Source organism: Brassica napus, chromosome A9 (genome assembly GCF_020379485.1).
Source record: "Brassica napus cultivar Da-Ae chromosome A9, Da-Ae, whole genome shotgun sequence".
NCBI lineage: Eukaryota > Viridiplantae > Streptophyta > Magnoliopsida > Brassicales > Brassicaceae > Brassica > Brassica napus.
Genome location: NC_063442.1, coordinates 11,639,191 through 11,695,777, shown reverse-complemented (window position 1 = coordinate 11,695,777; position 56,587 = coordinate 11,639,191). Strand labels below are relative to the sequence as shown.

At 33.1% G+C, this 56,587-nt stretch overlaps 4 protein-coding genes across 6 annotated transcripts; 1 reads left to right on the top strand and 3 right to left on the bottom strand.

Annotated features, from left to right (window-relative positions):
• Positions 1–14,302: 14,302 nt before the first annotated feature.
• LOC106378954 (probable serine/threonine-protein kinase At1g09600) lies at positions 14,303–18,895 on the bottom strand. 3 transcript variants are annotated; one of them, XM_048739916.1, is made up of 10 exons: positions 18,498–18,895; positions 17,990–18,398; positions 17,640–17,924; positions 17,245–17,556; positions 16,938–17,168; positions 16,754–16,857; positions 16,576–16,681; positions 16,124–16,492; positions 15,840–16,030; positions 14,303–14,650 (listed from the first exon to the last, which is right to left on the bottom strand). In XM_048739916.1, exons 2-10 carry the CDS (start codon positions 18,377–18,379, stop codon positions 14,500–14,502), a joined length of 2,139 nt encoding a protein of 712 aa, XP_048595873.1. In that variant the 5' UTR covers positions 18,380–18,398; positions 18,498–18,895; the 3' UTR covers positions 14,303–14,499. The 3 variants fall into 3 exon arrangements, with proteins under 3 accessions (XP_048595873.1, XP_048595874.1, XP_048595872.1); XM_048739917.1 differs by having other exon boundaries at positions 15,850–16,030; positions 17,990–18,893; XM_048739915.1 differs by having other exon boundaries at positions 17,990–18,892.
• A 9,836-nt stretch (positions 18,896–28,731) lies between these two features.
• Positions 28,732–30,777, top strand: LOC106366603. The gene is made up of 2 exons (XM_013875095.3): positions 28,732–28,937; positions 29,311–30,777. The coding sequence occupies exon 2, from the start codon at positions 29,488–29,490 to the stop codon at positions 30,571–30,573; it is 1,086 nt and encodes a 361-aa protein (XP_013730549.2). The 5' UTR covers positions 28,732–28,937; positions 29,311–29,487; the 3' UTR covers positions 30,574–30,777.
• Positions 30,778–33,668: 2,891 nt separating this feature from the next.
• LOC106434255 (probable pectinesterase 29) lies at positions 33,669–34,521 on the bottom strand. The gene is made up of 3 exons (XM_013875090.3): positions 34,375–34,521; positions 33,968–34,233; positions 33,669–33,867 (listed from the first exon to the last, which is right to left on the bottom strand). The coding sequence occupies exons 1-3, from the start codon at positions 34,519–34,521 to the stop codon at positions 33,669–33,671; spliced, it is 612 nt and encodes a 203-aa protein (XP_013730544.2).
• Positions 34,522–37,538: 3,017 nt separating this feature from the next.
• LOC106366604 (4-substituted benzoates-glutamate ligase GH3.12) lies at positions 37,539–40,869 on the bottom strand. Its single transcript, XM_022691727.2, is given in 5 exon segments — positions 37,539–38,437; positions 38,439–38,971; positions 39,050–39,822; positions 40,200–40,301; positions 40,432–40,869. Coding segments are annotated over 5 exon segments (1,686 nt in total). The 5' UTR covers positions 40,680–40,869; the 3' UTR covers positions 37,539–38,407.
• Positions 40,870–56,587: the final 15,718 nt, after the last annotated feature.

The window sequence follows — 56,587 nt, the reverse complement described above, 5'->3', positions numbered from 1 at the left end:
GCCAAGCTTTTTCGTAAGGAAGAATCTATTTCGAAAAGTACTCTTCGGAGAAACTCTTATTTTCTTCTTCGGACGTTTTGAATGTTAAATTTGTCGTAACCGTTTTTGACCCCAACAGTTAGCCCCCCAGCCCGTTAGAGTTGTGACTCTAGCGGGCGGATAGATGACTTTGACAAGGTTAAGTGTATTGGACGAAATTTACAGTTAAAACTCCGCGGAAAAAAGTTGTCGAGGCGACATTCCGAACCCATACTTCTATAAGTAGTGAGCTCTTGTCATTCATTTTCTTCACACCTTTCCTCCTTCATTTTCTTCAAAAACCTCTCTAGTTTCATAACTTTCCTTTCAACATGTCTTCCTCCCAAGGTGATAAGAAGGATTCCGACGTCGAGATGGGTGAGGCCACTTCTCCGGCTCCGGTTCCAACTTCTCCGGCGGAAGTGCCGGCTTGTGTTGCCGGTCATCTTTCTTTCCGAGAGAAACTAGTTCGTCGCCAAGCCGAGAAAGAATTGGCTCAGACTGGCTCCGAGTTTCCGTCTTCCTCCGCGCAGGTCGTTGCCCCGTGTCATGGGACCGGCGTCGCGGCTCCTCCCCCGCAAGTCCTACCTGCGGGATCTTCCACGACTCCGATCCTCGTCGAGGACAAAGAGAAGGCCGCTGACTCTATGCCTCCGCCTCCAGCCAGAAAAGAAATCGTTCTGGCATTGCGTGCTCCTAGCGCTGTCCAGGCTACTCAGCCTAAGAGTCGGAAGAGGAAACTGGCCAAGAGCGGTGACGGGGAGACTTCGCAGCGAGGTGGGTCGAGCCTAGCATCGGGACTTCGCGGAAAGGTTTGTTTCTTGTTTGAATTCTCGATCGTCTTTCGTGCATTCTTTTCATGGACTTAGTCTTAAGAATTTTTACCGTTCGCAGTTCATATCGTTGATCGATGGGATGATCAGCGAATGTGGTTCTGAGACCAGTCGTCTTTCCGGGGAGTTGGTGGAGCTTCAGGGCAGATGGTCCGAAACCGAGGCTATGTTGACGGCTGTCGAGGACTCTCACTCTGCGAAAGTGTCGAAGCTCGAGGTTGCGATAGGAGAGCTTGAGAGGGACCTCGGGAAGACGGCGAGTTCCTTGCTTAAGGAAAAGAAAACCAGGAAGGCCAAATCCTCGGAGGTGCGTCGACTCCAGCGTCAGATCGAGAGTGACGCTGGACTAGCGCGCCGCGGGATCCAAGAGGCTACGGATGCCCTTCGTGCGGAGTTTCAGGCTCGCTTGGCGAAGATTTCTGCTTCCCTGGGTTCCCTCGAGTGTATCCGGAGCAGGGATTTCGCTTTGGCGACGATTGAGGGCGGGATGGCCGTGGTTCGGTCGTTCCAAAGTGAGACTCCCCCGACCTTGGAGGCCGAAGAGGCCCGACTGTCCGGCTGCAAGGGAGATATGGCGGCCGAGGATGGCGATTTCGGTCTCATCCTGGCCGACCTAAAATCCGCTTGCTTCCTTCCGACGTGTCCAGAAGACCCAGAGGGGAAAGATCCGATGGTCGGAGAGAACGGAAGCGACGCGGCTCCAGGCTCGGACGAGGCGGCGGGTGAAGAGGGAGCGTAAGTTCTGAGGGTGACTTGGGTTAGATCTCTTGCGAGAGATTTGTTTTTTTTTTTTATGTCTTTATGCTTCGGCCTTGAACGGCCTTGTTTGTATTTCGGGACTGGCCGTGTGTGGCTTTGAATCCCTGCCGCTCCGCGGCTTTATGGTATGATAATCGGATAACGTTTTTTATGAATTTGTGAATAGTGGGGAGGAAGGTGATGAGTTGTCGTCTCATATCCTTCTTCGATTGTGAAATGTTTTATTCGAGACCTGTTTCGAGAGTTCTTCCGCGAGATGTGAACTCTGCGGGGGCGCTGAAGGTATCGAACGTAAACATAGAGGCGTGGTTTAAGAATCTCTTATCTTTCGATATCATGCCTTTGAGATGTTAGAGACCAGTGCGCTGGGTTTAGGGCAAGACCTAGGTTTACTTTCGGTTTAAGGATTGTGCGGTGACTAACCGGCTATCGTTTTTCCTGTCGCGATTTCTTCCTGATTCGTATCGATGTAAAGTCCGCGAAAAGTTCTCGGCTTATACGACTTGTTTGATACGAATCGAGCATCTCTCCGGAGACCGGAAGTGCTAGACCAAAATTTCGGATTTCTTTTATAGCGCTATTATCCTTGTGTCGGATGTAAGAGAGTCATCTCCATGAGATGGCTATGTCTGTTTAGGACGTTTGTGAGTTCGATGTGATCAGCATCGGACTTGGTGGCGTGTGCCGTTGTTTTGATTAATTTGCGCAAAATAAATGTTAATGTGTGCATATATGTGTCTTTTTGCGGAGATTTCGTTTGCTCGGAAGAAACCAATTTTGAGGCATCTTTTGCGACGTCTCGCGATGCTAAAGGTTCGATTCTCCCAAGCGGCCGACCAATTTCCGAAGACCTCGTTGCGATTTCGCGGGTGAGGATGTTTTGATAAGTCGAAAACACCAAAAGTGCGGTAAGAAGTTTTTCGATTTTTTGGGAGTATACGAGTATACGTACCCACTCCCCCCCTTTTTAATAAGGGAGGACAGCTGAATTTGCCTTTCGGCAAACTGCCTACGTACTCCTTGCGGAGATCAAGCCGTCTCGTAGTTCAGTGATTGCGAGTTGGTTCGTTTAGTGATAGTATTTTTTGAGATGCATCGCATTCCAGGTTCTAGGGATTTTTATGCCCTGCATGTTGGCTATTTCGTAAGAACCTGGTCGGACGACTTTTTCGATTTTATAGGGACCTTCCCAGTTTGCTCCGAGTTTTCCCGCGTTTCGTTCAGCGGTGTTTTGGAAGACTTTGCGAAGGACCAGATCTCCCTGATTGAACCTTCGGTTCCGTACGTTGGAGTTATAGTATCTCGCAGCGGCGTGCTGGTAGTTTTGAATTCGGATGAGCGCTCGATCCCGGCGTTCGTTAATGAGGTCGAGATCGTCCAAGAGCATAGCATTGTTGAGTTCCTCTCGTTCGGGTAAGAACCTTCTTCGAACACCGGGAAATTCTACTTCCGCGGGAATCATGCACTCCGCGCCGTATACCAAGGCGAAGGGAGTTTCTCCCGTTGCTCGCCTTGGGGTGGTACGGTGAGACCAGAGGACTCCCTCGAGTTCGTCGGCCCATCTACCTTTTTTGGCCTCCAAGCGTTTCTTCAGTCCGTCGAGAATGGTCTTGTTGATTGTTTCAGCCTGTCCGTTGCACTGCGGATATCTGGGAGTTGACTTGTTGAGTCGTATCTTCCACTTTTCGCAGAATGCCTCGAATCGGGTGGAAATAAATTGAGACCCGTTATCGGTTACGATTTCGTAAGGAACTCCATGCCTACAGATGATGTTTTTCCATACGAAATTCTCGACTTGGACGTCTTTTATACTCGCGTACGAGTCCGCCTCTACCCATTTTGAGAAGAAATCGGTAAGGACTAGAAGGAAACGCTTTTGCTTTGAATTATGCAGAGGTCCGACAATATCCATGGCCCAGCGCATAAAGGGATAAGGCGACGTGATGGAGGAAAGAACTTCGGCGGGTTGTCGGATAGTTGGCGCATGCCTTTGGCATTTTTCGCATTTTCGTGCGAATTTTTCGCAATCTCCGATCATTGTTGGCCAATAGTACCCGTGGCGTTTGATTTTCACGGCTAGTGATCTTCCGCCGGAATGGTTGCCGCATGAGCCGGAATGTATTTCCTCCATTACTTTCCTCGCCTTTTCTCCTTCCAGGCACGTCAGGAGCGGTCCGGAGAATCTCCACTTGTAGATTTCGCCGTCCACTGTTACGTAGCGTGCGGCCTGTGTTCGGATCTTGCGAGCTGACCATTTTTCGGCGGGCAGTTGCCCGTCGATAATGTAGTCTCGAATCGTCTGAAGCCATGGGGTATCACAACCGTAATCGGATTGCTCCGATGGTGGTGGTATCGTAATCTCTTCTTCCTCGTCGTCTTGACCCTCTATGAGATTGACAACGACTGGGGGTCCGATACTCGGATGTTCGATGAACTCGACCGGAATTACCCTTTTGAGTCCTGGATCGGAACTTGATGCTAAGGCCGCGAGGGCGTCCGCCTGGACATTCTCGGAACGGGGGATCCGGGTAAGGGCGAAACAGTCGAAGTCTTGAGCTAGACCTTGGACCAGTTTGAGGTACGCGTCCATCCGTTCGTCTCTGGCTTCATATTCTCCGCTGAATTGACTGGCCACTAACTGGGAGTCGCAGTAAGCGTGGAGATTGCGTATTTTTAAGCCGTGAGCCAAACGTAGACCTGCGATCAATGCTTCGTATTCGGCCTCGTTGTTTGAGGCATGGAATTCCAGTCTGAACGATTGTTCCAGGATCTCGCTTGTTGGAGATGTGAGACGGATCCCGATACCCGATCCTTGCTTGGATGAAGATCCGTCGACGTGGAGGAGCCAGGTGGAATTTGGTTCCTCGTTGGTTATTGCTCCCGTTGGAAGTTCGACCAAAAAGTCCGCGAGCACCTGTGATTTTGCGCTCGTCCTTGGTCGGTATTCGATGTCATACTCGCTCAACTCGACCGCCCACTTCGCCAATCGGCCTGATTGACTTGGGCTATGCAAAATTGTCCGTAAGGGAAAAGTCGTGAGGATAACAATCGTGTGGGATTGGAAATATGGTCGTAGTTTTCGGGCCGATGTTACGACCGCGCATGCCAATTTTTCCATCAACGGATACCTAGATTCGGCATCCAGCAAGGTTTTGCTTATGTAAAAAATAGGTTTCTGCTCCCCGCGTTCTTCCCTGATCAGGACTCCGCTTACGGCTGTTGCCGATACCGCGATGTACAAGAACAAAGGCTCTCCTTCCACGGGTTTTGCGAGGACTGGAGGAGTAGCTAAATAACGCTTCAGCTGTTGGAAGGCGTTTTCGCACTCTTCCGTCCATTCGAATTTTTTATTTCCTCGCAGGACGTCGTAGAAGGGCAGGCACTTATCTGTTGATCGTGAGATAAATCGGTTAAGTGCTGCGATTCTGCCGGTCAGTCTTTGGACTTCCCGTTTATTCTTCGGCGAAGCCATCTCGATTAGAGCGTTGATCTGTTTTGGATTTGCTTCGATACCGCGGTTGGTGACCAAGTAGCCGAGGAATTCTCCTGATGCCACGGCGAATCTGCATTTCGTCGGGTTGAGCTTCATGTTATGGGAGTTTAGTTGTGCGAAGCATTCTTCGAGATGTGACACGTGATCCCTTGCTTTGAGGGATTTGACAAGCATGTCGTCGATATAAACTTCCATCGTTTTTCCGAGTTGTTTGGAGAACATTCGGTTCACGAGTCGTTGGTAAGTTGCTCCAGCGTTTTTGAGGCCGAAGGGCATTACCTCATAGCAATAGGTTCCGCGATCGGTAATGAACGCAGTCTTCTCACGATCGTCGGGATTCATCCTAATTTGATTATAGCCTGAGAAAGCGTCCATGAAGGATAGGAGTTCGTTGCCCGCCGTTGCTTCTACCAATCGATCGATATGTGGTAGAGGGAAGCTATCCTTTGGACATGCCTTGTTTAGGTCGGTAAAATCTACGCAAACTCGCCACTTCCCGTTTTTCTTTTTGACTACTACGGGGTTGGCGAGCCAGTCGGGGTATCTTACTTCCGTTATCGACCCAACTTTAAGCAGTTTTTCGACCTCATCGTTTACTGCGGTAGCACGTTCGGGTCCCAGCTTCCGTCTTTTCTGTTTGACGGGTTTGAATGTTGGGTCGATGTTCAGCTCGTGACATGTTATGTTAATGTCGATTCCTGGCATATCTTCCGCAGCCCACGCGAAAGTATTAAGGTTCTTTTTAGACAGGTTATGAGTTCTGTCTTTAAAGGCTCGTGGAGATTGGCTCCGATCTCGACGCAGCGTTCTGGGAAGGCTTCGTCGAGACAGATCGTTACCACGGGTTCACAAGTTGGCTCGCGTTTTTCATCTAGAGCTGCGAAGATACGAGATTGCCAGAAGAATTCCGCTGAATCCTGACTTCGCGTATCTTTGCTGGAGGTCTCTTTCTCCGCTTTCTTAGGAGTAATTTCGAGGATCGGTCTCTTTCGTTTTAGTTCCGCGGCGAAACAAACCTGAGAAACTCTTGGATTTCCCCAGATTACCTCGACTCCGTTAGGGGTCGGGAACTTGAGGCAAAGATGGTAGGTTGATGGGATTGCGCGCATGGTGTTCAGCCATGGCGTCCCCATGATAACGTTGTAAGATGCGGGGCGGTCGACGACTAGAAACTCTGTGATGTTTGTCACGGTTCCGGCTTTGACAGCGAGTCTAATCGATCCGTAGGCCATGGTCGTTTCCCCCGAAAGCCCTAGCAGTGGGCTTGGGCATTTTGCGATCTCGGATTGACTGATCCCCATCTTTTCAAGAGTGTCTTTGAAGATGATATCGGCCGAGCTTCCGGTATCGATTAGTACTCTAGCGACGTCGATATCTCGAATTGTCAACTCGATAACAAGGAGATCGTTCCGAGGTTTGGCTCGATCGACCGTTTCTCCCCCCCTGAATGAGATGACATTCGCGCACGTCGAACCTCGCATGTCTTTCCTGATCGTTGAGTGGTTTTTGCGGGTTAGATTGATCCGTAAGTCCCCCTCCTTCTAGCGCCAAACTGTGGGAACCGAAATTCGCACTGTCGATTTCCGTTTAAATAAGGAAACTAAGAAAACCCTAGTTTCCCAGAGGACCCGGATATCTGTTAATTACCACACGTCAAGCAATCAGAACACGAGAATAACAACGATAAAAATAAGAAATCGAAAAGAGAGCAAAGTAGATCTTATTCCGAATCTGCGTATGAGCGTTACAACAAGGTATAAGCCTGGGCTCGAGAGCTGTCGGCGAGATTCCTAGTTCTAGCAACCCTAAGACGGCTAAACCTAATTGAGTCGCAGCTCGAAATAACAAAAACGGAAAGTTGCCTAAATCGCTCTAAGTGCTAAGTTTGCTCTGAAAAAGTTCTTTTTCTGCTCCTCGCCTAGGACTCCTTATATACTAGCTCCAAGGTCGGTTTACGCTTTTACTCTTCTGCCCTTAAGCCGTCATAGCATAAAAATGGAGATATTCCATTTTTCCCGATCTTCACAATTATCTTCAAAACTTCCGTATTTATCCGCGGAAACTTGACATTTATCCTTCCTCGTGGGCCAAGCGCGAACCATGCTGTGGTTCACGGGCTTTTGGTTAGGAAAAATCGTAGGATGGGCCTCGAGTCGTGTTTTAGGTCCCTTTGGGCCGTCTTCCGACTCGACACGTTTACTACGAGTTTTCCGCGGTTTCTAATCCGCGAAGTTTGATCGATGAATTAGAATAGCGGGAAACATAGACTGAGCTTGCTACGGTCTTCGGGAGATAGCATTCGAAGGTTTGACGAGAATGCAAGGACTGGTGTCGTATCGATGTTCGGAAAGGTTCAATCGCTACACAGCGACCGAACTTTGGCTCGAGCCCGGTCGCTATGTAGCGACCGAGCGAAACGAGTGCTCGGTCGCTACGTAGCGACCGAGCTTCGGCTTGAGCTCGGTCGCTACGTAGCGACCGAGCGGGACGATCGCTCGGTCGCTACGTAGCGACCGAGCTTGGCTGAGCTCGGTCGCTACGTAGCGACCGAGCTTTGGCTCGAGCTCGGTCGCTACGTAGCGACCGAGCGGGACGATCGCTCGGTCGCTACGTAGCGACCGAGCTTGGCTGAGCTCGGTCGCTACGTAGCGACCGAGCGGGACGATCGCTCGGTCGCTACGTAGCGACCGAGCTTTGGCTCGAGCTCGGTCGCTACGTAGCGACCGAGCTTGGCTGAGCTCGGTCGCTACGTAGCGACCGAGCGGGACGATCGCTCGGTCGCTACGTAGCGACCGAGCTTTGGCTCGACCTCGGTCGCTACGTAGCGATCGAGCTTCGGCTCGAGCTCGGTCGCTACGTAGCGACCGAGCGGGACGATCGCTCGGTCGCTACGTAGCGACCGAGTTTTGGCTGAGCTCGGTCGCTACGTAGCGACCGAGCGGGACGATCGCTCGGTCGCTACGTAGCGACCGAGCTTCGGCCCGAGCTCGGTCGCTACGTAGCGACCGAGCGGGACAAGCGCTCGGTCGCTACGTAGCGACCGAGCTTTGGTTCGAGCTCGGTCGCTACGTAGCGACCGAGCGGAACGATCGCTCGGTCGCTACGTAGCGACCGAGCTTGTCCGAGCTCGGTCGCTACGTAGCGACCGAGCGGGACGATCGTTCGGTCGCTACGTAGCGACCGAGCCTTGGCTTGAGTTCGGTCGCTACGTAGCGACCGAGCGGGACGATCGCTCGGTCGCTACGTAGCGACCGAGCGGGACGGACGTTCAGTCGCTGCGTAACGACCTGTTTCGAGCTTTCGTCGGACGTCTCGATTCTTTCTTCCGCCAAGCTTTTTCGTAAGGAAGAATCTATTTCGAAAAGTACTCTTCGGAGAAACTCTTATTTTCTTCTTCGGACGTTTTGAATGTTAAATTTGTCGTAACCGTTTTTGACCCCAACAACTAGTATAAAAAGAGACCTTCAGCTCTCATTTCTAGACACAACCAAGAAAAACATATTTAGAGAGAAGTCAGAGCAAGAACGAGTTGGTAGAGAGAGAAGTTTGAGAAGAGGGATCAAACGAGGAGAAGTTAAAGAGTTCTTCGTCAAAAACGCTAGGAAGTTCAGAGTCTTCGAATCCTATAGATTCAGCTAAGTTGAGGATGTGATTCGTGGTAACTTAGTAATTTGTATTTTGGTCATAGTTGGTTTGTTAGGATGAAGACTATGTGTTAAGGGAATTATTTATGGAAAGTTCGTTCTTCTTTCTTCGATATGGTTCTCAAGGATCGAAGAGCGTTCTTGTGTTCCTAGGATAATCGCATGTTAGATTTTGTGTGATGATGATATGTTTAAATTGATATGTTTATGTGAACGAACGTAGATTTGATCTTGAATAGGATTGATATGTTAAGTGGGAAACATTATAGAAATGGGATAAGGATGAATTAATTAAGGAAAGAACATGAATAGAGGAATGAACCTAACTAAGGAAAGTATGTTTTGGCTTTAGGTCGTAAAGATGTTATGATCATGTTTTGGCTTCGGCCCTGTATGCTGGCTTCGGCCGTTATAGGCTTTCGGGTCGCAGGTTGGCTACAGGCTGTTATGGACCTTCAGGTCGCAGGTTGGCTATGGGCCGTTATAGACCTTTGGGTCGCAGTTTTGGCTACAGGCCGTAATGGACCGACGAGTCGCAGGTTTGGCAACGGCCACAGGTTTGGCTACGGCCGCAGGTTGATAGACCTTCGGGTTGGAATGTTAGGAAATGGTAAAGTATAGAAATGATAGAACCAAATGTTAGGTTGTTTCCACATGCATGAAAATGGATAAGTAATATGAAAAATGGCTAAGTAAGAAATGATTGAAATAGATTGTTAGGTTGATTGAAATGGATTGCCAGGTTGATAGAATGAAATGTGGAATTTGATTGCTTGATTATTGAGTTGCATGTGGGCAGTTTTGAATGTCCTCACTTAGAAATTTTGTATACTCATGCCTTCTTTGCGATGCAGGTTAGGTTGATTCTGTGGACCAGAGCGCGAAGCTATAAAGACCATCGGGAAGGGGTGTTTTGAACTTGGGTAATGTTGAAAAGTTTTGTAAAAGATATTTTTATTGTAAACTACATGATTTTAAATACTTAGTCTCGTGTTTCATTTGTAAAGTTGCATTATTTCTCATGTTCATCCGATAAAATTTGACTTGATATTTTACTTAAAAAGTTTCACGGTGATTTCAAAGATTTCTGGGTTGGATGTTTCAACATGTCCATAAGGTTATAAACCATCGCCAGAAAACATGTGCATTCAGGCTATCCTATCGTTCAGACCATGCACCTGATAAGCTATAAAAGCATGGTCCTTCTTAAGTCCATGCACCATTACACTAGAGCACCTCCTCCACTGAGAATGTTAAATGGCCCAGACCATGACATCTCAAACGACCAGCGAGACAACATCATGCTCTCTTAAACTACAAGGCAACTGCGATTCTTCGTGAGAGCAAAATGGTTAATACAACCTGCAAAATAAAAATGTAAAGTAGGTGTTGGGGATGGATTTACATCCTCCTCAAGGTCCATTAGACATTGAACTAGACCCATATTGCTAGGAAGTCCTAGGCTTCATCTTTCTATAAATTATGAGAAAGGATCTTCTCTTTTTCTTAGACTTTAAGAACATATTTTGTAATCATCTTGGTGATGAACCTTTACTCAATGAAATCTCTTTTATATTCTTTTTTCCTTTTGATTTCATCTAAAGATTTTTCCTAAGCCTGAAGAATCTAATTCTTATTTTTAACATCATCATAGCCTGACAAACACACAAGCCAACAACTTGCTCGGCACACACGATCTCAACACGAGACTTCGGATCGGCAATAGTTCGGTAAACGTGTATTTTAGGCACAAGTTTAAATTGAACTTGCTTTTTATTAGGCACGAGTTTGCGGTCGACTCGCTTATTGTTAGACACGAGTTTACAAAAACTCATCTTTGGCTAGGCATGAGTTTACAGGAGCTCTCCTTCCACTAGGCACAAGTTCTCAGTAAACTCGCCTCTGTCTTAGCATGAGTCAAGTAAACTCGTGTTTCGCTAAGCACGAGTTTAAAGCAAACTCGCTTTTTACTAGGCACAAATTCGAAATAAACTTGTCTAAACCATCATAGGCATGAGTGTGTCTAGTTAATTGTCTAATAAATCCTATTCGTAAACTAACGAACTTGGGGGGACTTACTGTTGAAGATGTATTTACATCCTCCTCAAGATCCATTAGACATTGAACTAGGCCCATATTGCCGGAAAGCCCTAGGCTTCATCTTTCTATAGATAAGGAGCTACCTCCTTCTGAGAAAGGATCTTCTCCTCTTCTTAGACTTTAAGAACATATTTTCATAGAGATTTTGTATTCTAAGGTTCACTTTACTTTGTAATCATCTTGGTGATGAGCCTTTAATCAATGAAATCTCTTTTATATTTTTTTTCCCTTTTGATTTCATCTAAAGATTTCTCCTAAGCCTCAATAATCTAATTCTTATTTTTAGATTCTTTTATTGTATTGATTCAACAAAAATCACCAGCATAAACACCATTTTTGGATCAAACAGTAGGGCTCTCTTTTCGTGTAGGATTGGATACGGTCGGTATAGAATATTCTTCGTTACGGTAAACTAGGTGATTGGTTGAGTTTTATCTCCTTTAGCTTTATTTATTTTTAAATCACTAAAGTTTATCAAAAACATCGTGTAGTTTTATTTTAAAATTTAAAACATACATCAAGTTTCTATTAATTTTTACCAATCATGCTTTAATTTGAACTTCAAAGCTTCAACAAAAATAATAAAGCGAATTTGTTTTATGTATTTTAGGCAAAAGAACCTAGATCTTTCTTTTATAGGCTGTAAAATTTGTAAAATAAAATCTATTATAATATCAAATAATTAGATAATCATCGTAAAAATATCTATAAATATTTTAATTTAATTTTGGGGTTAAATTATTGAAATATTTTAAATAACATAAATATTATTTACATATCACATTTTAAACAACAACAAACTTTGATCATTTATAAAAAAAAATATTAATAGAAATTATTTTAATCGATAAAGTATAGTTTTATATATACATCACATATTTTATTTTAAAATATATGCAGTCTATAGTTTAAAGGTACAAAAAATTTAACTACAACAAAAATCTCTGCATAAAAGATATATTTTACATTACAACCACAACCAACTTACCTACAACTAAACTTTTAAAGCTAAATTTTTACAGTCACAGACTCACAGTCGAACCAATCATCACCGTAGTTTACTTTTTAATCTTTTGTTTACCAAAGATGGTACACCGGTTAATCTACAAATGCCAAGTCCTTAAGTATGGTTTACTCTCATGAATTGTGATCTTGTTTAGAAAGCAAGATTTTGATCCTCCTTGTTTTTGAATCTGAAGATAGTAAATTTAAAAGGATTATTGTTAGATTGATGAGTTTTTTAATCAATCTTACACTTCCGTGGATATTTTTAACTTTTGAAAAAAGTTTTAATTAAATTGATAAAACGATGAAGTCCATGGAAACATACTATCGGTGCCTCATAATCCTCTCAAATTTGGTGTTGCCCACGTCTGAGATCTCTCTAGACCTTTGGGAAAGAAAAGAAAGATCTCTGAGAGAAAGCAGTTTGTTGGTGGTAATTTGAGCAGTATTAGGGGTTCAGATGGCTACATGGCATATAGGCGTTAGTTCGTTTGCTCAACCAGGTGATCCATCTGAATGAAGATGCAAATCAATGTTCGTTTTGTGCATTATAATGCTACCTCCAGATGGATCACCCAGCTGAATTTTTTGAAAACCCATCTCAAATTCTCATCCAAATGAATGTGAGTCTTGATGGTGCATCTGGATGCAGATGCATCTATTTCAGTCAAAAATGATAAATGATAAAAATGACCATTTAAAGTTAAAATATTATTTTCAAACCGTAAATTCTACTTTTTGCAAATACATTTTTCCGTCAGAACCGAAAAATATATATTTTCCACAAAAATTGAAAACATACTTTCTCGCCAAAACCGCAAAATGCATTTTTCCTCAAAAAACATAAAATGCATATTTCCATAAAACACACATTTTTCGGTCAAACCAGTAAACCGCACATTTTACCTCCAAAACGGAAATAATGCATTTTCCCGCCATAACCCAAAAATACATATTCCCGCCCCTCCCCAACAAAAAGCATTTTTCGGCCAAAACTGCAAAAAGCATTTTCCCGGCAAAACCGGAAAAAAAAAACTCATTTTTCCGCCAAAACTGAAAACTATATTTTCCCGCCAAAACTGAAAAAACGTATTTTCCTGCCAAAACCGAAAAACGTATTTTCCCGCCAACACCGAAAAAGCATTTTTCCGCCAAAACTGGTAAAACACATTTTCCCACCAAAACCGAAAAAAATATTTTCCCGCCAAAACCAAAAAAAAATAATATTTTCCCGCCAAAACCAAAAATGTATTTTTCCGTCAAACCGAAAAACGCATTTTCCCGCCAAAACTGAAAAAACACATTTTTCGCCAAAACCGGAAAACCATATTTTTTCACCGAAACTGGAAAACGCATTTTCCCGCCCAAACTTGAAAAACGTATTTTCCCGCCAAAACAGGAAAAAACGTATTTTCCCGCCAGAACCGAAAAAACATATTTTTCCGCCGAAGCCGGAAAATATATTTTCCGCCAAAAACAGAAAAATGCATTTTCCCGCCAAAAACGCAAAAATGCACTTTTCCCGTCAAAAATGCAAAAATGCACTTTTCCTACCAAAATCGCGAAAAAAAACTCTTTCCGTCAAACCCGCAAAACGCACTTTTTCGTCAAAAACATATTTTTCGCCAAAACCGCAAAACGTACTTTCACCGCAAAAACGTATTTTCCACCAAACCCATAAAAACGTATTTTCTGCCAAAACCGTAAAATGCTATTTTATTTTTAAAGAAAAGAAAGATCTCTGAGAGGAAGCAGTTTGTTGGTGGTAATTTGAGCGGTTCGGATGGCTACATGGCATATATATGGTAAGAGAGGGGAAGTTAAAGTGATCCATGAAGTTTTTGTCTTTCATCTGAGGAATGCAATTATAACTGAATTAGTGAGGAGGGACTAAAAGTTGAAGAAGATGGAGAAAGAAGTGGAAAAGACGGTAAGTTGAAAGCATAGTGGCTACGGAGACGAAAATTGAAGAAATAATGATAATATAGGTTATAATGGACAGTTAGCTGTTATCTATTGGTTTATTTTTTAATTTGATGTGGCATGCCTCTCCTTTCAAATAATAGTATAGTGATTTCCGTTTTCCTTGTTTGATCTCGGATCTTCCAGAAATTTTACTCATTTTAGTAGTCAGATGGATCACCAGTTAAGCTATAAACTGTACTTTAGTCATTTGAGTAGTCTTCCACATTTTTACTTCTATGATTTGGGATCTGTTTTCAAGCTAGATGTTTACACATCCAGGGTTTCGAATTCTGATGAAAGTAAACTCAAAAGACAGTAAGGAAGATTAATGAGTTTTGTAATCATTCTTACATTTTTTTTGTGGATATGAAGAGTATCTCTAATTAACTTGCTTGCGTCAAAATTTATTAATGTAGAATTGTAGGCATTATTGGTAGGTCTACTGAACTATATTATTGTCCTCTTGTCATATGTAGGTTTTAAAATTATATAAATTTTCTTTCTTCTATGAAAGTTTATAAAATTGGTTACCTTCCACAAGTCGTTGCGTATCATTTCTTCACAATCATCTGTCTTTTGGTCAACAGTACCAACAACGTTCAAGCACCTTTCTCTCTTCCTCTCTGTGTGACCAAGAAAATGGAAGTTCCAATCTGGGAATGGTGTTTGATCGTCATAGCAATCATATTATTGGCAATTGCTTCTCACTATCTGGGAAGAGTCTTGTGTAGCCCTCGAGAGAGAATTGCAGACAGTAAAATCGAAAAGAAACATGGACCAGCAGCACAAGAAAAGACTGAGAAGAAAGGCGGTGAGCAGCTCGTCTGATGATCCTGTCATCTCAAAGAGCATTTCTTTGTCAAGTTTGGGTTGTAACTTGTAAGTCTCATCCTATTTTCTGTTCATCTACTTGTAAAATAATACCATGTACAGTTTGATCAACATATATATGAGATCAACACTTGCTATTACCACAAAACCAAGTACTACTGAGGACACGAGTCTGATACAGCAGCAAAAAAAAATAGGAAGTACAGTTTGATCACATGTTATATGAGATCAACAATTGTTATCTCCTAGACTATATTTGCGAAGTGATTTTGCCACATGTCCTCTCTACAATCAATTTCACAAAACAAATATGACATGGCTACTGAAATTGATGACAGGGCTTCCAAAAAAATATGACATGAATAATTTTATTTAAAGTTGATTTATATTTATGGCAAACTTATTAGAATATGGTAATAATTCATATATTACATTTAATATTGATATTTCTTTTTGGTAATTTTTTAAAATATGGTAACAGCTCATACATTATCTATAAAATAAATATATTTATATATAACATTTCAAATTTCAAAATATTATGATTTTTGTATAATTATACAATTTGTATTACTAAAGCTATCAAAAAATTTTACAATTTTTTAAAAATTTAAATATCTAATCGTAAGATCATTAGTTTCTTGTATATCTACAAATTTTATAAATATTGTTTAGGCTAAATTTTTGATAATTATACAATTTTATATCATTTTTATTAATTTTATACAAATTGATTTAATATATATCAAATCTATATTAATATTAGTAAGAAAATAGTAAAATCTATAAAATTTAATAAAATTTATTTTTAAATATAAGTTAGATTTTAAAAAAAAATTTAATGCACATGGTGCAAAAAAACACCTAGTTAACAAAAAAAATCAAGTACTAGTGAGGACACAAGGTGTTGAATTAATCCAGATGAAACAAACAAAGCAAAATAAAATGATTACTAAATAGTGATTTTATTAGATTATTTAAAAGAATCAATCAGAATAAACGTTAGCAGTTGACTATACAAAGAGAAAAACCCCAAGTCCTAACCCCTTCTTTTGAGCCTAGCCATAAAAATGTCTAAAACAAAATGGTAAGTATGGTGAAGAACCATCATCAGCTTGTTCCCAAAAGTTTGTTTTCTAATTTTATTTTAACTTTCTCTAAACTTATTAAGAATAAACATCCCAAAATCACCTTCCATTACCCATAAGGGAGGCTCGGCGGCCCTGAATGTTATCGTCCCTCTTAGCCTTATCAGATTGAGCTCGACGTACAGCCAACAAGATCTGTCTCTCGTGTTCTTTCAACATCTCATCCAAGTTTCCTTCTCCTGGAATCAATGGTCCTGAGTAATGAATCCTCTCTCTCTTCCCACCTCCATAGCCCTATAATTCACCAAATAGTGTGATCAGCCACAAGTATACGAACAAACAAACATGACATCAACAATGTTAAACGTGTGTTTCCTTTCTTATTACCGGTATTGATTCTTTGCTAGATGATGAGGAGTCATCTTCTTTCTTCAAACCATTAGGTTTCTCAAGCAACCTTTGGGACAAATTGCAATTCCCTGAACCATCTTCAAGACAGCGTTGATTCACTAACGCGTCTCTCACACTACCAAACTGTGAACCATCTCTATTAGGTGCTACAGAGTTTGAGAATCTTGACAATTGGGCTCCCCCACGTTGCACATAAGACCTTTGTGTTCTCAGCTGGCTTGATCCGTTAAGATTTGGTGCAGTAGTAATACCCTCCAGTGGTTCGATCCGGAAGCCAAAACCAGAATCTCCTTCAGGATTGAACTTCTCACTCACACTTGTCTGGTTAGTCTCCCCTAGACGTTTCTATAAAACAAAGAACACTAAGATAGAGACATAGTCTTTATACACACACATGTATGCATCTATAAGCTCGGAAAAATAGATACCTGTATTGACGCCAGTAGCTCAGCATTGGCACTAGGAGCAGGTACAGCTTTAGATTCTCTTGAAAAACGTTTGGCTTCATTCTGTTTATTGCTCGCACCTTTCCTTCTGCTCATGAGAATATTTGGTGTTACTGAGATGATAGATACTAAGAAAAAAAAAACTAAACAAGACTATTACCGTCTTGCTTCCTCTTCACGAAGCTTGATATCAAACTCTTTCCTTGGCTGATGATATCTCGGTAAACTTGATGGCTCGCTTGGAAAAGGCCTTGTTGTAAAGAACTAAAGAAAAAGGAATATCAACATGTATGTGACTAAAGTATTGAGGCCTGAATCTAGTTAAAGTTGATAAGTTATATAACCTCGCTTTGAAGAGCAGAAGATGTGGTTCCACGTGATTCTGGCTCTACAGCTAAAAGAACCTCAAGGAGAGCCAAAGCTGAAGGAGGGATAAGATCCTTACACGTGTCAGCTAAACATCGCTTGTACTGATGTTGAGGTTTAAAGATAGCTGCATGCCGCAATCTTGATCTTCTCCAATACTCTTCAGAAGGTGACCCACAGAGTTTAAAGATCTTGTGCATTTGTTCAACCTATATTCATACACAATTTAAATATAATTTTTATTAATTTACATAATATTTAAATGATTCAGAGTGGAAGCAACACCTCTGTTCTCCCGGGAAGAAGAGGCTTTCCAGTAAAGAGTTCAGCAAGAATGCATCCTGTGCTCCACAGATCAACCGTAACTCCATAATCTGTAGAACCGAGTAGAAGCTCAGGAGGACGGTACCATAAGGTCACAACACGGCTAGTCAGAGGCTGTTTCCGTTGGCAAAAAGTAGAAAGACCAAAATCAGCAATCTTGAGATTATTGTCACGGTCTAGCAGAAGATTCGATCCCTTGATGTCACGGTGCAACACACCACAGCTATGGCAATGTTCTAACCCAAGCAGCAACTGCTTCACATAGCACTTAATCTAAAACCCAAAAAAAAAAAAACAAATCAGAAATATTTACAAAACTGACTATAAACAATAATCAGATATTGTTGTTTAATTACCTGTGATTGGGAGAACTTAATCCCAGGGGTTGAAGCAAGCCCTGTAAGATCATGGTACAGGTACTCAAACACAAGATACATACTCCCTGAAGCCTTTGAAATGATGATCCCTTGGAGTTTCATAACGTTTGGATGGTTAAGCCTACGAAGTATGATTATCTCTCTAGCCATGAACCGAACACTCTCTGGATCCATGTTAGCAAACCGAACCTTCTTCAAAGCAACGATTTGGTTAGTTTGAAGATCACGTGCTCTGTACACATTGCTATACGTCCCCTGCCCAATCTGCCAAATGAACAATACTTTAGTGAAATTCTAAAGCAGAGACAACAACTTTATGTATCTCTCACCATCTCTAACTTCTCGAAGGAATCAGCACTGCGAGGAAGCCAACCATTGAGAGCCTCGCCAGCTACTGAAACCAACCAAGAAGGCCAACCAGCAACAACCTTAGCTGTTCTGTCTCCGTTACCGATTCTACTCATTCTTGGCTGTAATGGTCCTACATTGTCAAGTAACTTCACTGTTGCTTCTTTCTGAGACACAAAGCTCTCCTTGTCCTCCTCGTCATCAGAGAGGACGTTCTTGTTGCCGTTAGGTATTAGCCTGAATGTAGCTTCGTTTCTTCTGTTAACGCTTGTTTTGTCCGAATCAAGATTCTCGTGGTTTGTCGATTGTTTCTTGCAAGTTTCGATGTAATCGTCGTTAGTTCTTACTCCTTTGGAGCAAATGCAGCCCATGACTCAGAGAGCAGCAACACTGTAACGATTCCACAATGCAGTTTGAGACCAATTGTGGAGCATATATAAAAGCTAAGATCAAAAGCAGAGAGTGTTTGTAGATCTGAACACAAACTACTTAGATGAACATTGTTGATTCCGAGGATAAAAGGTAAGACTTGGTCAGTAAAGAAGAAAGATGGTAGAATTGTTGAGAGATTTTCGGATCTTAGTTGTTGTTGTTGTTGTTGTTCATTGCTGCGAAAACGAGAATTAAATTAGTTTTTAGGGTTGTCGAAATTGAGAAAACAAAAACAAAAATTAAGAAAATTGATGAAGAAGGAAACTTACAGACAAACGAGGCAACACAACCAAAAAAGTCAAAGTCAGAGAAGATCTGAGAATATATACTAACTTAATTAAACTTATCAAGTGAACAAAAAAAATTTTAAAATTATCAAAGCTAATTAGCAAGATACCTATCACCTAAACCCTTTTACAAGGTCCATGATGCCATTTATTTTTCTCATGAATACGAAATTCGATTGTGGTTCTTATTGGTAAAGATTGTTGTTTTAGACTTTAGTTTTAGAATTTTAGCTATTTTATTTTAAATATTTTTGAAAGTCTGATTGGTATTGAAGATTGTAGAAACTGTACGATTTATATATTAATAATAATTGTAGATAAAATATAAGTTAAATATGATGTACCTAATTAGTATATATATATATTATTTTAAGTAGTATTATTTATTTTACATATTATGATATAAAAATAATAAACATATATATAGGATAATTGAAAAATCAATAACTATCATATATATAATTAAGTTGGCGAGAACTAAGATAAATATGGTAAAACTGAACCAACTAAAACCGAATCGAACTGAAATAGAGAAAGTGGTTTGGATATGATATTATCGAATATACCGAACTGGTGTTATTTTTTTAAGAAACCGCAGTATATGGATATGGATTGGTATATAAACCGATTAAACCGAACAAAACAATTAATTAAATATATTAGTATAACTATATGTAAATTATATAATATAATTAATAATTATATAATATAATTAATAATTATATAATATAATTAATAATTATATAATATAATTAATAATTATATACATAATTTATTTTATTGATACAATCTTCATATTTAAAATTTTGATTTTAGTAGTTTAATATTTTGTTTTAAGTTAAAAGTTATTTTTCATTTTTATCAAATTAAAAAAAACGTGATTTTTACATTTTTTTTAACAAATATGTGCGCCATATTTAATTAATTAATAATATTATGAATAATTGTTTTTTTCTTATTTTGATTCTATAAAAACTATTATTATTATTAATTTAATATGTTTACCAACTATTTTACATAGTAAAAGAAAAAGAAAAAAAATAGTCTATTTAAATACATGAATATTTTCATGTTTTATTAAAGCGGATATCTAACCGTATAAAGTAAAATTCACAAACTTTATAAAAGATAAATATACTTAATATACTTAATCTATTTATTGTTTTTATTATAAAACCAAATAAACTTAAAATAGACGGTATATAAGTCGAATCAAACTAAATTAGATAGGGTTTTAATATGGTAGTGATTTCTTATAAACCGAAATAACAAAAAAAGAGAAGACTGAACCAATGTCGACCCGAATTCCGCATTGAATACCCCTAGCGAGAAAGCATAACTCAAAATAATGACTCTTCTTTATTTACAATCATTTTATGGTAAGTAAATCCAAGCATTAACTTTTATATATTTTATATGGTATACAATTACAGTTAAATGATATTAATATATATTATATTTTTACTATGAGTAATTATTAAATAAGGTTTTATAAGCATATTGTTGTATGATGATTTATGTTTTTAAACATTTGTTACAAAATTTTCAATTTGTAATTTTATAGTTTTAGTAATTTATAATCATTTTAAAAATCTGTATGCAAATTTCGAATAAAATATTCAGTTCTCAGTATTTTTCAATGAAAATTTGAAATTAAGATATTCTGTTTTTTATATGGAATATATTTGAATCTAAACAATATTAAAATATATATATATATATATATATATATGTTTTAATTTGAAAATCTATTAGATGAAACTTTCTACTCATATATTTTATGATCATTTGTATTTGGTTATAACAAAAAATTAAACAACTAATCATAAAAAATTTAATGTAATATTTTTAACTCTCTTGTTATCAATGTGAGACTTGTAATAGTTTTTGTAATTTATAACCCTTTTAAATAAACTTAAAATAGAACTTATACGAAAAAAACTAATATTTATTATATTATTAAAGTGATTTTTTATTTTAATAATATAAAAATATAAAAATGATAGAGGATATACAATTTTTTATCAAATCTTTATTATTTAAAATAATTAATTTAATATATATCTTAATCACATTATGTAATTACATAGTTTCTATTTAAGAAAATAAAGAAGAATGTTTGAATGTTTTTTTGTACATTATTATTTAACTTTATGGTTAGTAAACTTAGTTTAATGAGAACTATAATATATGTTTAGATGAACCAACATATTTTTAAAGAATCTAATAATTATTATGATGATAACACATGTCATAGCTTCAATGATATAAATATAATGTTTTTCAAATAATATATAAGTGATTACTTGTTGTAAAGAAAAAAAATCAATATATGAAGTCGCTTGAAATTAGAGTGAACTCATCTTTTAGGTTTCTGGTTGAAGTATGTAACTGTTTTTTAACTTTTTTTTTGATGTTTATCCTCTTTTTCTTATTTGGAGAGCACTTTTATTAAATAATTTTATCTTCATGTGTGATTAATAAAGAATGTCGTTGTTTATATGTCATCAATAGAGCTCTTCTCGCAACATTTATTAAAAATTCTTCCTTGCATGAATTAATTACATGTAATGTCATCTTATATATTAAAACACAAGTCACAACTTTAATTCATGTGTGATTTTTTTTAAAAATGGATATAATAGACAAATTCCTAAAAGTCATGTTACATTTAATCTTCAATCTTATCATTTAAATTTTGGGCATCCAAGAAATTTTTATTGGGCTATCAATAATTTGATTTAAACAATAGATGATCCATTGGATTTATAGATAGTATAGATTAAATAGATATAATTTAATGTTATAATATTATACTTCCATATGTTAATTATTTAAATATTTGTCGATGTTAAATTTTAAAATTATGAGGATTTTTTTTAAATACAGAAACCATATTATCTAACAGTGATTAACTTTACTACCTTAAACCAATGAAAACAAATTTTAAACTATATAGTTTATTTTAAAAATTAAACAAAAACTAAATGTTTAATTATTTACTCGATAATATAAATCTATGAAGCGAAAAGTTTAATTTTTTAAAAACTTTCTAAAATTTGTGAAATGTTATAATATTTTTGAATATGACAATAAAACAATATTTTACTAATCTTTTTATATATAGTTACGATTTTAATAATAAAATAATAATCCGAAAATATATATATAGAAAAAGATACAAATACATGTGAAAGTTTGAAACAATTTATTCAATGAAAAAACATATCGTAAACTTATTATGCTTTAAAAATTGATAGACACATATATATTATAATATATACCAATTTAGAATTGAAAACTGTTTATATAAAAATAAATGAAAACAAAAATCCGCGCAACCTTATTAAAACTAGAAAGAGATAATACTTTATACAATAATCCCTTCGTATATATATGGATTTACCTTTTTCTTACAGTTATTAACTAAACACGAAATAACACGACATAACCATAATAATTTTGGCTTTGTATGTTGTATTGTTCCATAGAAGTTAGAATAATGTAATTGGATTTGTATGTTGTGTTATTTCATGACAAAACTCGAATTGGATTACACCGGATGTTAAGATGAATCACGATTGACACAAATATATATTTTCAATTGTTTTGTTATATTCTAAATCAAGCCCACTTTTTATTGATTGAAAGATCCGTGGTTTTTGATAAATGCAACATGAATTGAATTCTCTATCGTATGTTAATCTTCCACTATCAACTACTGCATATGTTGATTGTTTCATATGGTTTGTCTCTTTGATCCAAGAGTTGGTTATATTTAATTAACTATATACCGTAATTCCTTCGTATATATTTTTACATATTTATGTTATTTTCTAAAACTTTTTTTTCTTTTCTAAAACTTTGATAAGTGACATTTGTTTTTGGTTAGGACAATAGTCAAACAGGATGACACGTACATATATATGATAAAAAAAATTAAAGTAAAGTCTGACTATGTCATTTATATGTGTTTTATTAGTTTTAACAGTCAAACCGGTCGGGTTAATATAATTGATTATTGGGTAGGGTATTCCAGTCGACCATTTATATTATATATTGATACACCTACCAAGTTATCGTAGAAACATATATCATTTAGGCCACAACATTAATTTTAACCATTAAAACTTGAATAAGAAGATATATACGGTATCTGATTGTACGATACAATAATTAAATTTCATGCCTCCCTTACCTTAAGCACCAAAAAATTTTAATTAAGGAATCAACATAAATGGTGACATACAAATAGTTATTCGATCAACCCGGATACCCCAGTAAATCGCCATACCCAAATTGTTTGGTTTTCATTAATTTGTATATCAAACGTTACACCTTTTATTCTACATGTGTTATATGTGGATACTAGGTGATTTTTCCGTGCTCATGCACGGGTATAAATATTTCTAAAGTAAATATATTATAATAATTGATTACTATTTACATTTAATATTAAAATAATTTATAATTTATATACATCATTTAAATTAATAATATTACATTACTTTAATTTTTCTATATGTTATATCTAATCGATTTTGTTGTTTTTTAGTCGATTTTGTTATTTTTTGGATAAATTAGATTGCATATATGAATTCAACTATAGTATTTTTTATTCTATATATTAAAATTTTGATTAATTTTTTATTTACATTTAGGTGGTTGTTATCTTACATGTGTACGTAAATATATTTTATGAAGATTATGTATAACTTAAGATATATTATGCTTAGAATGAAATAAAAAAAATAAACTAAAGTGTATGATTCCAAATTACATAAATTAATATAACCAAACGATAATATTCTGAAGTCTCATTTATATATATAAATTTTAAAAAAGAACTAAATTGTAACAGTTGGTTAATGTTTTATTTTCATTTTTAATATTTTTTTGAGTTGTCCTATGATTTATATTTATAAAATAAATTACTATTCTTATAAAATTATATAATCTTATCGTAGTTAAATTTATGATTTTAGATATAAGTTGGATTAGTCGAATCATTCATGTTATGAGTATATTGAGTTACATATATTCTTTCAAATTAAAAATGAAGTATAATTATTTTTTTATTATAATTAAGTCAAATGTGCATGTATTTTCATAACATTTATCAAATTATATGTTGATGTTTTTTAAAAAAATATTAGAAAATAAAGAATGATCAATATGAAGTTACATGCGTAGTAGCTGATACATTTTTGAAAGCTCATGTACACATATCAATATTTACAATAATTAAAATAGTTTAAAAATTCTAAATAACTTTATGCCTTTGATTTATTGAATGAAAACTAAAATTTATTTGAATAATCTTAAAAATGAGAATTCAGATTTGCTTTGGTATTTTGATTATGGTTCTATTAAGTTCCACAAAAACAAAATAAAATAAAATTTAAAAGCATATTTAATATTAAAAAATAACTTTAATAATGATAAAATATAATATATATACCTCATTAAACTATTTTGTAACTATTTGATCAAATGATGTTTATTTTAGAATTTTCCATTTATTTTTTTTAATATCTCTTAAAAATAAGCACTAATATTATATAAGTAAAATATAATTTTATCGATATTTTTGTTGTAATTGAAAGATATTATAGTCAACTAAATTTATGAAACTCTTAAAAATAAGCAGTAAAAAAATTGTGATTGTATTTAAAATAATATTATATAAGTAAAATATAATTTGTCGATATTTTTTTGCTGTAATTGAAAGATATTATAGTCAACTAAATTTATGAAAAATAAATAAATATTTCAATATTACTAATTATAAAATATTTTTAGATAATTAAACATATATTAGTTTATGTTACTTAATTATTTTATGTAATCATCTAAGAAAATATATAGGTATATAAAAATATTTTTATTAATTTGAACTTTTTTGTATTGTTTAAATTATGTTTTAGAAGAAATAATATTTTTATTTCTAATATCAAGATTATATGAACTTTTAAATGTTATTTAAAAACATTTTTTAAAAGAACATTTTATGTTCTAGAAGAAAGTATTTTATTAGTTCAAAATAAAATTTTATGTTATTTAAAAACATTTTTTAAATGTAATATTACTATTTTGTGAACTTTCCTTTTTTATGAATTCATATTATATATACATATATTTTCGTTTTTCAATTCTTCTTTTTTTTTAACTTTATAAAAAAAAATTATTTTTATTATATGTGTATATTTTTAGAATTTTTTTAAAAAGGACACTAAATAAAATAATAAATAATAGTATTTTAAATGTAAGTTAATTCATTAAGGGTATTAGTGTAATCAACCATCGTGAGAGTTAACGTGAGAGCGACACATAGGAAACTGACTTCTCAAATAATATTTTTATGTTATTTAAAAATATTTTAAATGTAATATTACTATTTTGTGAACTTTCTTTTTTTTTATGAAATCATATTATATATACATATATTTTCGTTTTTAAATTCTTCTTTTTTTTTAACTTTATAAAAAAAAATATTTTTTATTATATGTGTATATTTTTAGAAATTTTTTAAAAAGGGAACTAAATAAAATAATAAATAATAGTATTTTAAATGTAAGTTAATTCATTAAGGGTATTAGTGTAATCAACCATCGTGAGAGTTAACGTGAGAGCGACACATAGGAAACTGACTTCTCAAATAATATTATAGAGATGACTTTTGCCTTTTTAATATCTATTGATTAGAAGTTATAATCTCTTTTATATCACAACCTATTATGATATTATAGTGATTTTTTATTTTATAGGATTAGAAACAATAATATTTTATTCAGTAATATTAAATATTTATAAATGTCGATACAGTTAAAAGCAATTTCGTGTTACCGACCATGACTAAACATGTCTACATCAATGGCTTGACTAGTTTTGCTGCTACCATCCTTAAACGTAGGATCGGTGGATTGTAGGACGTTTTAAAACAATCACAAGCCATAAACTAGTTCATACTATTCCAAACTTCTCAAAATCAAAAGCTAGTTTCATCTAGCTAGTGGTTGTCGACGATTGCGAAAAGATAAAAGAAAATTTAGTACAAACTATATAAATATATAGATTAATTTTATTAATTAATTTTATAAAATTGAGATAATTAAATTAATTAATATATATATATATATATATATATATTAAATTGTAATTTATATTATAAAACTTTTTAAATTTTTTTTACTATAATTGTTTAGACATTAATATATATACACATATATATACCCAAAAATAATACTATGATGCTATATATAGTTTTTTATTTATTATTTTGTTATTGGGTTTTAAAATTATCATTTTAGTTATTATTTTTTATAATCATTTTATAATTAATTTTTTATCTATTAAATAATTTTCTATTAATTAATTTTTGCATATGTAGTAAACCAGTAAAAAATGACTCGCAAACACAACAATTTTCAAACGTTGTATTACTCATACAAAACGCTTAATAATGCTTGAAACCATAATCATCTACATCCGCAAATTTCTAAATAGATCTGCAACCGTTCCGTTTGAACTAGTTATCCTCCCTCCCTCCGAAATGGAACAAACCGGTTTAATCGTGGTATGATGAGACCGTGGAAATATTTATTACTATCGTTTTTATTTGAAAAAGAGAGGTAAAACAGAGAGAGGATCAACATATGAAAATGACTCGAGGGACGACGAACCGGACCACAAGAAACGTTACAGGTGTGTTTGTGTCCTTTCAAAATATACCCTATCAGGTAGCTCCATATGAGTGAACACCACCACAGATTTGAACTGTAAAGTACCCAAAAAACTGTTACATTCATCAGGCGACCGATTAAACCGAACTGTTTTTTTTGTCAAAATCAAAGATTTAACTTATTTTTACCTTCTCTTGCATGTACTTCATGCATATAGAGTTTAAGGGACATCTTATGGTGTTAAGCTGAAGGTCTCGCACGTCATGAACAGATGCTTTGAGATCGGAGGCTTTATACGTTTTGTAATGCTCAAGAGTTCTGTGCAGAAAAAAAAAAGAAGGAATAAAAATCATATTTGTGGAACAGAACATAAGCGATGTGTGTACTTGTGTCTTAACAAACAAGAAAACATTGTCCTTGGCAAGAAAAACAGCAGAAGCAGCGATATAACCGCAGGAACTTCAAGAAATGATACTCTCTTAAAGTCAGTTCCATCAGATAATTTGCCAGAAACTCCATTTCCACATTTGGGTTCTGCGGATCAATATTCCAATAACGTTCAAATCTTGATAGATGGATACATCTTCTGAAAATGAAACAAATTATCACGTGAGATGCAAAAGCTGCTCGGAGAAATCTCCGGCAATAATGGAAACTTTTGAATCGTTGTTAGATAAATATCTGGTCGTTTCATATTGTCTACAAATATCCAGATAGTATTTTTTATATTTCAGTTATATTTTTTCTTGATAAAAAAAAATTCTTCAGTTATATAATACGTATAGTTAAAACTAATCATTTTGTTGTATTCTAAGTCATGTTTACCATATGAATCTTGAGACATTAGCACTTTTACTAATGAAAACATGTATTGTATTAACAATTTTGTTGTATTACTTTAAGTCTTTAACATAAATTCCTTCCAATTTTTTTGTTTCAAAAATCAAAAGAAAAACGATCAGAGTCAAGAAAATAACATGTGCTTACAGTACAAAAATGATTATCATATTGTACAACAAAGTTCAAAACAAAAATAAAAAAAAAGTAGTCAAACAATCGAAGTCTAAGTTAGAACACATGCAACATATTTTTTTTTGTTTGGTTTGGTTAACCAAATAAAATACAATAGAACCTCTATAAATTAATACTCGATAAATTAATAATCTTTATAAATTGATAAATTTCTCCGGTCCCAATTTGAACCAGTTCAAAATTTGACACAAATCGATAAAATAATAAGATAATAATATTTTTTAAAATTCTATGTAAATATATTGTCCTATTAAAATTATAAATTAATAATTTATATGTATACATATTTTATATAATTATTTTATATTCACAATGGAATTATCTTTATATTTTCTTAACACTTAATATATTTTTGATGAGATTTAGTAATATTATATCTAAAACCACATTTAAATTCTATGCAATATATATTATATACACCAAATGATAAAATAATACTAATATAAATGTCAAATTTTAATAAATAACAATTAGTGTCTAGCTAATACACTAAAATCAAATCTTTTTCTTATCTTAGAATAAAAATATCTAAATAAAGAAACTTTTGCAAGTTAATATATATCTATAAACCAATAAAATTTTAAAGTCTTAACATTAAGTCGTTGACGTGTTGGAAAAATGGAAAACCGATTCATTATAAACTAAACTAGGTTGATTTTCTCCAGCTATCTTTTAAGGTTCGGATTGATTGACTCCCCCCCCCCCCCCCTCCCCCCCCCCCCCAAAAAAAAATAACGTTTGGTGTAATTATGTTGCAGTTTATGGAAAGATTTTTTTTTTTTTTTTTGCTAAAACAGTTTATGGAAAGATGCTTTTTGAAAGACAGTATATGGACAGTTTGCAAATCATAGTACGTATATCTCTCAAGGCAATTATTCCATCATGATCATATCCTTCCTTCCAGCTGTGCAACTGCAAATTAAAATAGCTGAACAAAACTTATTTGGTAACATCAGCTGTGATATGTTACCAAATAGTTTCAATTGAAATCTGTTATTGCGTAGTATAAAAATATTTGATGATATTTTTTTTAGCTGTCTATGATTTTTTTTTTAATCAAAAGTTGTCAACTAATGATTCTTGGTATCAAATTTGGAATATAATACTCTGATACTGTTCCTTGGCTAACCCTTTTTGCAAAGTTTGACTATTTTAAAAAAATCTGGTAATTTAATTCTACTTTTTGTCGAAACAAAAAAAGGAAAAAGACAAACGCCGCCAGGGTGGAGCCACGTCAACAAAAAAAATCCGAAACCCGGACAACTAAGAAAGAAACAAACCCGAACCGGGATCCAGAGTAATCGGTTATCACAGCTGGAAACAGGCTGTCACCAACGGAGAGTTTCCTTCTTCTCCTTCCATATCTCTCTTCCTTTTTCTTCTTCCTCTCCTTTGTCTCTCTTTACGCCTCATTCCTCCAATCTCTCTCTCTCTTTTCTCCGCCGCTGCTCAGATCTTCCCCGTTCTAACTCTTTTGGATCCAGATTCTCCTCCTTGTAAGCTCTCTTTCGAAATTTTGTTTAATAGACTCTGGATTCGTTCTCTTCTATGTCGGATCTGGTTGTACTTGATGGTTTCGTTTTTGCATTATGCGCATAAAATTGATTTTTCTTTCTGCGATTCTCTCGTTTATTGACTTTGGTGCTGTAATTAAAAAAAAAAACAATCTCTTGGTTCCCTCTTGGTTCTGTCTGAAAAGAAAATGTCTTTTTGGGATGACAAAAAGGTTATGTAACCTCGTTGACTTGTATTTTAAATCACCCTATTGAATCCTTGTTGGTCTTGAAGGTTGCTTTGTTATTGTCTTATTTTTTTTTAGATCTTGGATACATGATGTCTGGTTTGATTAAATATTCAATTTTGGTTCAGTTTATGTAGGTAAGACGCATAAACAAGTGCAAGAGTCAAAGATCACAAAAGTAGTATTCGGGCGATCTGGGCTGGTGTGAATGAATGTGGGTCATTCGTAGCTTGGCATTGATTTGGAGACAAGGCTGCAGGCACCCATGCTGGTAGAGAGCATGCGTGGATACTGTGTTTTGGGTGATGCCCCTGACCAAATTAGTTCCCGATGCATTCGGCGTGCTGACCATCTCTCTAGTCCTTCTCCTCACCCTCCTCGGTCTCCTCTGCATCGCTTACTCTTTCTACTTCCAGTCTCACGTTCGTAAACACGGATTTCTCCAGCTTGGTTACTTCAGCGGCCCTTGGATCATCCGTATCGCTTTCATCCTCTTCGCTATCTGCTGGGCTGTCGGAGAGATTCTCCGTTTGAGTTTGTTTCGGTATCACAGGAGGATACTGAGCGGGTTGGATCTCAGATGGCAAGAGAACGTCTGCAAGTGGTACACCGTCTCGAATCTAGGGTTTGCGGAGCCTTGCCTCTTTCTCACGCTCATGTTCCTTCTGCGCGCTCCTCTCAAGATGGAGTCTGGGGGCGCTCTGAGCGGGAAGTGGAACAGGAACACCGCTTGTTACATCGTTCTATACTGTGTCCCTATGCTCGCTCTTCAACTCGCGGTTGTTTTATCCGAGTCGCGCCTAAACGGTGGTAGCGGCTCTTATGTAAACCTGCCGCCAAGCTTCACGAGGACCTATTCCCAAGTTATTATCGATGGGGAAGAGGTCGCGTTGTGCGTTTATCCTCTCCTGAGTACTGTCATCCTCGGCGTGTTTGCGGCCGTGCTAACAGCTTACTTGTTCTGGCTAGGGAGGCAGATACTGAAGCTGGTGATTAACAAGCGTCTGCAGAAGAGAGTCTACACTTTGATATTCTCCGTCTCGTGTTTCCTTCCGTTGAGGATTATTACGCTCTGTTTGTCAGTACTAACAAAGGCGGATAGGATCGGGTTCGAAGCGCTTTCTTTCTTGGCGTTCCTCTCCCTCTTCTGCTTGTCCGTTGTTTCCATTTGCTTGCTTGTCTACTTCCCGGTCTCGGATTCTATGGCGCTGAGAGGTCTAAGGGATGTGGAGGAAGAAGATGATAGGACTGTGACGGAAGAAAGAAGTGGTGCTCTGTTGCTTGGACCGCAGACCGATGATAGCTTGAGCTTAAGAGGCCGGAGAGACTCGAGGTCTTCTTCGCAGGAGAGGTATGTGGAACTCAGCCTATTTCTTGAAGCTGAGAACTAAAAATGGCTGTAAGATTTAAGAGTATGTTGCGCAAAAAGGCATTATTCAGTTTTTTTTTTTTTTTTTGGCAAAGACGATTTGACTGTAAAGGGAGGGTTTGAGGGGATTTTACGCTTGTGAGGTTTTGTTGTTTTGAAATATTTTCTGCTCGGTGGATCATATTTTTGTACCTTTATTATGTGATCAATTTTGATTTTAGAAAAACAAAAAAACACACAAAACTAATCACTCAACTTTTTAGCCTCTTGATTTTGACGCATGAACAATGCGAGGTATCCCTGAAGTCCGAATATGTAAGTATAACCCAATCCATTTCCCCACGACCATTATTAACTCTGTTAAGCTTTATCAACTATTATGTGATTCACATGTTCCGATGGATCTGGTCTTAATTGGGTCCCCATGTTTTTCAAAAGTCACAACATTAGCAAGTTAGTATGTACGTGCGACTTTAGATGAGGGGATTGATTGAGAGTTGAGACAAATTTTATTGATTGGGAATTGAGACTCTCTTTCAAATGGTAAGAAATCAAACCAAATATCCAAGATTTTAGTACATACTTTTTTAAGAGATACTACTATTTCACAACTAAATGCTAATATTTCTAGTGTTATACAAAAATATATTGCTTTATAATTCTGTGATTCTATGAAACATATCTTAATTAATTACGAATATTTATATTCTACATTAATTTCTATAAAATAAAAAAATAAAAGAATGTAGATATATCAATACTATTAAAAAGGAAGGAGTCTAAAAAAATCTACCTATAAAAGTTGTTTGGACCATTTCATATAACTCATTATTTTTTGGTCTTACCTTAAATTTATACTAACAATGTTGCCATATATTTCTCTAACAATAATTTAGTCAATTCTTTTATTTATTTAAATCTCACTCCTAAATCCTAATCATTACTATTATTATATTTATCATTTTGATTTTTAATCGTAAAAGCATTGAAACTAATGTTTTATATTATCACTTTTATCATATAATATATGATTTAAAGCAAGATAAATGACAAGACATATATGTGTACATTCTAACTTCCTCTTTCGTTTATAATAAAGTAATCATATCATATATAAATTTTTCCACTAAAATCTCATATCATATACTAAACTTTCAACCGTCTATAGTTTTATAATATTTTCATATTTAAAAATGATTTTTCTGAATATTCATGTTACCTTCACAAAAATGAAGAAATTCATTGGTTCTATTAAAGCTAACCCGACTTCACGATATCAGTATTGATTATTCAAGATTTTGAAAATTATTCGTTTAGATATTATACTTTTATATACTTTCACTTAAAACGAATCAATACTATTAAAAGGAAAAGAGTTTTAAAAAATCTAATATAAAATGTTGTTGGAGTTATGTATAACTATTTATTATTTTCTGATAATACATTAATCATTCTAATCATACAATATTTTAAATATTTTTAGCAGATCTTAATATTATTTCTTATGATACTTTTACTCAGAAAAATATTTCATCAACCATGTTTTTGTACAATAACGTTAAAAATCTATATCAAAAGGTTATTGGACCTGATATGGACGTAATGAGTCCACATCTGTTCAGGTATTTAAGATCCTAAAAGAATTCAAAATATATAAAAAATCTGAAAATATCTGAAACACGAAAAGTATTTGAAACTCCAAACAAATACCAAAAAAATTCAAATACCTAAAAATTTAAAATCTCATTCAAAATCTAACACGATGAACTGAAAAATACCCAAACTTTTATCCAAATACCCAATTTTTTTTTAATTTGAAAAATTTACCTGAAATCAAAACTCTAATCATAAACCAAAAACTTAAAAAAAATATCCATAATACCGGAAACATATTCGTAATATCCAAATATACCTAATAAACACATATTTATGATCGGATCTAGGGTAGGACCCGAACTCAAACAAAGACCTGCGGATAAAAAAAAACACAATAGGTTATCTTTTCTGGACCTGAACTAACCTATAATTTTGAGTCGGTTTGGTTTGTTTTTTTGATCCGGATATAATTCTCATGTCGAAAAAAAACTTACGTAAAAGTTTACAAATAAAATCTCAAATAAACTAATTTGTAGATTATATAGCTGTTAAAAATTATGTTTTTCGATATAATAAAACTTTGTATTATAATATAATCCAACAACCCCGCGCTTGGAAAGTACGGGTCAAAATCTAGTTATTTTCTTAATTTTGGATCAGATATTCTCTTTAGATTCTTTCCCTAAAACCACCTTAATAAAACCCAAGAGAAGCATATATTTTTGGGTGACTTAGTTTCAACTTTCAATTAAAATCAAAAGTTATATGTAAGAATACGTTTTAACTTAGGCATGTCAATTAGGGCCGAAGCCCGCAACCCGAGCTCGCCTATCCTTAAAAATTATCAGGTTTGGGTTTAGTTTTATAACCCCAAAAAAATTTGGGTCTTTCGGACTAAGCCAATTTGGGTTTTGGGTTTTGTAGGCCTAAACTTGTTTGGAATAGGACCGGCATAAAAACCCGAAATTTTGTACTTTATTTTAAATATTATCGTTCTTGCAATCAAAACTTTTATTAGTATTGACATATAATTTTAATATTTTAATCAAAACTTTAATAAAACAAATATAAAAGTTGCTAATGTACTTTATTGTTTGATCATTACAAGTGTCTCATTTTAAATTTTGCAAATGTACCTTCTTCTATCATGTATAACATGTTTTTTCTTCAAACTACAAAGTAGAAAACGTTTGATCATGTTTATCATAAATTTTATTCTCTTATATTTTAATTATAATTTATATTTGATCATTTAAATCTTATTAAATTCAGTTTGTTTATAATATGTTTTTAAAGCATACGAAAAAGTAAAATATTTTTGATAAAGAATAAAAGTTTAAAATTACTTTATATTTTAAAATAAAAAATGAAACTATTTTTATTGAAAAATCACATGTATTAAAACGATAGAAATAACAGTGACAAATTATTTTGCGAAAAGCCCAAAATAATGAAATTATTTTTATTGAAAAATCACATGTATTAAAACGATAGAAGTAACAATGACAAATTATGGATCGCTTACTGAATGGAAGATGGTGAATATAAAGAAACAAGAGAATAAGGAAGTGTGAAGATCCAACTATCTCTATCAATGAAAGTGTTGGGGTTTACAAGAAAATCAACATCTGTAGCAGAAAGATTCTTCTGCCATGCAGCTCTTCCTTGCTTATTCGCTCCTTCTCCCGTACAATTTACCTCCGCAAATGTAATTTTATCTCTGATTTTATTGTTTAGAATTAAATAATTCTCAATATATGTTAGCCAAATATGTGATAAATTCACATTAATATATAGTAAAAGAGAATAAGTATACGTACTCTTCGCCTTTATTAAGCCAAGCATCCCATCCTTGAGGAACAACGACATTAGACATGCTGGTTGCATAAAAGACAACTCTAGAGTAGCCTCGGTAAGCTCTTCCCAAGAACGCCGTTCCATCTCCTTTAATCGCGCAGTATTTGAACACAAATCCACTTGTGTCTTGCTCGCTTTGCCTCCCTTGCGCGGTTATGAATCCCGGTAACATTGCTCCGCCTTCCACCATTTCATCTTTTGTCATTCCTTTAACATATATCACGCATTTCTACATTGACAAACAAATACATTTCCATATAGTAATTCCTTTGGCAATTATGGGCCGATAAGGTCTAATTTTCTGTAAGACAATATTCAAAACACATCTATACGCAACCAAAATTTATGAAAGATATAAATATGAAATTACTTCGTATATAGATTGGCCTCCTCCCCATATAAAATCAATGGCTCCTTCGATGTAACAGTTTTTGAAGTAATGACGGCCGACAAAGTCAGCCAGTGTGTCTTGGACACTGATGAAACTGCAGCCATAGAACCACGCCTTGTCCGCCATTAGTACAATTGATGGAGCTACCTTTACCTCTTTATATGGTACTAGTGATGATGTTATATTGTTATAAGAATTCTGCGCAAACAAGATGCCAGTTTCACAATATTATACAAGAATTATTTCATATGATATCACATGTATAAAAGTTAATCCAAACAATCTCCATAAAAAAAATGAAACGAGCTTAAAAGTACACCATCCGTCAATTGTTAAAAAAAAAAAATCACTACTGCAAAAGTTATTCACGGCTTTAGACATACAAATCTAGTTGAAGATAGCTTATGAACGAAAATAATTAACAGAGCTTGAATTAATCAGTATCCTAAAACATGGATTTTGATAGCAACTATATTATTTAAACCCTGACCTTGAATGTAACATTGATTGCAACGAAGTACTCGGCGTTAACGAGCATCGGACCACACAAATGGGCTTGTCCTGCATCATTATATTGAATTATCACTTCTGATGGGTTGTTTCCCTGCAGTATTATCTTTTGTTTCTCCAGCGGAATCACTATCTTTTCGCTGCATCAACACACGTACATTGGTAAACTCAACTTGCTTGATTCTTTTTTTTTTTCTTGTGTGATGCATCTCATAATTAAACTATATGTGATAAAAGAAGAAAGAGTGAAGATGAGAGGTTACAAGTAGATTCCGTTTTGAAGCTGAATCTTAATCCAGTTATTGTTACCAGAGGGAACGGAGTCGATGGCTGCTTGGATGGTTTTGAAGTCAGTTGCACCACTCTGACCAACCACCACTGTCTTTACTATATCAATGTTGAAATCTTTTGGTTGGTTGTGTTCTAAACCATGAGGAGAGACACGTGATGAACTAGCCGTCAAATTCAAAAATGATAGAGCCAAAAGACAAATAAGAAATTTCATTTGTTAAAGCAAAAGTTTTAGCTCTTTTAACGACACAACTTCAGAAAATTCAAGTTAATTTTGTGTGTGTGTGTGTGTGTGCGTGTGTTTCTGTAAACTTGATTTAAACTTCTATTTATCTACACTTCAAAACATGTCCACTTCAAATATACGTACACTCCCTACCTAATTCCAAGTATGGTTAACAATCTATTAATTCTTATCTTTTAAACCAAATGAAGTAATGTACAAGTTGACCATTTTAAATATTTTATTTCTTAAAGTACATACATTATAGCAACACAATATTCAAAGACTATATCCACGAAAAATGAGATTCTTTATATATACATGCACAAATATAGAAGTAAATACTTATGTAAATTTAATCAGGAGAATAAGTGCATATTAATTTTTATATGAAGTTTCAAAATCCACTATAAATTAAATTTGAACTTATAGCAACTTGGTTGGAAATGGTTGCCATGGGATGGAAAGGAAAGCTCTGCTAGACTCAGTATACCTCTGGAAGATAAAAAAATGATTTATGTAGATGCTTTATCCAAACTGTGTAGTTTATTGTAGCCATAAATTTGCAAAATAGTTATAGAATTTAGTTTCTGCACGATACAAAATTATCTTAAAATTTAACGGATTTAACAAAATGTAGTACAAAAAGATCTTTAATTTCTAGACTTCTGAAAAATAATAAAAATGTAATTTTTGTTTGGAATGTTTGGTGCATGGGAAAATCTAGAGAGACAATGTGGTAACAACATAGCAGAAAAAGCGTAATGTAATTCTCAGTTGTGTTCAAAAAAAAAAAAAAAAGCTCAGTTAAAAGAAAAAAGCTTAATGTAAACCGTATCATTCATGCAAAAAAAAGGACACATTAATTTTAAAACTGAAAATCAAAGAAGCAGATTTTGTTTGGAACACTATCAAAGAAGCAGATGCAACTGTTAAATAGACGAGACTAAACGTAGATGCAGTATCAGTAGACTCAATCTAACATTTTACAATATTCTAATCTAATTTTAAAAAACCACAAACTATGCGCAGATATCTAAGAACATATTCATAGAGGGTATCTAACACGACTTCTCAAAATCTACTCAAAAGAGAAATATTATGAATAACTGGTTTGTGTATTTAAAATGATGAAAATGTTATGCTAAAATATCTCAAATGGAATATTTTAGTACGGAGTTCTCATCATTTTGAGATACTCATAGTTAATTTTTCTATTTTTACATACTTACATTTGTACATGAATTAAAAATTTCATGTTGAGCATTCTCTATTAAAAGTGCCATAAACTCACTTTTATTTTCTTTGAGACAAATGGCTTTGAAGGTTGTGTCAAACCAACAAAAAATAGTTGCATCGATTATTTCGGATTTAAATCTGCTAGAGTTAACCGAACAAAACAATTAGGGGTGGGCATTAGGGTTCTCATTCAGGTTAGGTTCAGATTGATTCGGATTTTAGGCTTTTGGGGCTAGAGATTTAAGGGGGAAATCTCATTTGATTATTTAGATATTTTGGTTCGGGTTTGGTTCGGATCAATCCAGGTTTGGTTCGGGTTCAAATACCCATTTAAATTTTGTAAACAATTTTTAAAATTACAAATATATTTTAAGAACCTTAAATAAAAAATAATTTACAACATATAAATTTGAATATTATATTCTAAATATATATAATTAACATAAAAATTGGTTGGTTATGGATATTTGGGTGAACAATTAGTAGATATTTACGGTATTTTTGATTTTTTGAGTATTTTAGATAATTATATATTATATATAATTTTAGACATTTTTTGATTTTTTATGTATTTTAGAAATTTTCAAGTATTTTTTGGATGTTAAGAGATAATTAATATATTTAAATGTATAATTGTAGTTCAAATATTTTTTAGTGTGGAAATTTTTTTTTTTTATGGTTTGGATCCGGATCTGATTCTTAAGATACCAAAATTTTAAATCTGTTCAGATATTTTATTAACTTTGATTCGGATTAGGTTCAACTCTTTTCAGTCAGGTTCGGTTCGATTCTTCGGGTATTGTCAAGCCTTAAAAACAATGGTTGATTTTGGTTACTTTGCAATTTGAAATTTGTTACCGAACTTTATCTATACGTGTGCTTTTGGTTCAGTTTCAAATTAATCGGTCAGTTTTGATTTATTTGGTTGGTTGGGCGGGTAAACTTCGGTTAAATTGGTTAATTTATGAAATATCAAAATCTTTTTTTGTCAACTGGACCATTGTTGGGCCAAACTTAATACTGTAGAAAATATATAAATTAATATTTAGTAAATTAATAAATACTATAAATTAATAAATTTTCTAGTCCGAGTCATACCAATTCACAATATGACACAAATGCTAAAATAATAAGATAATATTTTTTTATAAAAAAATCAATGTAAATATATGGTCTCATTAAAATCATAAATCAATAATCTATCTAAATATGCATTTTAGATAAATATAAACTAAAAACTATATTGTTGGTTTTATATTCACAGTGAAATTATCACTATTTAAAAAAAATCAATATATTTTGATAATATTTAGTAAAATTATATCTAAACTACATTTGAATTCTACGAAACATAAAGATATAGAATAAATAATATAATAAAACAATATGAAAGTCTAATTTCTAAGATTTAATTAATGGATATATGATAAAATCAACTATTTTTTATTTTATTAAATAAAAAAATCTAAAAAGAGAAATTTTTGTTAATTAATAACTCCATAATTAATAAAATATCATAGTCTTAACATTATTAATTTATAAAGTTTTTTTTACTGTAATTGACTTTTACCCAAATTACACATAAAGATATAAAATTAGGACGTCAAGAAAAAAAAAGATTTAAATTCACAAACCACACTTCCACAAAACCCAATCTAGCTCACCGAACAACTTTGTCCCTTCATTATTCTCAGCCATATGATCTAATTGTTTCCACGGGTTATCATAATCCCAGTAGACCATATCTGATCAGAAAGGAGGGGACTTATCACTGAAAAAAGCGAGCAAGAACATTATTATCAAGAACCACTAAGGCTTCAGAAGACTTGATGCACATAGGAGTCTTGTACTGAGATGGCGAAGCACCTTGAGAGATGGAAAACTCCATCAGAGAGTTAAATGTTCCTTGCTGCACAATCCTGATCTCTAGAGGTCCAATTGATCCATCTTTACTCCTTATCTCCCGATAAAGAGCACTTAATGATTCCTCCATTACACAACAACATTCCACCAATACTTTGTTATCAGGTTTAACAATGTCACTGATGTTTTTGGCTTTGAGTTCCCAGTAAAAAATGTAGTGACCTGGAAGAGTGGAGATATCAGCATAGGATGTGAATCCCATCAATAGTAAATCTGAACGTTGAAGAACGAGTGTTGCATTATTCAACGCCTTTAAAATGTCTTCTTCAGTTGTGACTTCCAAGTTGACGCTTAGAACCAAATTTTTTCTGCCTACGAACCTAAATTGAGGTGCATTATTGTAAAATCCAGACACTTGTAGAATATCTCCCATTCTATATCTGTGTAAACCTAATACCAGCATAAAAAAAATTAATTCTTTAATTTGAGAAAAATATGTAATATGAATATCATACATATATAACTCACCGTAATAGTTTGTGATCAATGGCTCATAGTAGGACCCAATCTCGACATTCACAAGATCAACAATTTCACCTTCATTTCCTTTGTCAGCAAGTATGAACTCAAAGTAGGATATGTTGGGCATAAAAGTATATGATACATCTTCTGGTTTGCATAAGGGATTCACATTCACCCCAAACATTGTTTCAGAAGATCCGTATGCGGGGGAGAACAAATGCACTTTGTTGGAGTAAAACTCTAACATTGGAATGTATTGAGAATTTTGTCCTGTAACAATGCTTTGGATGAATTTCACATTAGGCCAAAGACGTGGGATTATACCTTTCCAAGATGTTTTGTTGCATTCTTCTTCAATCTTATCTGCTAATTCGGAATTACCCCCTCCTAGGATGTTAGTAACAGCGTCTCTGCAACTAAGGTCGGTGATCCACTCGCTAACATGGCCAGACCGGATATTGTTACAGATTTCTTTCCAGTAGCTCTCAAGAAAAGTGATTGCTCCAACCAAAGAAGAAGCAAAGCTAGCAGCCACAGCCACAACTTCGCCTCTCTGACGAAGACCGCAAAGAAGATGGCAGTACATAGTCTGTTTGAGATCTGGACACAACATCACTTCGTCAGGGCTTGTAAAACAATTTGAAGGCCGGTTCTTGAAACTGTCACTCAATAAATAGCCTGTAACGGAAGTAGAAATGGGCAAACCACATGGACTTATAGACTGCTCTCTGGCGAAAAACAACATTACCACCTTTCCCTTTTCGTCACCTTCAGTATGCCTACAGACCAGAATCAAAAGGTTGGATCATGTGTTCAAACTTACAAAGACACTAAAAAGGACATATGTGTAATTAAGTAGGACAAGTCTCTAGATTACATTTTTAAGTTTTTGTTCCAAATATACAATCATTAACTTTTCTTTTCAATAATTCCACAAACTTCATATCAAAATAACTCAAAAACTATATTTAATAGAGGGAATTTAACTCCTAATTAGAAAAAGGAAACTTAAAACATTATGTTTTAGTTTTATTTGTTATTCTGTAAAAAAGTATTTTTCATACCATAGTTTGTCGTAGTATTGGAAGAAAAAATTAGTTGTGAATGATACATTTGGATAAAAAAGCATAACATATATATTTGGATAAAAACTTACTTTGATATAAGGAATGAGCGTAAAGCGTAGATAAATGCCATGTCCTCAAAGAACTTGTTGTTAACAGGGAAGATCTTCTGTTTCCCTCCAGAAGTTCCAGAGCTACACATATCAACAATGTCACAACCATATTACAATTGAGTTTATATATATATAACTAGCAAGTTCCAGTATAAAAATATAAATTTTGTTTCGGCATAATTGATATTTTCTTGAACTGGACAATAAATACCTCAATAGAAATCTAGTAATGGGTTTTCCAGAAATGACATTCGAAGGTTCTCCACTCGCGACACGTTGGATATATGGCTTAACATCATCGTAGCTTACGACCGGTACGTTCTTCTTGAATAACTCTTTGTCAGAACTTCCATGAATATAGCCTCTGAGATACTCTGTGTTAGCATTAAGTGTAAGTATCTCCTTTAATACATCATCTTGTATTTGCTTCACGTTTGTTGTTAAGTTCATTAGCTCCATCAGACCGGAGGTTAGATACTGAGGTTTAATTTTGAGATCTTAATCACCTCAAGTCAGAGGGTTTATTGTATGAGAAATTTTAAATGCGTGGGAAAAGATTCGATTTGTTTAAATGATTACTATAATAGTATAATTAAAGTTATCTATCTTATTTAAAATAATTGGAACGGGCTCGAATCTTTCCTGCAGATCTTAATTTCTTGATTACAGTCGTCAGTAAGATGGCGACTGGTTTTCCCGCTACTACCCGCAAACGCAGTTTTTGCGGTTGGTAGCGGTTGTCGACGGTTTGTAACAATCACTCAAATCGCTTTAAACCGTTTCAAACCGCTCCGAATCTCATAAATTCAAAAGCTGGCTCCAGCTAGCGTTTGCGGTTGCAGGCGGTTGCGAGAGAGTAAATTTTTTTTCTTTTTCTTAAAACAATATATATACAAATGTAAAAATATTTAATAAAAAATTTAAAATTTAAAATTGAAATTATGAAAATATTAAAATATATCTATTATATTTTAATTAATATTATAAAATTTTATAATAAAAACAATTTCAATAAATTTTTTAAAATTAAAATTATAACTTTCTAAATATAAATTTTATATTTATTATAATTTTATGATTTTTGATATTTTTATAATTATATTAAATGTAAATATTTTTAATTAATTATTTAACTGTTACCGCATTTGGTAGTTAACCAGTCATAAGTCACCCGCAAACGCACCAATTTTTAACTGCAGTACCAGTCGTACAAATCTCTTAAAACCGCTAGAAACCGCAGCCGCCCGCATTCACAAACTCCAGCAACCGCAACCGCAACCGCTGCCTTTGAACCAGTCAGGGAAATCTAATTGTTTATTTATAGAGATATATCGAAATCCAAATAGAAAACGAAAGATTTTAAAAGGGACAAAATGAAACGCGAACTAAACATGGACGTTCGGGTGTTCTGTCGGTTTCAGTTTGAATTTATTAATGTTTTAATTTTCAGAGGTATGAAATTTAACTTCATTTGAATATTTTTAAAATTCAATTTGGATTTGGTTGTTTCGGATTCAGTTCAAATATAGTAACACCTTTCACAACCAGTTAAACTTGTTTTAAATTTGGATTTGGCTCTAATTCTTATTTTAGATACCCAAATACTTATTCAGTTATTTATAATTCAAAATACATATAGTAAGAAGTTTATAAATTAATGCTCGATAAATTAATAGACAAGATAAATTAATAATTTCACAGTTCCTAAGTTAGGCCAATATAAAATATAACATAATTCGGTAAGATAATAAATTAATAATTACTATGCATAATTTTTATATAAGTATAAAAATATATTGTAAAGTTTATTTTTTTATTCATAGTGAAATCTATCTTTAATATTTTTCCTTAATATTTTTAAATAAATTGATGTTATATTGTCACTGTCATTTATATATATATATAGATATATATTATACATACTTAGTATTCATCAAATAATCGTATAAGAATAACATAAAATTTTATTTATAAAATTTAATCAATACATATCATAAAATAAAGTTTTTTTTATATTAATTTTACATAATAACATACTTTAAAATATATAAATCTTAAAATGATATTTTAAATTAATAACTATATAAATTATTAAATTTTATACTGTTTTACTGTACTTAAGTTTGTAAACTTTATAAAATTAAATAATGTGCACTAACAAAGGCTTGTTTGCATAATCTAGAAGTGGTCGTTGCAAAAGTGAAACAGTTTTTGCAAAAATGAAAGAAACGTAAACAAAAGTTAAAATAACAACTATTAACTCTATAAAGATAAGGTATATAATTTAAACTTAAAAATAAATCAATATTATTTGAACTTCGAAAATAAACTTATTCATAATCAAACTTCAAATGCAATTGTCAAAACTTATAATTCAAAAATATTCGACTAAATACCAAAACTATATATTAAAATAAGTACTTGAGTTACTATTCATGTAATAGATACTTCTTTTAAGTATTTATTGAGATTTTTAAATATTTTTGGATACTTATTTGGGACTAAATTGATTTGGTATGACTTTTTCTTTGGTTTTTGAATTTCTTTTGGTTCAGTTCGGGAAAAAAACTCAAAACCCAAAATACCCTATTACAAAACCCATTATGATATTTTATATAAGACTCGGTTCAGCTCAGATTCATTTTTCGGGTCGGTGCGGATTTTTGGTTTTGTTTTCTTTTTGCCCAACCTAATGCGAATTAGGCTTGGGTGTTTAGGTACCCGTTCGGATTCGGATCGAGTATTTAAGTTTTCGGGTATTTCAGTATTCGAGTCTTGAACCCATTCAGATATTTTTACATATCGGATCGGATTTGGATATTTTTTAGTTTGATTTTGGTTATTTCGTGTTTGTTCGGATATTTAAATTTTGAAAAAAAAAATCAAATTATTTATTACTCAAATTTCTTGTACCTAAAATTTTACCATTAACTTAACTGATTTTCTAAGTTTTAATAGGTTGGCCAATTAAAAAGTTCGGAGATAAAATTTGAAATAAAATACATTAATCTTGTTGTTGTATTGAGATTTTGAATGCAACTTTTGTTAGTGGATTAAACCAGAAGTCAAATAAATTCAGCAAACATTGTAAAAGAATGATTATGTAAATGTTCTACAAATTCATTCAAGTGAAAATATTGAAAATATATTCGAATATCAGTTGTGAATACTTAATTCATCATACTGAATTACACATCTCAAAATATCAAATGATATATATTCATGAGAGAAGATTAATATGCGATATACTCTTTTTTTCCTTAACATTGTTTTTTTCATTAAATTATTCTATTATTAGTTTTAGTGAATTATTATCATACTCACTTTACTAATTATTTTTGTAAAAGGGATATTCAAAACAAAATTATAAATATTAGATATAAATTTTCACTACAAAGTTATGTCTTAAGATATTATATACATAGGTCTTCTTTTAAATATGACTCAATATTTGTGGTCAAACACAAAATTACTTTAAGAAGTTCAAATTATTCACAAAATTGTCATTACATTTATTTATTTATTTATTTATTTTTGAAATTGCTTGTTTTACGAAGATAGTCCTCATCTACATTACTTATTTACCAAATTACCATTATCATCAACACATCAACCACCATTATCAACCAATTTCAAGTTCTAAGTGCACCTAAAAATCGACATCTACTCTTCCTATTTCATTTCTTACACACAGAAACCATTTTTCTTTTACTTTCTCTCTTATTTCATCCCAAAATTTCTCTTTTTTTTTCAAAATTTGTAAGTTTATTAGAGTCACACAAGTTTATGATTCTTGTCAATACCGAGTGGGTATCTTTTGAGGTGAAGTTATGTGGGATTGGAGAAGCTAAGTAAGATATCTCACCGAATTTATTTATGAGATTCAGTTTGTTTTTGGATCTGTTCGCCAAAAAGATTTCTCTAAAAGTCTTATGGTCAATACTTATATTAGTTTTGCAATTGGCTACTTTATTTTTCACAGAAGGCTTTTCTAGAATCTTATATGATAAGCATGTTAGTTTTGTAATTAACCAAAATTTTGCAAAAAATTAATTTTTTTGAAGAAGACTTCCAGAAAAGTCGTCTTCTACTAGCAGATTTCTTCTTACAGTAACATGTAATCGTAGTCTCCATAGTCTCATTGTTCACAGTGTTGTATTCATAAAAGTGTTTACAAAAATTTTGTTTGGTCATAAAAGACTTGTTGTAACTACTACTATTTTGGGTTATTTTTACATTTGATTGAATTTGAGGTATATTTTTACAATCAAAATCAAGTTTTAAGTCATTTTTGGCGAATTGTCCTATATATATGTTTCTTAAGATTTCCTTTTGTTTTTAATCTCAAAACAATGTAGAATAATGAAAATCACAAAATGCCATTTATTAAATAGTATGAAAACAAAATATTATCCTATATGTAAGAAGACTAATTAAATCTATAAAAACAATAATAAAATTTAAAATATTGAAAGTTATAAAAAATAGTAAATTGTAAAAATAAATATGTATATATCTATGTATTTAAAGTTTAAGTTTAGAAAATAATGTTAGAATTTAGGATAATTTTATTTTTTCTAGTTTAATTAGTTTTGTTATCTCCGTTCATGTCTACTATTTTGTGACAAATATTTTGTGTGATTTTAATGAAATTTGTCTAATGCCTATAATTGTTCTAACAACGTTTTTTTATAAAATATTTATTTTAGAATGTTTTAAAACAAAAAAAAAGTAATTTACTAAGCCGTTCCTTATTACGATTGGACCAATTAATTTTATGACTACCGAAACTACAAAATTTTCCTTCAATAAATGCATTATTCAATGGTTCGGACTGCCTACTAATACGAGTACTATATTTTGTAATAATTTGTATGAACATTGAACTTGTTTTGTCTCCGATTCAACTTACATTTTCCTAGAGGAAACCAGATTAAAGTTGTGTAATTAGCCCGTCAATTTTCAAATATATTAGTTACACCAATGCTTTGTTTTCATGATAATATTTGGACCAAGGCAACAAGTTGTAAAGTAACGATATTTTGAGAACTTTAGAATAGGGGTGGGCTCCGGGCGAGTAGCCATACTGGTTTGATTCGGATCTATTCGTATTTTGGATTTTTGGGTTAAAGATTTCAACTTGATTTAAATATTTATAAATTTTAATCTGGGTTCGTTGAAGATCTTAGGGGCTTTGACTCAGGTTCGATTAATCCGCTTAAAATATTTTAAAATTCATATATGCATAAAATTTCTTGAAATTCATATACAAAAAATGGTTGTATTACATCACTTAATTAGTATCAGAAAACTAAATATATTAATTTAAATCATTTATTGATGAATGATATATTTCATAATCAGTTATGTTAAATAATTTTTATTTGCATCTCATATACTAGGAGTTCTTCGTATTTAGCCATATACCAACTTACACTGTTAGAAATTAATTGTACATTTATTTTAAAGACTATCATACCCCTAGGATATGGCTGATATATCGAGAAAACCATATCAAATATCTTACCAGATCTTTAAGGAGAAAAATAGATGATTCCAAAAAATAAAATAAATAAAAAAGTGCGGTGTTGACATGGATTGTCAAAACCCACCACAAGAAGTTACCAACTTTGCTATCTAGGGGTCCTGCCTCTGTTCCCAATCACGGATCCGTATAATTTCTGCTACTTCCCCATACGAATCATCAAACCCACCATGAAAAGTTACCGTCTTTAGAGTCTTTAGAGCATCTCCAATATAAAACTCCATTTTTAAAAAAAAAAATGGAATAAAAGTGAATATGGAGTAAAACTACTCCAACCCTACTCTATTTCCTACTCCATAATGGAGTGATAAACAAAAAAAAAATAGTATACTCCATTTATGGAGTAAATTCCATTATGGAGTGAGATATGAAGTTTAGTTAGAGCATTCCTTACTCTATATTCACTTTTACTTTATTTAGAGGAAAAAATAGAGTAGAAATGGAGATGCCCTTAGGATTCTTTTTCTCTGCTCCGATCTCCCCGTAACCCTTCAATTCCACCGACCCTTTTGGGGCCATTTGAACTTCTTCTTCACAGATCCGTCTCAGGAGGAATGATCAGATGTTACTTTGCTCTCTTATCTTCCCCCATGACCCTAACATCTAACAAAATCCACTTTCTCAAATCCTTGTTTCCACTTCCGTCATGAAATGTAAAAATGGCTTGTCATTGGAAATCTTTGGTGAATAATGGGGTGTGATCGAAAATAATGATAATAGATCATATATTATTTGTTTTTTTTTCTAGATTCATTAGAAAAAAAGAAGCAGAAGAAGACGATGACAATGGAAAGAGGAAAGATAAGTTTTTTTGTTTAATTTTATGGTTTTTTGCAAAAGGGCAGATTGGTAAACTTCATACGCTGAAACCAAAAGTGAAGCCACGTGACCACTGTTCATGGTATTCTCCTAATTTCACAATTGTTTTGGGGTTTTAGCCTAATTTACTCTAACAAAAATACTAAAAGGATGAGCGTAGATAAATGACATGTCCTCAAAGTACTTGTTGTTAGCAAGGAAGATCTTTTGTTTCCCTTCGGAAGTTCCAGAGCTATATCAACAATGTCACAAGCATATCACATTTGATTTTATATATAACTAGCAAGGGAGGACCTACGTTACTTAATTAGGTCCAGTATAAAGATATAAATTTTTCTTATATTTTCTTGAGCTGTAAAATATATAAAGATTTTATATATACCTAGCAAGGGAGGACCTACATTACTTAATTAGGTCCAGTATAAAGAGATAAAATTTTCTTATATTTTCTTGAGCTGGAAAATATATACCTCAAGAGAAATCTAGTGATGGGTTTTCCACAAATGACATTTGAAGGTTCTCCATTAGCGACACATTGGATATAAGGCTTAACATCATCGTAGCTTACAACCAGTATGTTCTTCTTGAACAACTCTTTATCACAGCTTCCATGGAGGTGGCGACGGAGATACTCAGTGTTAGCATTAAGTGTAAGTATCTCCTTTAATATTTCATCATGTATCTGCATCACATTTGACGTTAACTTCACTAGATCCATCAGAGCAGAGGTTAGATACGTTAATTTTGATATGTTCATCACCTCAAATGAAATGGTTTATTTATGTTAGCAATTTTAAATGCTTGGAAATGATTTCATCTACTCTTTGCAGATGATAGTTTATTTTTCTGTATGGCACAAAAAAAGGAGTGTCAATCCATTTTTAAGAATTTAAAAGAATATGAGGCAGTTTCGGGACAGCTGTTAAATTTTGAAAAATCTTTTCTTCAGTTTGGTCATAAGATAGAAGAATCCACTTGACAGGAGCTGAGAGACATTTTAGGGAGTCATAATAAAGGTGGGATGAAGTCGTATTTGGATATGCCGCAGAATCTGGATGGATCGAAAACACAAGTTCTCAGCTTTATACAAGAGCGTCTAAACAACCGAGTTAATGAATGGACTTTTAAGTTCTTTACAAAGAGAGGAAAGGAAGTTATAATAAGTCAGTGGTAACGCCTTACCAAATCATGTCTGTCTTGTTATCATCTACACAGACTGTTACAAAGAAGCTGACTAGTGCAGTATCAAAATTTTGGTGGAGTCCAGGAAAAAGTACGAAAGACATGCACTGGAAATCGTGGGATAAATTATGCAATCCTAAAGATGAAGGAGGACTGGGGTTTAAAGACCTCATGGGTTTCAATACGGCTATGCTTGCAAAGCAATTGTGGCCCTTGATTGAGAAGCTGAACACTTTATTTTCTCGAGTTTTTAAAGGACGGATTTCAAAAATGCATCACCTTTGGAACCGATAAGATCATACTCACCGTCATATGGCTGGCGTAATATTACATCTGCTAGATCGCTGGTTCGCAAAAGGCTAATAAAAAGGGTGGAATCAAGATCATCTATATCAGTATGGAATGATCATTGACTCCCAACCAACCGCCCGAGACCAGCAAACAACAATCCAAACCTTTATCCAGACCTTACAGTGGATTCTCTCATCAGTGCCACATCACGTACATGGAATATGTAGGTAATTCATTCATTCCTAGATCCTCAGGATGCAAAGATCATAGAAAGTACTATACCATTGAGTCGATCCTAGTTTGCAGACAGAGATGGATGGCATTTTACAAACAATGAGAATATTCTTTGAAATTGGGTTATCAAGTGGAACAAGTATATCCTGTCAGAGAAAAGACACCACCCTTATATGGACCTACAGTTACTGCTCTTAAGGCCTTTTGCTGGAAAGTGTGCTGTCCTCCGAAAATCAAGCATTTCTTATGGCAACTAGTGTCAGGCTGTATATCGGGTAAGAAAATCTTACACACAAGAGGAATTCAAGGGTGAATTTGTTGTGCCAGATGTGGAAATTCCGAGGAGTCGGTAAATCATGTGTTCTTTGAATGTTTACCGACGGTTCAAGTTTGGGCACTCTCTCATATCCCAACGAATCCAAAGATTTTTCCTACTAACGCGCTTTTTACAAATATGGATCATCTTTATTGGAGAATTTCTCTGCATATGGAAGATCATCAATTTGCATGTATTTTATGGTATATTAGGAATGAAAGAAATGACAAAGTTTTTAGCAATATAGACATGGATCCAAAATACACTCTTAAATTGACAGAAACAAAATCTTTACTCTGGACGGAGAGCTAACTACAATTATACAAAGGGCTACTCAAATCAGGGGGGTTGAGATTACAAACTTACCTTTAATATCGGGTAGATGGTGTTTCATGGATAGGTGTTAGAAAAACCATGACAAACAATCAGGACAAAGTTGGTATAGCACCTTAGAGGGTTTTGATGATTTAATGGGAGCAAGAAATACCAAAGTTAGCATTTCACCTTTTCACTCAGAATTAGAAACACTTATTTGAGAAATGCAATGCATGAGAAATTTACATCAGTTTCAAGCCACATTTGCAACATATTGTTCACAATGGATGAAGATGGTTTCGGAACCAGAGGAATGACCAGTTTTTACAAGTTATTTGGAAAATATCAAGATTCTGAGAGAAAATTTCCACAACTCCAAATTCATTTATGAATGATAAATTCAAGGGCGGATAGCTTCACCAGTAGTGGAAAAAAGCAGATGTCTTTTGTGTCCATATGGCTATTGAATCACCGGTTTGATTTACAAAATATTCATGAGTTTGTTTAGTTTGATGACAGAAAAAAAAACAGATTATTTTAATTAAAGTCATACCTATTTAATATTTGGAATAATATTTGGGAATGGGCTCGAAACTTACATGCATACCTTAATTATTTGAGTTGAAGTCATTTACATTTTAATAAAATTAGTTTTGGTCATTTTATCTTGTATGCTAGTTTGTACAAAAAAAGATGTTTTGGAGTTATTTGTGACTATTTTTCAAAATAAAAACAATTTTTATTTTGAAAGCTCACAAGATTTAATTGCCACTAGTATTTTTAAATTATTAATTATAATATAATGTAATATTTGTTTATAAAATATTTTGAAGATAATTATACCGGATGGAAATGCTCTATGGCTTACTTTACGTCTGTCAACATGATTATGACTATGTTGTCAGCGTCAGCATAAGCATATGTTCTTTCTAACCTGACTACGTCTGTCACGATAATAGCATATGTTCCTTTTTCCTAAAGTTAAATTTGCTATAAACAAAAAAATGGAGGTGTAGTGGTTGGCGGATTTTAGAAAAGTAAAGTAATAAGTTTGGAATTCTATAATAAAAAATATTTTAAATTGATGTTTAGTACACTTCATAAAGTGACGATTATTAATTTGTTATTTTTATTTTTATTTTATTTTTAAATATTATAACCCACACCAACGCATACCCGTGGTATCGAATTGACACCACAATATTCTTAGATGTATAGATTTACTTTACATATGATTTCCTAATCAAAATGGTTTCTCCTCTTGGTTTAAAATAAAATAATAGTGGCTATTAAAAATAGTCTAAAAACCTAGATCGGAATAGAGAAACTAACGAAAACAGATCTCTATTGAGAATTTTAGCGGTCTTAGCTAGGGAAGGACGGAGAGCTTAATTACATAACGGAGTCACGTGCCCCCTATTCTAACTCTTTTGTTTATCCTTAAGTAATTCAACTCAATTAGAAAAGTATTCTTAGTTTTAGTGAACACAAAAAATGAAAAGTGCCCTCCATTCAATGAAATTTTAGGCCATTTATATAGTGTGTCCCCAACTAAAATACTTTCTAAATCCGTCCATGGCCTTAGCTAATGAATTTTCAGTTATATTTTGTGCTCGAAGTTGATAAATTGTTAGGAATTTACTTTGAACTAGGTGACCGGTCCGCACTCTGTGCGGGCATAAGAACATGATCGGTCCGCACCCTGTATTCTCTCTCGGTCCGTACCTCACGAGAGGGAATACATTAACGTCAGTATAAAGAGGCAAATATTGGGTGTATGTATAATTGCAACGTCACAAAATATTTTGTATGTTTACGAAGATACTTTCATTTAAAAAATAGAATAAATAGTGTAATGTTTTAGAAGTAACAGATTTTATATTATCATTAATTAGAATTGTATTGTATATGTTTCGTAATTCTTTATTTTAGGTGAATAATATTATTTTTCCATAAATAATAAACAAACATTTATGTAGACATATTAAAAGAAAATATAATGAAAATCAAAATATTATCCATAAATAATATAAATTATGAAGTACATTTCTAGATAAAGAAAGCAAATTTAATTAGAAACTTGCAAAAAATTAAATAAATTTTGTAAGCAATTTGACGGGTTAACATTATTTGATAGATTTATAAATTTCTAAATTTTATTGAACATGAAATAATATTAAATTGACATACCGTCATCGGTCTCCTAACTCATCACAACCCATCTAGCAAATACAAAAAATAAATAATTGCAACAGTTTTTTCATTTTAAAATTTGTATTTGAAAAAAAAGTAGATTAAAATTACGTACCGTGACTACGAAATATTCTGAAAAACTTGTTTGTAGACAACATTCAATATTTTTGTCTGTGACTTTCCTTCTTTACCAGTTATTAGGATTTTTAATCCAGATCTCGACTTAACTCTTGAAAGTGAAACTTTGCCTTGCATTTTGTAAGTATTTTATAAATTATTTTAAAATTATGATAAATTTATTCTTTAAACAACGATACATAATTTAAAAATAATATTAATAAACATTTTTGGATTTTGTAATATTTAAAATAGTTATTATATCATTATATTCGAACACAATTCATCAAGTAGAGTATAAAACTATTATAATTATCTTATATAAAATTTCGTTCATTGTATTTTATAGTTTATAAATATTAAAAGTAATAAATAAAACATTATTAATCTTTCTATAATACTTCCAAGGTAAAGTGGGTGGCAGAGTCGATTCATCAAGTAGCATATAATACTTCCAAGGCAAAATGGGTGGCAGAGTCGATGAAAGATGAGGAGCCTTTGCGTCTAAACACATTTTTCTTAGCACACAAGCAGCATCGTCGTAATACCTTAATAGTATGAGAGGAGAGATTTGTGAATAATATTTTAAAGAATGAAAAGAGAATGTTTGTATTTTAAGACCTTGGGTGTCTCATATATATATACAGTCGATTTATTTCACATATTAATGACGCACAATATTTTGCACAGTAAATAATGAAATCGTTTAAAGAAAGATATTAAATGTGTATTGTCAAAAAATGATTTGCATATGATATGATTTTAACTTGTGCAAGTAATCCATATTAGAAAGGTAAGTTATTAAAAACAAACAACCTAATTAGAAACATTAAAATATTTTGTAAGCAATATAATAAATATGATATCAACACGCGCAAGTTTACCGTTTGAATAATAAGGAAAGTTTTTAATATTTGTCTTAATTCTAAATCTTGCCCAAGGGTAAACTAAATCGATAATATTTAATGATTTCAACTTGCGCAAGTAATCCATATTGTGAATAAGTAATTTGCATATTTAATGATTTCAACTTGCGCAAGTAATCCATATTAGAAAGGTAAGTTATTAAAACAAATTTTGTCAATAGGTTATTTGCATATTTAATGATTTTAACTTGCGCAAGTAATCCTTATTAGAAAGGTAAGTTATTAAAAACAAACAACCTAATTAGTAGAGGTGGGCACTTTACCCGATATCTGAAATGGCACCCGAACCCGATCCGAAAATGCATGTCAAGTTTTTTATTTAAAAAATTAACAAAAAATTACATCCAAATTTTTTTAAAAAATAACTGAATTAATGCCTTTTTAGTTTTTAATTTTTATGTCTAAATCTATTAACCATTCAATCTATTAAAAATAAAAAATTAGTTAACTGAAAGTTATATTTTTAAATATAAGAAACTTGAGAAATGAAAATTTTAATTTTTTTTTTCAAAATCTAAATATCCGAACCCGATCTGAAATAACTGAATCCGAACTAAAAATATCCGAACCCGATCCGAAGTACAGAAATATCCGAACGGGTTCTACACCTCTATACCGAAATACTCGAAAATCCAAAATACCCGACCCGAACCCGAACGGGTACCCGAACGCCCATCCCTACTAATTAGAAACATTATAATATTTTTTAAGCAAATGTAATTAATATGATATCAACATGCGCAAGTTTACTGTTTGAATAATAAGGAAAGTTTTTAATATTTGTCTTAGTTTTAAATCTTGCCTAATACTAAACTAAATCGATAATTATTATCCCCTAGCTATATATGGGCTTAACGAAATCGACAATAGTTTTGGGCTTGTCTACATAAGTGATTGATTAAAATAAATGAAAAATAAAATTCAAAAAAATCGACCAATAGAATTATAACAATTTTTCTAAGAAGCTTTATATTAATGTCATGTCAGCGGAAATCACTAAAGTGACTTCTCTTTTAATGTATAAGAGGATTGTATATGTGTCGTAATTCTTTATTTAGGTGAATAATATTATTTTTCCATAAATAATAAACAAACATTTATGTAGACATATTAAAAGAAAATATAAAAATGAAAATATTATCCATAAATAACATAAATTATGAAGTACATTTCTCGATAAAGAAAGCAAATTAATTAGAAACATGCAAAAAATTAAATAAATTTTGTAAGCAATCTGACGGGTTAACATTATTTGATAGATTTATAAATTTCTAAATTTTATTGAACATGAAATAATATTAAATTGACATACCGTCATCGGTCTCCTAACTCATCACAACCCATCTGGAAAATACAAAAAATAAATAATTATAACAGTTTATATATTTTAAAATTTGTATTTGAAAAAAAGTAGATTAAAATTACGTACCGTGACTACGGAATATTCTGAAAAATTTGTTTGTAGACAAGACATGCTTTTTGGAGACAAGACACAAAGAGTTGAGTTCAGAGTTCTAAAGATGAGGAGCCTTTGCGTCTAAACACATTTTTCTTAGCACACAAACAGCATTGTCGTAATACCTTAATAGTATGAGAGGAGAGATTTGTGAATAATACTTTAAAGAATGAAAATATAATGTTTGTATTTTAAGACCTTGGGTGTCTCCTATATATATACAGTCGATTTATTCTCATATTAATGATTTTAATATTTTGCACAATAAATAATAAAATCGTATAAAGAAAAATATTAAATGTGTATTGTCAAAAAATGATTTGCATATGATATGATTTTAACTTGCGCAAGTAATCTATATTAGAAAGGTAAGTTATTAAAAACAAACAACCTAATTATAAACATTAAAATATTTTGTAAGCAATATAATAAATATGATATCAACATGCGCAAGTTTACCGTTTGAATAATAAGGAAAGTTTTTAATATTTGTCTTAATTCTAAATCTTGCCCAAGGGTAAACTAAATCGATAAAATTTAATGATTTCAACTTGCGCAAGTAATCTATATTGTGAATAAGTGATTTGCATATTTAATGATTTCAACTTGCGCAAGTAATCTATATTAGAAAGGTAAGTTATTAAAAACAAATTTTGTCAATAAGTTATTTGCATATTTAATGATTTCAACTTGCGCAAGTAATCCATATTAGAAAGGTAAGTTATTAAAAACAAACAACCTAATTAGTAGGGGTGGGCACTTTACCCGATATCCGAAGGAGCACCCGAACCCGATCCTAAAAACCCGAACTGAAATCCGAACTGAAGTAGCAAAAATACCCGAACGGGTATTGAATAAAGAGAGATTGGATACCCGAACCTGAACGGATAATACCCGAACCCGAATGGATATCCGAAGATAACCGAACATATGTATAATTAACCTTATATTTTTAGTTTACATCTCTCATTTTATATAAAATATTTATATTGATACTACACATACTTTAAGTTCATATGATATACATACAATTACGAAAAAAATGATTTGTTACTCGCTTAAAATGCATGTCAAGTTTTTTAATTAAATTGGGTGCATCTTGTTGTACGTTTATTTTATCATTTCTTAACATGTGCATCATACATGGTGAAAATTGGGTGTTTTTAATGAGCATCGTACTTGATAGTTTATCATATATATATATATATATATATATATATATATATATATATATATATATATATATATATATATATAACAATGACAAATTAAATGGTAGAGTATGTAAACACCTGTTTTCTACCAGCGTGAGTTAGAACACCGCCGTATTTATGAATCATAAGGGCCTCCACATGTTTTTATTCTTCGCCTTCACCATCCCACTTCAGCGGCTTCAGTTGAACCTTCTTGTATATTCCTGAGAAATTTCCTCCCTGCGCCATTCCAAAAGGTTCTCTGCTGTGAGAAAATGACCTTATGAATTAAATAAAAAATGCATAATGCTAGCTTACTTATAAGATAGTATATTCAACAAAAAAAAATGATATAAGATAGTATTACTAAATGATACTATGTAATACTTTCCCGGACAATATTCAACAAAGAGAGAGAAAGTACTAAAAACCTCTTCAAGAACTGCTTTAACTTGGCGAAGCTTCTCAGCATGTTCAATCAAGATTTTCTGGATCACTATCACTCTCACGACCTGGTCTACATATAAAAAAAAGGAAGACCATATTGTCGTTACCAGTATTCAACACATGGAAAAGATAGACCAGACATGCTTTTTGGAGACAAGACACAAAGAGTTGAGTTCAGGGTTCTAAAGATGAGGAGCCTTTGCGTCTAAACACATTTTTCTTAGGACACAAGCAGCATTGTCGTAATACCTTAATAATATGAGATGAGAGATTTGTGAATAATACTTTAAAGAATGAAAAGAGAATGTTTGCATTTTAAGACTTTGGGTGTCTCCTATATATGTACAGTCGATTTATTCTCATATTAATGATTTTAATATTTTGCACAATAGATAATAAAATCGTTTAAAGAAAGATATTAAATGTGTATTGTCAAAAAATGATTTGCATATGATATGATTTTAACTTGCGCAAGTAATCCATATTAGAAATGTAAGTTATTAAAAACAAACAACCTAATTAGAAACATTAAAATATTTTGTAAGCAATATAATAAATATGATATCAACATACGCAAGTTTACCGTTTGAATAATAAGGAAAGTTTTTAATATTTGTCTTAATTCTAAATTTTGCCCAAGGGTAAACTAAATCGATAAAATTTAATGATTTCAACTTGCGCAAGTAATCCATATTGTGAATAAGTGATTTGCATATTTAATGATTTCAACTTGCGCAAGTAATCTATATTAGAAAGGTAAGTTATTAAAAACAAATTTTGTCAATAAGTTATTTGCATATTTAATGATTTCAACTTGCGCAAGTAATCCATATTAGAAAGGTAAGTTATTAAAAACAAACAACCTAATTAGTAAGGGTGAGCACTTTACCCGATATCCAAAGTGGCACCCGAACCCGATCCGAAAAACCCGAACTGAAATCCGAACCGAAGTAGCAAAATATCCGAATGGGTATTGAATAAGGAGAGATTGGATACCCAAACCTGAACGGATAATACCCGAACCCGAGTGGATATCCGAAGATAACCGAACATATGTATAATTAACCTTACATTTTTAGTTTACATCTCTCATTTTATATGAAATATTTATATTGATACTACACATACTTTAAGTTCATATGATATACATATAATTACGAAAAAAATGATTTGCTACTCACTTAAAATGCATGTCAAGTTCTTAATTTAAAAAATTAACAAAAAGTTACATCCGAAATTTAAAAAAAACAACTAAATTAATGTCTTTTTAATTTTAAAATGTTATGTCTAAATCTATTAACTATTCAATCTATTAAAAATAAAAAAATTAGTT

Excerpts from the sequence above, each read along its gene's own strand:
- LOC106378954 (XM_048739916.1), bottom strand. The coding sequence starts at position 18,379 with ATGGGCTGCATTTGCTCCAAAGGAGTAAGAACTAACGACGATTACATC. Across the intron at positions 17,925-17,989 it reads CCTTCGAGAAGTTAGAGATG|ATTGGGCAGGGGACGTATAG; the intron begins GTGAGAGATACA and ends TTCATTTGGCAG. Across the intron at positions 16,682-16,753 it reads CGTGAAGAGGAAGCAAGACG|AAGGAAAGGTGCGAGCAATA; the intron begins GTAATAGTCTTG and ends TCTCATGAGCAG.
- LOC106366603 (XM_013875095.3), top strand. The coding sequence starts at position 29,488 with ATGCCCCTGACCAAATTAGTTCCCGATGCATTCGGCGTGCTGACCATC.
- LOC106434255 (XM_013875090.3), bottom strand. The coding sequence starts at position 34,521 with ATGGCGGACAAGGCGTGGTTCTATGGCTGCAGTTTCATCAGTGTCCAA. Across the intron at positions 34,234-34,374 it reads GAGGCCAATCTATATACGAA|AAATGCGTGATATATGTTAA; the intron begins GTAATTTCATAT and ends TTGTCAATGTAG. Across the intron at positions 33,868-33,967 it reads TGGCTTAATAAAGGCGAAGA|AGATAAAATTACATTTGCGG; the intron begins GTACGTATACTT and ends CAATAAAATCAG.